We start from the raw sequence: 72089 nt of genomic DNA, 5'->3' as shown, positions 1-72089 counted from the left end.
ATGTTATCAATGTTACACCCCAAAACAATCACTACCAACACTAAGGAAAAAACACATAGACCCATATATGTGGAGGTACTCACATGTAATTTATCCAAACCTCCAAGACCTCTTAACAGTCTCTCTCAGTGACCCCACAGGCACTCAAAAAAGGCAGAGCCTCATACAACATATCATAATAGCCCTGCTTCCAAGCCCATAAGGCAACACACACACACACACACACACACACACACACACACACACACACACACACACACACACACACACACACACACACACACACACACGCGCACACACACGCGCACACACGCGCACACACACACACACACACACACACACACACACACACACACACACAGAGCAAACATTCTAATTATTGGGGATTCATTGCAAGATATACAAATGTTTCCATTACCAGGCTAAACAAGGAGAAAATTATAGAGAGTTGTCTCTCAGGAACCAGGATCCACCAGATCACACATGCACCTAGGTCTTTAAACCATAAGTGCCAGTATAACATGTTCATATTCCATGTGGATGTAAATGATCTGAGACATCACTCACTGTGCTATATTAAGAGAAACTTGATGAAGTCTTGAGTAGCATTCTTCCTTCACCAATGATGATGCCACAGTACCAACAAAAATGATTGACTTCAACAATTAGCTTAATTTCAGGTGTCACAACAGCAGGATCCAGTATCTGTCAGCCTGAGAAGACATGATCGTCAAACCATGATGCTTTGCCAGAGAGGATTTGCACTTGTCACCACTTGGTTTCTGGATACTGGAAAAAAAAACTCTATATTCCCTTTCTGCCATTTTTAGGCCATGCCAAGTTTTTAAACCCTCCAACATAACAAAAATCACTCACAAACTCCTAAAGGTACTGCTGCTCAATGCTAGGAGTTTCAACAAAAAACTGCACTCCCTGGAAGCACTCTTCACCCTGGAAAATGCAGACATATGTGCAGTCATGGGAACATGGTTAAGAAACATGGATATCAAAGGCTAAAATGCCTTTCAAACATTTTGATCGCCCTCAGCTCTGAATAAAACAAAGGGAGGCAGTATTTCAGTTTTCACAAAGGACAAATACACTGCTATACTTGTCCAATAACATGACTTGGTGAGCTGCTACATGCCTAACTAACCATAACTGTAACCCCCCTGTCATATCTTTGCTAGCTACTGATCCCCTAACACGAGTCTGCAAAATTGCACCTCCTACCTAAATCTACTGGATTCTATTCATCCTAATACCATACCTGTGGGTGACTTTAACTACCCCTCCATAAACTAGGAGACTTACATGACCCTTAATTCCCTTGCTCAGAGGTTTTGGACTGCATCAACACAAATACCCTGGAGCAACTATTTAGCTCTCCAACTAGAGGTACAAATATCCCAGACCTGGTACTCATGAACATGGGAGTATGCAGCTCCCTTCCATGCATTAAATCCTCCCTGGTAAGATCCAACCACAAAATTATCTCCTTTAATACTAAACCAAACCCAGAACCCCCATCAATCTCAAAACCTGTTAAAAACTTTACTAAGGCCAATTACCTCAAACTAAGTGAAAACTTATTAAACTTCCAAGCCCCTCCAAATCTTAATTACACTGAGAGCTACTCTGTGCTGTACACAAAAGCACTGTACAACCATATTCATAGCTGCATAGAGGAAGCAGTATCTGTCCAAGTTAAACCTATGATTACTGGCAAAAATAAACCACCCTGGTGGACCCCTAGCATACATAGGATATTTAACAATAGGAAAAAAAATCCTCACCAAAGCCAAGAAGAAACAGACAAAAAAGTTCAAAAGAAACTCACCAATCTAAACAAATAAATTAGGGAGCTGGTCAAATCTGCCAAAGTAAACTGTGAGGCAATGATAGCCTCCCAGGTAAAAGATATCCATAAGGATTTTTTAATTATGTTCGTAATTTCAGGCGAAACAACAGGCCAAGTTAATCATGAACAGCAACACCTACATCCATCCTGAAACTATAGCAAACCTGCTGGATGGCAACTTAATTTCAAACTTCCCCATCACCCCCTACTATACCCAAAGAAATATTCACAACCATCCCCCTATCAGTCATTATGGGGACACAGGTCCTTACTGCACTCACTAAAGCCAAACATACAGCCTTCATAGGTCCTGACAATATTCCAGGATGCTTCTTAAATAGCTTAAAACAGAATCAATTAGGGCCACTAAAAACCCTCTTCAACCACAATCTTCAAGCAGGCTTTGTCCCAGAGGAATGAAGGACTGCAACAGTCATCCTTCTGCAAAAGGGGGGCTCATCAACTGACCTGGGGAACTACAGACCCATAAGCTTGACCAGTCTTATCTGTAAGGCCATGGAGAAAATTATCATTGACCTGATCAATAACAACATAAGAAATCTCCAAACTCTGTGTAATATTCCCTCCTTGGGCCAGTAATCAAGGAGACTGAATCCTCACCAATGACACTGGAGAGTGCCATTTATTTGGAACAAAATGGATACAACCAGTGTTTCCAGATGTGTCTCTCTACATCAAGCAAAATTTCCACTCAATCTGGGGCTGGCTCCATATCCCCAATAAGACTCCCCACTGGCACATCTATAGAGTTGAGTCCTCAGCTGAATGTCCAAGCCAAGTCCTCCACCTCTCTCTCTCTCTATCTCTCTGTGTGAAGCCAGTGCTTTGTGTGCCTGCTCCAATCAGCTGACACACACACTCTTTGAGATTTGATTTTCATGCACACTCACGCACTTGGAAAAGGCAGGCACAGATTTGCTAGCTATGCCCCCTCCTGCCCAAACTATAAGGTAGTTACTGCCACCAGACACTCCAAAGCCAACTACTCTAAGGCTCTTACAAGGGTACGCAATTATGCTGGGTGAAATTAATATTAATACCAATGGTAATGTTTGACCAATGCAGTAAGGCTTTCAGGAGAGGCCACAGAATCACCAAATAGATATACATACTCTCAAAGAGTAAAATGTTCTCTAAAGGACGAGATACAATGAAAAGTTTAAATATATTTAATAATAAATAATAAAATAACATGAAAATACTAAATATCCTTTTACAATAAACACCAGAGTTTCATTCACAGGAAATATTGAAATAACACTGATGAATAGATTCACACAGATACAGAAAAACAGTACTTAATTAATCTCACTATATTTTTTGACTGATCTAAAGAATTACTATTCCCTGGTTCACTTACTAGAGCAAGGCGAGATGAAGTGGGTGAGAGATCAGGTTCCAAGAAACAGACTGCTTTGAGACTTCTCTCTCATTTGGTATTAAAACATCATTTTTGTCCCAGATTACAGAATGACATCACATACATCTGGTCATCTAACTTCTGGTTCCCATGCTACCCCAATTTATAGAAATTAAACCAGCATTTAGCACATGTGTGTTACCATGCACACATATAGAGCTTTGCTGAGATGTGGTATAGCATCTAGAAGATATAAAACCATAAAACACTTCCACTCTTCCTACAGGAGCCAATAAACCTTTCTCTGGCACAAACATTTAGTCTCTGCCTGCAATCAAAACTGTAAGATACAATCTTTATGGCCTAAACCAGGTAATTTAATTTCAGGATATTTTTCTAATAGTTAGCTGAGGCTGAACTTAACCTCTTCTTTTCCAGTATCCTCTGTTAAAACATACAGTCAGGGCCCACTATTGGTACATTGTTTTTTTAACACAAGCAACTTTACAAATACATTTTTCAAGACAAGCATCTGTACAAATCAGTTTGATATACAACTGACATATAATTATTTGCAAAATTACAGCTAGCTGTGCTGGCATATGTTACACATCCACTGCCCTACTTCTCCTGACATAGCTGGCAAGACCTCACATCATCACACACTGGACCAGACCCAATTTGGCTATGTCAAAAGGAGGTCTTGCCTGCTTAATCTGGTCATCAGGGCCATGGTCATGGATGAGGGTAAAATAGTACATACCTCTTATCTAGAGTTGGAAAACACTTTTAACACAATCCCCTACTCAGGGATCATACATAGACTTACTAAGTTAGACATAAACCCCTACATCATCAGATGGATAGCAAACTGGCTCACTAACAGGACACATGTTGTCCAGATATGTGAATCTACTTCCAATTGTCCAGATACGTGAATCTACTTCCAATAAGAAATCTGTTACTAGTGGTGTCCCACAGGGCTCAGTGAGGGGACCCCTACTGTTTGGTATATACTTTTCTGAAGTGAAGGACAGTGTTTGGGGCCTCTGACTCACTAAGTTCACTGAAGACTGTAAGTAGGGAGTAATCAATGAATCCTCAAATGATGCTGACATCGTAAAAACAGGCCTAAAAATAACAAATGACTCGTGCCAAATCCATGGTCTGAGACTAAATGCCAAAAAATGCATAATCACACCCTTCAGTAAATCAGATAACCATGCAAACTGTAATATTGCTAGCATGCCTCTAAAAGTAGACACAATGGTGAGGGACATAGGAACACAGATAAATAGTAACCTAAATTTTCACCACTGGGTAGCTATGGTAGTGAAGAAATTCTTTTGTGTGGGTCTGCTCTTAAGTAAAGACATGGCATCACATCAATGTCAAAGGAAGTCATAGTGCCGTTGTACTTGGCCCTCAACCAGACAATAATTGAGTACAATGCTCCCTTTTGCATGTACCTAACCAAGCACTTACACCAACTGGAGTGGCCCCAGAGGTTTCTCACTAAAAAAATACAAAGCATAAGACACATGTCTTAATTGAACAAACTAAAGGCCCTATCCCTTTACTCCCTCTCATATAATTTATTGAGAGGTGACTTATGCCTGGCCTACAAGGCATTCATGTTACATTTTTGCAAGAAAAATTATATGTTGGTTAAACATTCCATGCACTTGAACCTTGTTTGTGACTCCAACAGAACTAAATGGAGAGACAGATTTGTATCCTAAAGGCTATTTCATTTATCGAATAAACTTCCCATATTTGAAAAAACAAACCCATCCCTTACTCTCTTCATTAAGAATTTGTATAAATAAATGGGGAACCATAAATTCACTCTCAGAGTACTGCCCATGTCCCTTATGGACAGAGACAGTCTATAAAATGACTCACTCCAATAACCAAAGACCCACTACCCTGATACTACCTCATCCCATAACTGGGGAATTAAGACATATTATTGTCATATCCTGGTTATTATTCACTAGGCTTGTAAAGGCTCTTGTGCTATTAGCCTAGTAATCAGCTATAACCCTATGAACTCAAGGAAATAGGTATCTATGAAAGCAGACGTGGGGGTATGGGTGAAGAAGAGGGATACACAGGAGGTTTGCTGGAATAGGAAAATCTAAGTGACAGTCAGAGGTGCATAGGCATTTTTGTTTTTTTGAGAAAAGAAGACAAGGTAAACATAGGGAAAGAGGAGAAGTTCAACAGAGCAGGTATACATATATAGCAAATATCACAAGAGTTGACAGACAAAGGTCAGATATAAACATTAAGGAAATGTAAGGTACACAGATGGCACAATGTACAACATGGGCGACTGAAAGTTGACAAACAGGATGGCAATGCATACAAGCCATGGTGAAATGCAGAAATACATATGAATGTATGCAGTATTATGGCATGACATGTTGCAAACTGTGTGGCAGTCATACCAAGATGTGTATCCACATGGCATTTGTGTGTTGTAGGGTAATACATAGGGATCACAGTACACATTGGATATTGAATCTATTACCCAAGTAATCTGTCAACAGTGCAAATATAAGCTGAGCAAAAGCACAGATGAAGAAATGCAGCCCACTAAATGTGGAAAATACCAGCAGAGGACAGAATAGGAGCTCCAACCATGCATGTGAAAAAAACAAATAACCATGCACAGTGCCAAACAGCAGTACCTTAACAAAGCAGCAAACTGGCTGCTAATTACACAAGTAGGTACACACAACCCAAACAGATGTGTAATGCAACGCATATAACACAGACATATGACAGTTAAAAGGTAGCACACAGGTGTAGACATATATGTATGACCTTCATTGGAATATCAAGAAACTATTGGAAAGCAATGTCAACACACACACACACACACACACACACACACACACACACACACACACACACACACACACACACACACACACACACACACCAAAGACGTAATAATATATGAATTCCAACAAAAAAACACTATCTACAACTGACTGAGCCAAACTAAATCTGTTTAATGAACTTCTGAGGAAGACCATTAAGGTTGAATGTTCTTAACCCTTCATTAAACAGAATTAGTTTGAGTCAGTCAGTTGTCAGTATTATTTTTTTTTGTTGGAATTTGTTTATTTTATTATTCATTGCACCCTTTTAGCCTAGGTGCGGTTTTTCTTAGCGCCATCTTTTACTCTCTCTCTCCCCCTCCAATGAGCGGTCCTAAGGTGTTTCCTAGCCAGCCACAGGTTATTTAACACTACCTGTGCTTCCTTGAATCTACTCCTGGCCCAAACACTCTGGAATTCCACCTCCTGCCAAACATCTGTGGACTGTGTCCTCTCTTAATGGACTTAACAAAGTTATTTAATGCTACCTGTGCTTCCCTGAATCTACTCCTGGCCCAAACACTCTGGAATTCCACATCCTGCCAAACATCTGTGGACTGTGTCCTCTCTTAGTGGACTTAACAAAGTTATTTAATGTTACCTGTGCTTCTCTGAATCTACTCCTGGCCCAAACACTCTGGAATTCCACCTCCTGCCAAACATCTGTGGACTGTGTCCTCTTTTAGTGGACTTAACAAAGTTATTTAATGCTACCTGTGCTTCCCTGGATCTACTCCTGGCCCAAACACTCTGGAATTCCACCTCCTGCCAAACATCTGTGGATTGTGTCCTCTCTTAGTGGACTTAACAAAGTTATTTAATGCTACCTGTGCTTCACTGAATCTACTCTTAGCCCAAACAATCTGGAATTCCACCTCCTGCCAAACATCTGTGGACTGTGTCCTCTCTTAGTTGACTTAACAAAGTATGTACTACTCACCTGGAACATAATTATGCTGTCTGTAATCTCAGGGTTACCCCTGTGTTGGCTGTAGCTCGCCTGCTGACCACCCCCACTCCACTACCCCATTCTCCTACTCTAACCTGCTAATCCCTCAGTCTTCCTACCCCCCACTCAGCCCTACTCCTCTCCACTGTTAAAGCATACCCACACAATCCAAATTACTCTTCCCTATACCCATTCCTCCTTCTATCTGCTTGTGTCCTCTCCACCACAGCAAGAGATCCTAAGCTCCCCCTTATTCCTTGCCCTACCTTGCCCTTCCTTAAGCTTCTATACTTGTGCTTTGCTTCTAACCCCCTACTATCCTAATATCTGGCCCACTACCTCTGCTATAGCCAGAACCCTACACTCTCTTTTCTCTCCCTTTCTCCTCTTTCACTGATTGTTTTTTACTGGGTCCTTCCTTGCCGGTGTTGAGTCCCACAATATGACCCCTACTTCTCCCCCTGCTTAACCTGACTTTCTCTGACACTTTATATCCTCCACTACTTCTGCTCCTGTATTCTCCTTATCTTCCCCTACCTTGTCAGTGTTAGATTCCACAATATGACCTCTACTTCTCCCCCTGTTTTAACTTGACTTTCTTTGACACTGTCTATCCTCCACTACTTCTGCTCCTATATATCCTTATCTCCCCCTATGAGCTGGTTCTTTCTTCCTCTTCATGTAAGCCTCTCCAACTACACATCTTGTCACATTCATCCCTTTCCTTCCCTGCCCCTCCCCCCCAGGTATGGTAACTGCTGCAGGTTTCCCATACTCCATTGCGCCCTTTTAGCCTAGGCGTGGTTTTCCTTAGCGCCATCTTTTACTCTCTCTCCCCCTCCAACGAGCGGTCCTAAGGTGTCTCCTAGCCAGCCACAGGTAAGCCATTATTTGTGATTCCATTGCTACATTTTTTCTATTTCTGAGATAATGGACAAGCTCAACGAGAACTGATACAACTGCTGCATTTGTCTACTTTGACTCATGTGTTTTTATTTGTAGCTTTTTTATTCATGTGCATGTACTGATCAGGCTTTGTCCCAGATGATTATACGTGACTGCCCAGTATCTATGTGTTAGCCTCTGTTGCAAACGTGATTTCAGTCAGTTGGTTGGTTAACATGATATCCTTTTAAGCTGTATCTTGTTGTGTCTGCCTCGTATTGAGTGTTACATCCATGCTTGCAATGTATCTGTGTGTTGGCTGCTGTCGCTGTTGCATTCAGTCAGTTGAAAGTGCTATCCAACATTGTACTGTCTTTTTTAACTGTAACTTATTGTGCCTGCCTTATATTACATGCTTAATCTCAGTCGCTAATGTTATACAAGTTAATCATTAATGGGACTTGGGATCTGTAATGGGCCTTTTGGCGCGTCTTTCACCATGCGCTGGTCTGCTATTCCCTGCCCTTCCCACTAATGCATCTCCCACATTGACCCCTCTATATTTAGACTTTCAACTCCTATTTGTAGTTTTCTCTCTACTTTCCCTCTACTTTCTTTACTGCTCCCACTGGTCAGCCTTTGTGCATGTTCACACTGCTACTTTTAATCTGTGAAACATGAATGGCAATTAGGAACTACTTAAACTGCTACAAACCCTGCAACACATACTCTAACCCAGGGACTGTTAAAACTGGCTAATTCCCAGATATTTGCCTTGCATTTAATGTCAAATCAATGTCACCATTGGTAATTTAAGTAGAATTTAGAATCTCAGGTTGGGCTTTGTCACTTGGCCTTTAATTTGTTTTATATCGGCCCTTTTTGTGAGCTTCTTTTAGGAGTAATTGGACTCCCCTGTGTACCTTTTGGGTGCGTCTCTCACCACGCGCTGTTCTGCCTATCCCTGTCTCTTTCTCCTGGTGCCTTCCCTAACTCTGTCCTTTCCCTTCCTTTGTCTAGTGACCACCACTTCTTTAACTTGAACATAGATTATACTACATTCAATGTGGTACCTGCCCATACTGAACTAAATGCTCACATATATTTAACATTATATGTATGCTACCTTAATTGTTTTTTTATAAGTGATTTTTACAAGTTCTGTTTAAGTGATTGACTATCTCTAGTTCATTACTAAGCTTAATATCTGCTGTATAAGTGATTGATTACCTGTTACCCTAAGTGTATTAACTGTTACAGATTGGCACTATATCTGCTGTTTAAGTGATTGAATTTCATATTTTTTGACTTGGACCATCTCATGCAATGTGTAAACAAATTCTGTAACTGTAATAGTGTCCCACTACTTTTATACCCCCACTACACTAATCCCACACCACTGCCCCCCACCTCCACTCATATCTCACCCTATTCCTACCTTACACTCACTTAGTTGTCCCCCCATATTACTCATTTACTCAGCCACTCTCATAGCCCCTATTCTCTTAGCCCCTTGCAACTCACTTGTATTATGTATTTTTATTTTTGTTATACAGGTTATTTAACGCTACCTGTGCTTCCCTGAATCTACTCCTGGCCCAAACACTCTAGAATTCCACCTCCTACCAAACATCTGTGGACTGTGTCCTCTCTTAGCGGACTTAACAAAGTATGTACTACTCACCTGGAACATATATATGCTGCCTGTAATCTCCAGTCTACCCCTGTGTTGGCTGTAGCTCTCCTGTTGACCACCCCCACTCCTCTACCCCATTCTCCTACTCTAACCTGCTAATCCCTCAATCTTCCTACCCCCCACTCAGCCCTACTCCTCTCCACTGTTAAAGCATACCCACACAATCCAAATTATTCTTCCCTATATCCATTCATCCTTCTATCTGCTCGTGTCCTCTCCACCACAGCAAGAGATCCTAAGCTCCCCCTTACTCCTTGCCCTACCTTGCCCTTCCTTAAGCTTCTATACTTGTGCTTTGCTTCTAACACCCTGCTATCCTAATCTCTGGCCCACTACCTCTGCTATAGCCAGAACCCTATACTCTCTTTTCTCTCCCTTTCTCCTCTTTCACTGATTGTTTTTTACTGGGTCCTTCCTTGCCGCTGCAGCCCCGCTCCATTCGTCTTCGCTACACTCAGGCTCACTTTGCTTACCCTACCCCCATTTCCACCCACCCCCAGTACAGTTTCCTTTATACTTAACCATCCCTCCCCTTCTTGCCAAGCCATCCACTACAATTCCACTTTCTACTTATCTCCACTCCCACATACTTTCCTAACTTCCTCTCTCCACACCCAATCCAAACTACTTATCATGATGCATCTACTTATATCTGCAACACTACTCACTCTACTCTCTATCTCTACCTCCTATCACTACCACCTCACATATCCATTCCTCTGTTCTCCAACTTCTCACTCATTCTACAGCTTTCCTACTTCTTCTTCCTTCACCATCTCTCCAAACCTATTTAACACTTCTACCTCAATTCTATATAAAAGACACATACTACAAGTTCTCAAACCATTTAATAAGACTAAATCTAAACCACCCAAATACTATCAACCTTTCACATCAATTGCTCTTCTCACTAAAGACCTACTCTCCTCCAGGGGCATCTACCACAATCCAGGCCCCTCTACACCTCCCCTCTCTCCATCCCCCCTCCTACCTTAACTACCTCCTCCTCAGAATTCTCTTCCAATAACTTACCAAACACACAACCCCTGTCTCATAACTCACCTCAATGTAAACACCTAACCTTTTATTCACTGAATATTCAAAGCCTAGCTAATAAAACTACTGAGCTACACTCTTGGATTGCTTACAAAACCCCTCACATCCTATCCCTATCTGAAACATGGCTCAAGCCACATATCTGTAATAGTGAAATTCTCCCTCCTGGCTACAACATCTACCACTCTGCTAGACCTTCAAAGAAAGGTGGTGGCATAGCCATCCTCTACTCTAACACCCTCAACCTTTCACCTTACCCCACATCTATTCCCAGCTTCCACCCTGCTGAACTTCTCATTCTAAACATTCATCTGAATCCCCACAAAAAACTGGCTATAGCTTTCATCTATATTCCTCCTGGCAACAATATACCCATTCTAGAAAACATCTTATCCTGGTTCACTCTCAACATACCTTATGAAACACTCATTCTTGGTGATGTCAGTATAGACTGGTCAAAACTATCTACTGACTCTCCCTTACATAGTATTCACCTTCATGGTTTCCACCAAATCATTTCTACCCCCACACGCTTCCACAAAACCTCAGCCTCCAGCTCCATAATAGACTGGATTCTTACCAACACCCCCCATCTCTATCACCAGCCCACAGCCTTATCAGACTCCCTTAGTGACCATCTCCCTACCTCCATCCTAAGATACAACTCCCACACTCTTAAACCCCACCTTTTCAAAGACTGTAGAAAACTATCTACATTTAATTATTCACAGTTTAACTCAATTCTACAAAACATGGACTGGTCCATCCTTAGACAACTCCCTCTAAATGATTCTGTTAACACTTTTAACAGCATTTTCCTGAATACTCTGGATTCCCTAGCCCCCTCCAGGAAGATTTGAGTGAAATCCAATCATGCTCCCTGGCTTTCAAAAGAAACTAAGTCCATCATGAAACAAAGAGACAGTGTCTGGAAAGCCTGGATCAAATCTAAACAAACACGTCTTCTTCTCAAATACAAACAACTACGCAATCTTGCTAAAAAACAGGCAGTAATAGACAATAAGCCATTCTATAGCTCAGGCCAGAACAAATATAATTCAAATCCTCATAAATTTTGGACAACACTCAACAGCATCCTTTACCCAGGTAGTCCCTCTAACCCCTCACCTACCCAAACACAACTCCTGAGGAAACAGCTACCCTACTTAATTCACATTTTATCTCCTCCATCCAAAATCTACTACCCTCTCAACCTACCTCTTCCACTTTACCTGACCGCACCCCCACCCCCAACACTACTTTTTCCTTTAAGCCTGTTCCCATTTCCTACATCAAATCTCTACTGCTCAAACTCAAACCCTGCTCCCCCTCTACAGACAAATTACCTCCTACCTTCCTCAAACTCACAGCTGACTCTATCACCTACCCAGTGACAATATTAATAAATAGATCTATGTAAGAATATACTGTTCCTACCCTTTGGAAATCTTTCTACACTATCCCTCTCCATAAAGGAGGTAACTCCACTGACCCTTCAAACTATCGACCTATTGCCATTCTGTCCCCACTATCTAAGATACTAGAAAAATGTATCCACACTCGACTTCTCCATCACCTTCTCAATCAAAACTTACTCACCCCTACTCAACATGGCTTTCGCCCCTCACAACTACTGCTCTACTCTCCTTCACTCACACCATTGCAGAATCTTTGGACAACAATAAACATACTTCCTGTCTCTTTCTTGACCTCTCCAAAGCTTTTGATACAGTGTCTCAACCATTACTTCTGTCTAAACTTGCTAACCTTCACCTTTCCACCTCCACCCTCAGCTGGTTCGCTAGCTATCTGTCTGGATGCAAACAATCTGTCAAATGGCTCTCTTTCCCTTCTCCTTTCTTGCCTATCTCTACTGGTGTTCCACAAGGTTTTCCCCTCTTATTCAACATCTTCACCAATGATCTTTTCACCTCATGCTATCAGTCTTCTGTCATACAATATGCAGATGACTCCACAATAATTTCTACAGTCAACAACATCTCTGACCTACACTTCCTAACCCAAACAGCTCTACTTCCACTGAACAATGGCTTTCAGAAAACTTACTGATCCTCAATCCCACAAAAACCAAACTCTTACTCTTTCTGCCCCACTCTCTTACTCATCATAAATCCTCCTTTGTCATTAAGTCTTGTAATAACACAGCTATCCTACCTGACACCCACACCAAACTCCTAAGAGTCATCATCGATGATGAACTAAAATTCAATCAACACATACAGCAATGCATAAAGAAAACACATCAGAAACTAGGTCTGTTATATCGAAATAAAAAATTTCTCAGTCCCGAGGCTAGACTCACCCTAGGACAAGCAGTTCTCCTCCTCTCTCTCCTCTATGCCACTCCGGTTCTCACAAATATCCAAAAAAAACAACCCTGAGCAAACTCCAACAATCCTACCACAAAATAGTCAGATTCATCACTAACTCCCCAAACAACAAGCACCACTGAATTGCTTTAAAGTCTCTACAATGGCTAGAACTCCCACAACTACTACATCTCTACCAATTTCACATCCTGCACTCTGTGCTCTTTAAACCATCCTACTGTCCATCTTTATCTCTCCTTGTCTCTGTATACACCCCATCTAGACAACAACTGCTTGATATTTACCACCCAAATAAGTCAGTAGGTAAGCTACTCTACAAACACTCTGTGGCCCAAGCCTGGAACAAACTTCCCCTTGACATACGCTCAATCTCTCACACCCCACTATTTAAAAAGAAACTTAAGACACATTTACTCAATTCCAGAATTTGCCCCTGCTATGACCCTACATAGTTCTCTCCTCCCCCCACACTGGAATCACTCTCAGTTGATCCTTGTCACACTCTGCACTCTGCCTCACTAGTACAGTTACATAGTATCTTTTTTGCTGTAATTTAACTGTTGTTAGTGTTGTTTTTCTATTGTTTATTACTGTAATGCTAGTTTTATTTCTATTCTGTTTGCTGTGCTTGTCTACTACTGTAATGTTTTATTGTACTATCTGGAGCTTTTCTCCTCGGGTCTCCACTGAAAATGGGACAAAATCCCAGTTGGACTAACCCGGTTAACAAATGTCAATAAATCAATAAATAATATTTTTTACCACTATATACAAGAGACTCAAGTCATTTTTTTTGTAATCACATAATAATGTGCATTCAGAAATCTACAATTAATACTATATAGCAACTATCAGGTTGTGCACATAAAGTCTGAAAAAAGTACACTAGTTAATATGTAACGCATAAGTATAACAAGAACAAGGTTGCACTGGAAGTAGTAGCCAGCTGCTTGGGTGCAGATGTCATTAAAATGGACAAGAATTCCAAGAAAGTTGAACATATACCATGCATATGTGCAAGATATATGATATAACTGCAAAGGTGGAAGGGAGGTAGACAACATGGGCCAACATCAGGAAGGACATGACAGCATAGCAACACATGCAAATGATAAAGCAAGACAACACTGTGTAAGGGGACACATTACAAATGCATGTGAATACCACATAGGGTTGTGTTGAAGTCAATCCAAGCAACATTGAAGCAAATGGCCAATTTATGTCACATGGGCAGACTGCATTGCTGATATCAACAAAAATGGCCATGTATAAATTAACACTTTCACACACACACACACACACACACACACACACACACACACACACACACACACACACACAGCATTGTGCAATTGGATCTATTTTCCATGGTCAGCTTTTCAGAAAGTCGACTTTCATATGGCCGAGACCATATAATCGACTTTGAAAAGCCGACAATGTAAAATAAATACAAAACACAGAACAAACACTTACCTTTCAACTGTTAGCAAGGGGGCAAGCCCCCTGCACCCCCGTGGGGGGCTCTGCCCCCACACACCCCGTAACTTAAATATCCCAACTCCGAGATCGCACTATAGTGTGGAAGGGGGAAATTTTCCCATTCTGCACTGTTTGGAGATAGCGGTTCCCCATGGTAGGCTTTTCGAAAGTCGATCATATGGTCTCGGCCATATGTGCAATCATATAATAGTAAGATGTATAGGTAAACAAGTTAAGAACTGGTATCACATACACATATATACTGTCATACCAATGTAAAACAACATAAATAATAAACACCTGCAGTTAGATATTATTGGCCATTAGTATGAATGAGCAAAGCACAGTCCTGCTAACAACATTACAGCACATTAACATGAAGTCAATGACTGCTCACAGTCCCAAGGTACAATGGTGTTTCTGAATTGATCAGAATATGTGTAGAGACATGTACATACCTCAGTGCATATGTACACCATTTGCTGAAATGTTTGAATTTATGTGAATAAGGAATGCACATGTTAATGTAACACAGGCCAAAGAAGGCATACTGTAAAGTTGCTGAATAAATGAGCAGTACCACGATATACACATGAATGGCACATTGGTGGTCTATGCATTCAGTAAAGGAGGACTGCCCATATGTAGCAGACATGTTTATATGATACAAGGCATCATTGCCAACGTATGCCACACACAGTGCCAGTATGCCAATGTGACAGGACGACAAATGTCATCCAAAACACAGGGGCAAGGACATATCATGCTGTTGAACAGGCATGACATAGTAGCTCACAAATCATACATATACTGCTATGTTATTTGTAGAGTAGGGGCAAAATGTTGTCTGCAAATTGGTGTCAATCTCATACATGTATACAGTGGAACTCTTGCAGCAGTAGCAGCACATTAACTGCAGAAACTCATGGGCTACAGCACGTTGAAGAAAAGTCTAATGTGGTAATGCGTGTCATGCAGCCATTGAAACATAATGCTAAATGTCACATGACATTCATAGTATACATTTGGCAGTGTATCATATAAGCATGGCAACAAAATCCTATGTATGCACAAGTATGCCTTTATAGTCCAATCACTTATATGGCAAACACCATGGGAGCAGCATTACACAAGTGGATCACACAGATAATACTTACAGTCCTGAGGACCCACCATGATGGGGATTAACATAAATGATCTCCCAGGTTATTTCCCTGAATGAGTCCTGCATAGCCTGTAACATATCCTGGAAAGAAATTCCCCATCATGCCCCTCGTCTCTATTGGAAAGACATCTGTCATCATTTCTTGCATCTGTTCCTAATAATTATCTTGTGGTGGTACTTGGCAGTATCTCCACCTGGGTGTAGCAGGGTGATGGCACATTCATATCCAGCTTTCTTGTCATCATCATCATCTCCATCATGGCCATTATCACCATCAGAGGACTATGTTAATGGTATGACATGCATTCGTCTCTGACATCTGATGGTTGAGCATCCATGGGTCCCATGCTCTGTCAAGGTGAATCACAAGACAGGAAAGAAAGTACATAATATGCATACCTGCAGCTATATCAGTACCTAATATACCCACTGTGACACAATGCATAGGCAGAAAACAGTCAGTATGAAACCTTAGAATAAGGTATGCCCATAGTTTAATGTACCACCATATGCAATGTGGATCATTAATCAAAACCCCAGCAATGAAAACCACATGTGTATCAGGCCGTACATTCCTGTAAAAATCATGGCTGACAAAAAAAAAAGATGTGCATATCTGAAATCTAATAGAAATTAAGTACTATCCCATCGACATGTGGTATCTGCATCTGAGAATAAGGGTATATCAGCATACATTGCAGATATCATTAAAACACATTCTCAGATGATATGGCACAAAATTATTATGTAGGAGAAATATAATACAAGTAAGTGCTGCTAGCAAATGGATAATCATGTAGACGACACATTCTCTACATTCTATTATCTATACTTCTGGATGTTCTAAAATACAGGTCCATGTCAGGGCCACTGTATCCATCACAGAATGTGAGCAGGTAAGTCCAGGTCATGCCATGGTAAGCATAACACAGCTTACCAGTGAAAAAATCCTGCTATTACCTGAATGCTTTTTTATCAGTCATCTTTATGCATGACAAGCCTGCACACAGCCAGCACACTTGCATATCATGACATTTGAAGAGAAGCATGCCATGACACTGTGTTATGCAACACCAGCATGTGACTTCCTTGTAAAAACAACAGTGTGAAAATGACAGCATAACACAAATACTGTGACTTGCAGTGCTTAATACTTGTGATGTATACCTCACTACATTGGCCAGTGGACTGTTTGAGAGAATATCACAGTTTACATGTCACCTGTCTTGTATGTTTGCCTTGCACTTTTATGCTGGTGTGTGAATGTCAACTGTTAATCAGGTGTCTGTGCATGTAATGAGTCATGTGAACAGCCACCAATTAGCATATTGGTATATTGAAGATATAGTGAGATGACAATCCAATGGGGAATATAAAAGCTATATGCAAAACAGCTGAGCAAGATAACATGGTCATTGGTTGACCCAACATCAAAACTCTGTAATACAACATAACACCCTAGAAATAATGGACAATTATAAACACAGTGCCAGCATTTGACATATGAAAACATAGCTATGAAGTACAAAACAAAACGAACCAGGAACCAGCACTTCATACTTCATAGTTGTTTTTTCATATTGTTTCCGTTAATATGAAAACATAGGTTATGTCCTAAAAACAATACTGTCTGCTAATGTATCAGTGCTCTACATTAATTTATTAACAATCACTATCTATGACCCAGCAAAATGCAAACAGCATGATACTCATTGCATAACAGACAGTTAGAAATGATAAACAGAAATACCGATATGCACAACTATCCCTAAACACAGGATACAAGTTCATTGTAACCAAAACATTAAAGGTGTTGTAGGCTGATGAAAATGCATTGTAACTAAAACATCAAAGGTGTTGTAGGCAGATGCAATACTCATGTTGAATTGAAAGGCATACTAGACAGTTTACCCACAGCGTGTACCTGACACAGCAAACACCCATTTAGTATGTGAATACGTAAACTAACTGATCAATCATATCCCACATCAGACATACAAGTCTACCAACACCTGCATTACAAACAACTGGCAAACACTATTAACTTGCATGTGAATCAACACAACCAATAAGCATTGTGACAGTTACACATAACTGTCATCTAGGTTGTGACGTGCAACATTACCTTCAACAAAAATGTCTTGCTGTTGGTTCATATGAAAACATATTCTTATGTAATTTATACTGGTAATTACAGGGATTACATGACTATTGCACTTACCTTACAGATGCAGGATAGGCATTCCTGCATTAGTAGTATGTATGATAATGCAAAAGAAAGAAAAAAATAATCCTTTAACAATGATCAGATTTATTTTAATTAGCAATGTTGAAAAATAATCACCATACCTCTCTTTCTGTGCTGCTCCTCTAGCCTATGCATCCTCTCGATGCACAGGGCACATTTCCTAGCCTGCTACCCATCACCTGCACAAAGTAAAAAGCATGCATGCATGTATGATGATAATCCTGGACATGGGCAGTCATTAATAAATTCAGTCCTGAGTACTGATTATAGTTTCTATGGTATTTCATTGGGATGAAATGGCTAGGCTTGAAATGATGTCTGTGTTGATAGCATAGTAACCTCGTATGATCCTATGTAGGAATGAAATAACATTGAAAAGCTCATGTTCTTCAACTTTTAAATTGAATAACATTAAAGAATCTGTTCAGACACTTTTGAATGTTGCACACACAGTCCTTTACACCTTGGATAACTAATGAACACAGATTGGAGGACCGGAGATTCAAACATGAAATGCTCAGTTATGTTCATACTCAAATACTGCCACTTAACTGCCCAGCTAATCCATCTTGCTTAACATTGCGTGGAGGAAATGCAGTTGATATATGAATATGCAGGGATGGAGTAGCAATATGGATCATGGTTTACGCTTTACAAGATGGTTAAAATAAAGTACACAAATGCTGTGCATTTATAAAAAAAATGCAAGCATATGAACACATGCCAGAACACTGGTCACAACATGACTGTAAAATTTCAGGAATATTGTCATGTAACACAGACAACTACAATTTCCTGTTCATCACATATATACAAATGTAGTTTAGGTGAGAAGACAGAGGTGCAAATTCAATAAAACTTACATGATCATTTTTTTCTGTGTGCCCATCGCAGTGTGATGCCAACACGGATGCAGCGAGCTTTAGAATCAGTAAACTCTGTGTAGCGGAGCACAATCACGCACAATCACATGCAATTCCAGAAACTTTCATGGAATTAAATTTCAGCACAAGTAGCTGAAATTTACACTAATGAAGTGAAACAGCATAGAGGAGCAATTCAACAACCTCAAACACAAATGTGTAGACTCAGAGTCCATGTTGGTAGTGTACACAGAAATATTCCACGTACAGAAGTCTACATGGAAGCAAGGGCATGTAAAAGTCCATATATAAGGACAAAATGCCCACAAATAGGTAACAACACATCTATAATGGGCAATGTGCACACTGTGGATGTCGGAAAGCATCAGGGGTGTGTCAGATTGGTATAACTTTATATTATTTTTTACCTCATGTTTGTACAGTGCACCACTTGCTGCAAAAGGTTTTAAATATGAATACTAGAAACATCATGAAAAAAGGAGTAAAATGTAGTGTCACAATAGGTAAAGTAATACCCTGCCCTGTGTCTTTACATTTGTGCTCCCATGCTGTTACCCAGCTTACACGGCTATTAACTGTATAGATTCCAGGCTGTCAGTATGATTATTATACAAATGAGTGCAAAAATCAGTGAATTTGCTGAATCACAAAAAACAAGAACCACGTAGTGGATTTCATTTTGTGTAAGCAACTGCATGGTGTTTATGTTTCCAAAGGATGTCAGTGACATCAGGAGGGGTGTTAGATCACTTGTCTAGGGGGGGTGTATTGCACGTGTTTGCTCAGTGCACTGTTTGCCACAAACAGTTTTGGAGATGCGTACCTTGTTTGTATGACCAAACCATCCACGTATCAGACATGAGCTAGACATTCAAAAATACAAACCGGATGCATTCAATTCATATTGCTGAGCACTGCTGGGCATTGCGCAAACCCAGTAAGTTTTAGTTTCACTCTGATAATAGCCTCCAGTTATGAAATTTTGCATTGCTAATCCTGTGGCAACAGATGTTAGGTATTGGACTGGAGTGCAGATGGTTCTGGATTGGAATACAGGGTATGGCAACTTTTCTCATACTGTTCTGATATTGCAGCTTATACAAATGAAGTATAACTTGCAGTAATTAGCATTTCATGTACATTTCATGACAACAGGGATGAAAATATAAAATTTTTACATGGTTTACCACTCTGCTACATGCCAGTGCACACAGCACACTACTGCACACTGAAGCAGGACCTTTAAATCATGTTAATTATATCCTAAGCAGGTGAATTCTAACTTAATTAGCCAATCCCACATGGTGGACCTATTCAAGAAATGTATAAAGTATGCATACAGCCTACATTCTGATTTTCCTTCGATACATCAACACCATTGAAGTAGTGACTTGCAAATTTGAACTGAGATAATGCTAGAGGCTGCTGCAGCTATTCTATATCTACATGAGCTAGAGGCTGAAGTGAATGCTGCTGATGCACTGACAATAGACCTAGGCCAAGAAGGAGAAGAGTGTTGAGGCCCAGGATAACCTTCCAAGTGCTACATGAGCTGCAGATGGTAGACCCCTGCAGGGTGGAAAGGGACATATTACAACTCTGTGATCTCTGCCACCCTCAATTCAGAGCCAGAGCCAATTGCATGGAACCCATCCCAGTGGAAACTAAGGTATGTGAAAACTAGGATATTAGCTACTGGTACTTTTCAAATACCAACTGGGGACATGATGGGGATGCCACAGGCATCAATATCCAGGATACTCCACCAGTTCCTGGATGCTATTCTCCTACATGTTGGTAAGCAAATATCATTTCCTCTTTCCCTTGAGAAGAGGTCCATCAATATGCAACAGTTCTACCATATAGTGCACTACCCTGAAGAAATGGGGGGCATATATTGCATTCATGTACACATCAGGGCACCACCTGATGAGCAAGGTAGAATCTACATTAACCACAAGGGATACCACTCCATCAACTGCCAAGTCATGTGCAATTTCCAGGGGATTATCTTGAATGTGTGTGCTGGAAACCCTGGCAGTTATCATGACTCCCATATCTAGCACACATCACAGATGTTTGCTAGGAGGATATCCCACAGGGCCATTTACTGGAGAATGCTGGCTATGCCCTAGAACCATGCATGATGACACCCATCAGAAATGCACACACACACACACCCATGTAAGAATGCCATAATGATGCACACACACACACTAGGAACATCATAGAGCATGTGTATCAGCTTATGAAGTCATGTTTCCGATGTCTAGATATATCTGGTGGAGCCTTGCAATATACTCCATGCACAGGTACACAAATATTCACAGTATGTACTATGCTCCACAATCTGATCCTGCAGAAACAGCTGCAGCAGGATCAGCAAGGGGAAGGGACACACATCCCCCACCAGTACCTAGGTCACCACAGTCACAGTCAGGAAGACTCAGAGGAGGAACCCCCAGTGGATGTCCCTGTAGGCAGACATAGGTGTGCTCAGTATGCCTTACTTTGAATAATAGATAATGCATAGCACATTCACTGACCAGTTAGGGACCTAGGGAGTAATACCTTTCTCCTATTTACATACATACAATAAAAATAATGCCAGGCAACTCACACAACCTGTACCTATCCATGTATTGTCTGTGTACTATTTGCATCAGACAGACTCATCCCTGCACTACACTTGTGTCAACCACTGCATTTGCAAGGTAGGTCCTTAACCTACACTGTAGTTTTGTAGAGCATGATGATATATCCATTGTATCCATGAACTTGGTACAGTATGCAAGTAAATAGTGGTGTATTTGTAGAGAAATTAAAGTAACATGTGACTACTTACACTATTTTATTAGTATGTGTCCATTTGTAATTAGAAGGCATGAAACCATCATACAGTTCTATTGCAGCAGATTACTGGTACATCATACAAGACAGAAGTTAGAAAGTGAGGCTACAAATTACAGTGCCTAACTTCTGACTTGTCTGTATCCTAACAGTAGATGTGGCTTGTTCCTCCACCCTCCCAAAACAGGGGTGCCCCCTTGTAACTGGCATAACAGTAACTTATCTATGCTACTCCCAAATGAACAGTATATAGGTGCTTGTCACAGTTATTATCACCCACATTTCCAGAATACTATAGATTTGATTGTACATTGTATGTATTAGGTAACTCATGTATAGCAGTGTACATTGTTATATAGGTGGTTGTGTGATGAATGACCCCTGTTCTAGCAAGCTGCTTCTGCGGCCCAAAGGATTAAGGCAGCTTTCCTGTCTGATGAAGCTGTAATGCTGTTGAGAGTTCCAATCCTGATATAAGTAGAGGTTTTGGATGTGTGCTAGCAATAGGTTGTATTTTACAGACTGTGACTCTATGCCCCATACTTTTATCAAATTTGTCTTATCTTAATTCCACATTTGCATGATGCCCACATGTTTAAAACATTTTTGATAAGGCTTAGCTGGTTTGTGCAGAGTGCCGCAGTGCAGAAACAGTGAAATGGGGAGGAGGATTTATGTCTGACAGCCAAACACAGACACCGGATACATTAAATTATGGCTGTTAGTAATCTTGAAATCCCAGCCTGGTGTAGAGATAGGAGTGGGCTGTAGTAACAGGTATGCATTACATAATAGTAAGACTCAGATGTGAACAATGCGCCTTGTGTTTGTGCACTGCTTACCTACATGCAAGTATTTAAAAAAAGGCAAAGGTGCATGTCTGTACACTTAGTTAACTATAGGGCAAATCTGATGCTTTTCGCGCTATAGCTCTCTCTCTCTTTCTCTGCCTCTCTCTCAAATATATATATATATATATATATATATATATATATATATATATATATATATGGATCTACTTCACTTGACCTGAAACTCATTTGACTCACACCCATTTGACCTACACCCAAATGACCTAAATTTAATTTGACTGACAACACATTTGACTGAATCCCATTTCACCGACAGCTTACAATTCTGAATTTCAACATACTAAATCTTACACCATAGACAAGCACACTTAGAACACCAATAACTAACCCTTTCCAGAACTTAAAAACAACTTACCCCTTTAACAGAAATGGGTCAATGTACAACCAAACTAGATAAGGGACAACGCCTCCCACACTTCCCTAATTATATAGTAACTCCAGGATTACACTACAGTGGGGAAAAGGGCATATATCTTTAACTTTAAAGCAAAAACACAACCAGGCAGAAACCAACTGGTAAAACGGCACGGACTGTTTATAACTGTAAGCGCTTTCGGCTGCAATAATACTCAGCCTTCATCAGACAAAATACATAACACTCAGCAGCACTTATATATACCCACTCAGGTTAAAACTCATAAAGCAATTAACCTATCAAAGAACAAAGTTAATTAAGACCTATAAAACATAAATATTGAAGCTTCAAAAGGCTGAAATAGCAGCCATACAATAAAAAATTAATTTTTCAATAATCATTTTGTATGATTATAAAAGATAAATAACCACCACAAATAAATATCCATTATTGACTTGTCACAAGACATTAAAAGTGAAAAAATCATGAAAACATGAAAAAACAAACATACATTAACACTTCAAATTTGACATAGTTTATGATACTACATTAATTTATAAATTAATTTATAAATGATTTAATTTAAATCTTAAACTTTCATAAGCTTTAAAAATTAGTAACCCAAGTAATTAATACTTACAACCTAAATATTCATCTAAATAAAGCTTTAAGCTTAAGAATACACTTAATGGAAGCATAATCATTCAAACCTGGGGGAATCTGTGCAGATGTTCTAATCTGCCAAAACAATTCCTACTCCTCTAAATAGAGCTGCCACGGACCCCCTCTAACATCAATGGTAATCTGATGGACAACAGTAAACAGGAAACAATGTTCTGGATGCTCCAAAATGTGCCTAGCAAGTGCATTAGTCAAATCCTTCCTCCCTATGGCATATAGATGTTCATAAATTCTCTTTCTTAACCTCCTCTCGGTTTTGCCAATATAAAAAGAGGGGCATTTCTCACATAAGGCAACATATACAACCCCACAAGATTCACAATTATAGTTGCCATTAATAAAAAAACTTTGCTTGTTGACATTCATTTTATTACCAGGTAATACATACTTGCATTGAGAGCACATGCCACATTTTCGCATACCTACTACCTTTTGTTTACTAACAGGCCTACTCTTTTCAACAAGACCTTTTAAGTTGAGGCCCCTTCTATATGCAAATCTTGGGTGTGTGCCTAATGTTTTAACCAACGCTCTATCCTCTAGGATGATGTTCCAATTCTTAACTAAAATTTCCCTAATGACTTGATAATCAACACTATATGTGAATAGAAAATTTATCCTAGGTAAAGTCGACGTGGTTTTATTTATAATTAACTTAGATGGCCTGTCCATTGTACCACCACTCAGCAAGGGTAGAAAATGCCCATTAGATCTTTTGACCTGCACTTCATCCTGTAACTGTTTTATTAGATGGGCTGGATACCCTCTACTCAAAAACATTTTTCCTATGTTGTCACATTCGCTAGTAAAATCAACCTCCTCTGATATCATCCTGGCAGCCCTAACGAGCTGCCCTTTTACCACGCTTCTTTTTTGGTGGAGGGGGTGGCAACTTAAAAAATGAAGATAACTATTTGAGTGGGTTGGCTTTCTATAAATCAAAGATTTGAACCTGTTGTTGACTTTATCCTTACATATTTTTACATCTAAGAAATTAATTTCATCTATTCCTATAGAGAACGTGAACTCTAAAAAAATCAGTCGTGCTGGAAATGCTGTCTATGAAGTCAGGTATTAGATTCAGGGGTCCTTTTCAGATGAAACACATGTCATCTTGGTATCTGGTGTACCAAGTGACATGTTGTTGATACATTAAGTTATTAAATAGAAACTGATGTTCCCAAAACACTATTACGCTATTTGCGAAGCTACACCCACATGGTGAACCCATAGCTATCCCGGTGTTTTGAAGAAAAAATTGGTTCTTAAACACTAAAAGCAAAGTTTTTTTATTAATGGCAACTATAAATGCTTCCATTAAGTGTATTCTTAAGCTTAAAGCTTTATTTAGATGAATATTTAGGTTGTAAGTATTAATTACTTGGGTTACTAATTTTTAAAGCTTATGAAAGTTTCAGATTTAAATTAATCATTTATAAGTTAATTTATAAATTAATGTAGTATCATAAACTATGTCAAATTTGAATTGTTAATATATGTTTGTTTTTTCATGTTTTCATGATTTTTTCACTTTTAATGTCTTGTGACAAGTCAGTAATTGATATTTACTTGTGGTGGCTATTTATCTTTTATAATCATACAAAATGATTATTGAAAAATTAATTTTTTATTGTATGGCTGCTATTTCAGCCTTTTGAAGCTTCAATATTTATGTTTTATAGGTCTTAATTAACTTTGTTCTTTGATAGGTTAATTGATTTATGAGTTTTAACCTGAGTGGGTATATATAAGTGCTGCTGAGTGTTATGTATTTTGTCTGATGAAGGATGAGTATTATTGCAGCCGAAAGCGCTTACAGTAATAAACAGTCCGTGCCATTTTACCAGTTGGTTTCTGCCTGGTTGTGTTTTTGCTTTAAGGTTTAGTCATTATTTTCTTTTCGTGTTTGTTGTTCATATATCTTTAACTTGCCTTACAGTACTCTACATGCTGCCAGTACTGCTGGGAATGCACAAAACATTCGCCAAATTACTTTAGATGCTCCCCATAAAAATGTAGAGTCAAACACACATTTAGAAATAATACAACACTGCTTTCTACATGACTATCAGAATAACAACAGTCAGCACTGTAAGTTACAGTAATATTATTTTATTACAAGCAAGTCACATGTGAAGGAAAACCCACAACAAATCTATGTCTTAACTATCGGTGAGATGGGAGTCAGTCAAAAGAAATTTAGGTTAATTGGGTGTCGGTCAAATGGGTGTCAGTCAAATGAGTTTTAGGTCAAGTGAAGTAGACTCATATATATATATATATATATATATATATATATATATATATATATATATATATATAGGACTATTGAACAAAAGTTCAATAGTCCGAATCTACAATAAGCGAACGCACTTTAACAAAATCACTTTCACCGAAAAAGCGATTTTGTTAAAGTGCTTTTGAAAAAAAAACAAACAATAAATCTCCTTTTATGCAGGGGGGCAAGCCCCCCCTGCACACCCTGTGTGTGTGTGGGGGGTGCGCCCCACCCCCACTTTTATATTCTCATTCCAAGGTCAAACTACAGTGGGGAAAAGGGAATTTTCCCTTAGCCTCACTGTAGTGCGACCGGCACAACGAGCATACTTATCCAAAAGTGCTGCTTCGGTGAACAGCACTTTCGGTTAAGTATGTTCTGTGATGTCTGCTTTGGCAGAAAGTGCTGTCAGGGATCTGTACGTGTCCCATATATACATATATATATATATATATATATATATATATAGATATATATATATATATATATATATATATATATATATATATTATATGTGTGTGTGTGTGTGTGTGTGTGTGTGTGTAGCTACTTTATATTGTCAGAGAACCACTTACTTGAAATTCGAAATGTCGAGACCACTTTGTCAAAATGGCATGCTACTGATCACCCACAACTTTGCAATTTAAATCTGGGAAATGAACCACTGGGCCGCCATGGTGTATTTTGTTCTTTCTCTGGTATAGTGCGATCTCACAGTTGGCATATTTAGTTAAGGGGGTGTGAGGCTGAAGCCCCCGCACATGGGTGGGTTTGATTTGCTTCACTTTGCTTTTTCTGTGTTAATGGACAAGTGGTTCATTTCCTGGAATGAAATTGCATTGTTCCTGGTGTTCAACAGCATGCTGTTTTGGCAAAGTGGTCTCGACATTTTGAATTTCACATAAGTGCTTTTTTGACAATATAAAGTTGATCCATATATCTATCTATCTATATATATATATATATATATATATATATATATAAATATATAAACATATATGTATAGTATATGTGTGTGTGTATATATATATATATATATATATATATATATATATATATATATATATATATATATCCATAGTGCCCTACATACTTCTGAAGTTGTAAGAGCAGGTAATCAGGTAATGGGGGGCAAAGGCCCCAAAACAGGGACATTTTTTTAAATATTTCACTTACAAACGTAGAAAGGTGATGGATTAACAGGTGTTGCATTAGCATGACTTCTCTGAGGGATATGATGCTTGAAATTTAGATGTCCATCAATATTTTCTGACATAATTTCTCAATGATTTACCATTGATTTACCAGAAACCCACAGTAGTGTGTGAAACAGACTAAAAATATGAGCCAAACTTCTGGACATTATGCAAAAATCTAGACAGTTGAGAGGTATGGTGCCCTATCATTCTCAGACACCATGTCTCCTCTAAGACTACATGTGGAAACATTGCAAATTCAGGGCACAATATAAGTGTATATATATATATTGACAAGCCAACCCTTTGATTCCCAACCAGCAGCAACACCAACAAGCACAACAAACCTGGGTCACCTTGAGTTTTCCACACATATATCAACCACTGTGCAAATTGTAATATATGATGTTGTGTTCTCCCTCATGGACAGGGCTAATTGATGGTGCTCACAGGCTTGCTCATCCAAATGCAAACAGGCAAATTGGCTCAATAAGGGTATTGTTGTTACACAACAAGGCTAATAAGCAGTATTTGTCTGTTAGGCTACTAGCCTCAGATGACACTACGAAGCAATGTAACTGTGCAGGCCTCCCAAGCTGTTGTTGAACACAAGGCGTGGTTATGTCATCTAGTATAAGTGCACCTGCAGTCCTACATAATTTAGACTTGTGCTGTGGTGTGTGCATTATGTACACTGATATGTAGTCCATAAACATAGATAGGTAGCAGTTCTAATCACCCTGCAGTCAATTGTGTGTGTATAAACAAATGTGGGAATGTATATCCCAATCCAACTTCACAAGTTTGGGTGCATTCACAAACATCCAGTTGAAGCAAGCTTCCAAATTTCTCCCACATGGCCTGCTGATGTCAACTACTATAAGATCACCTGCAGTCATATTGAAATTGGACTTGTGCTGTGACATGTGCATTAAGTACTCAGATCTGTATTATGTACATTTAGATAGGTAGGGGTTCTATTCTTACTGCAGTCAACTGTGCATGTGCATGTATATGAGCTGTTGTTGGATGTTACAAAGAGCATTTTACAGCATCCTAAGGAACATAGTCCTCTTGTCTTCAACAAACACTGCTGATGTCATCAGTGATATCAGATTATTGGATATGTATACATCACAACAGGCCATGGTCACACACTGGCATGACAGATAGGTAGATGTCACCTCATCCTATATAAGACATACAATGGTGACATTCCTGATATTGTATGCACAAACATCATGACATCTATTTGTAATGGTGATTGGATAGGTTGACACATTAGATCACACAGAAGTCCCCATGTACTATGATGTTTGCGGATGATATTGTGATCAGTAGTGAAAGTAGAAAACAGGTTTAGGAGACTTTGGAGAGGTGGAGATATGCTCTACAGAGGAGAGGAATGAAGGCCAGCAGGAATAAGACAGAATATATGTGTGTGAATGAGAAAGAGGATAGAGGAATGGTTAGGATGCAGGGAATACAGTTAGCAAACGCATATGATGTGAAATACTTTGGATCAACAGTTCAGAGTAATGGTGAGTGTGCAAGACAGGTGAAGAAGAGAGAGCATGCAGTGTGGAGTGGGTGGAGAAGAGAATTAGGAGTGATATTTGACAGTGGGGTACAAATAAGACTGAAAGGAAAGGTCTACAAGATGGTAGTGAGTCCAGCTAGGTCATATGGGTTGCAGATGGTGCAACTGATAAAAAGACAGCAGTCATAGCAGGTGTTAGCAGAGTCCCAGATGTTACAGTTTGCATTGTGTGTGCTGAGGATGGACAAGAGTATTAACCACATATTAGAGTGTCAGCTCAGGTTGTACAGTTTGGAGACAAAGACAGAGTGGTGGGATTGCATTGGTTTGGACATGTTCTGAGGACTGATGCTGGATATATTGGGAGAAAGATGCTAAGGAGGGAGGTGACAGGTAAGAGGAAAATAGGAAGGCCTAAGCTAAGGTTTATGGATGTGGTGACAGAGGACATGCAGGTGGTTGGTGTGACAGAGCAAGATGCAGAGAACAGGTAGAAATGGAAGCACATGAATTGCTAGGGCAAGCCCTAATGGTACTATCCAAAATGATAGGAAGAAAAAGATGACATCTGTGTTTGAAGAAACCCCATCTGTACACTTATGGCAGGAGGGTACAGTAGGAGTATCTATTTGAAGGTTAATGTGTCTGGACTCAGTTTGGCTTTTAACAGTAGGTCTTTCTATTACTTGCTCTGGATTATGGGCAGAGGTTGTAATATTGTGCCCTCATACATGCAGAAACATTAATACACTTGCTTTCAAATAAAAATGTCTGATGCTATGTAGCAGATTAGATCTAGCTATCAGAACGTCTGTTGCATACCAAGTGCAATCTATTCACTTACATATCAAGAACAAAGGTATTTATCCACCTTTATAGGATCTCATAATGTATACTCCATAGATTAGTCACCTAAAAATACCAGTCAGATCACACATACTCCTTCTCTTTACATTCCCTATGCAGATACCATTTTCAAACCTCCAATTATCACCTATCATTTCCCCACTCAAGTGGCTTGTAAACAAGGTCATGTCATGAGAACAGTTCTAACAAATGCTCACTGAATTACTTCACAGCATTCCTAAGTACATCCAAAATATGCATTATTTAGTTTACAGAATGGATACATACCTGATGAAGTAGAATACTCCTCTGACAGAATATACTGTTACAATTTAAATGTGTAACTTGAGTTTAAATTCTGGTACAACTCTCATCCACATTGGTTTGCCTAGCTGCAGATAATGTCTCATGCCCACTGAATGGCCTGTATCTCCTAAATCACTGAAGTACACATTTCAAGAGATCCAGCTATAGTAGGAATCTGGAATCTGTGCTGTCTTGCTTCGAGAAGGATAACACTAAACAGGTTGTCTGTTCACACATCTTGACTCCTACTCATAATATGCACCCAACACCATCATGTGTGGAGGTACTTCCCACAAACCAACCTAAACAGCAGACACATCTTAAACACAATCAAGCTACAATCAGACAATACACATAAGAAATATCATCACCACTGTCTCACCATAGAAGTGCTTAAGGCAATGAGCATTTATCCCAAAGGTTTTCATAATAGTTTACAGCATAGTGAGACATACAAATGCCCCACTCACCAGCTTAAACAAGGATATGTTTAGTGTCAGCAGTGTGGCAGACGTAGTCATCACAACACACATGTAATCAAGTTTCTCAACAAGCCCCACTCTTAATCTAGCATACTTCATCTTGGTATGCACATCTTGAGACATGACTATAGGAAATATATGAACACACATGACTGAGCTATCTAAATATGGGTTCAAGCCAGGTATGTCCCTATGTTTGAGCAGCATTATACCCTCACCTAGGATGATACCACTATATAAAGAACAACAGATTCTCTGAACTTGCCTAAGTGTCCGGTGTCATTCTAAGGTAATACAGTACCTGTCAGTGTGAAATGACATGGTGGATAAAGCAAGCTACTTTGCCAGACATAAGGCACTTGACTGCACCATAATCCCTTTATTAGACAAGATCACAAATGCAGAATAACCAATGTGAAAATGTACAATTCCAACAAAGTAAGGGTCATGCTGCTAAATCCTATGAGCTCACATCTTAAACTTCACTCTCTGTAAGCACTCCTTGCAGTGAAAATGTTAATATCTGTGCAGTCACAGAAACCCGGTTCAAGACTGCAGTAAGTACTTTGCCCTTGCAAGGCTATAAAGCTTTCCAAACAACCAGACAGCAAATGAAAGTTGTGTGAACAACAGGAGATGTCATATTTATTTACACTGAAGATTAGTATATCTCAAGACTGTTTAGAGAAGATAAGTATATGGAGTTATTCTATGTCCAACATACTGTGGATAGGAAACCCCTTCATGTTATCACCATTAATAGGTTACTGTCCATAAATACAAAAGGCCACACAGCCTATATATTACTACATAGAAAAATTACAGTAGAACAAAACAAACCAGGCAGGAGTGAACGAAAGTATTAATCCATTATTCAGTATAATTATAGGACAACAGACTCACTTGAACAATACTACTTGGAATTTATGAACTGAAATTCCATGGAGGAAATAGTGCACCACCCCACAGGGCTATCTCATATTCCCGACTTGTATCCAGACCTGTACCTCAACAATATGAGTGAACAATGTGATGGCACATGTGTAGTGTATTAATCCAACCTAAGGTGGTATGTTTCAAAGTAGATATAGCTACTGAACTCACCAAAGGGGGAGTCAGGTTCACAAATATTATCCAAGGGATAGTCTAAACTACTTCTATGACACAGTTTCCACAAAGGACATTGACCACTATAGCAGCTTACTCCTTGATGCCCTGAATACACATCTACACAAATGTATATACAAAGCCATGCCTGATAGTCTCAAACTAAGATCATCTGGAAAATACAAACCATACAGGTGGATGTCTGTCATTATTATATTATGCAGTAACTGAAAGAAACTGCTGTTTACAAATACAACATTGAGAATCCAGGACTGGAAGGCCACTCTCCTCAGGGTAATCATGCAAATAAGACACCTTGAAAAACCCTCACAGAGCAACTATGTTAATAAGTTACACAACAACATATCCAGGGATAACAAAAAGGCTTTCTTCATGTACATCTGCAAACTTACACACACACACACACATATATATATATATATATATATATATATATATATATATATTTAAAACTCAGATGTATTTGGATCCAGTTGCGTATGGTAGTGCACACACACTGACCCAGTGTAACTTCCAGATGCATTTGTCTGAAAAGCGTCCCCCACTGCCACCACCAAACCTACTACAACCCTACTACAAACCCTGTGTGCAACATCACCTCCAAGCTGTGGTATCTACATTGATAAAGTTATCACTGCCCTCTCCAAGACCAGGAGCAGTCTCCATGGGACCAGATGGCATTCTGGTTTGTGTCCTTCATGTGCTTCAGCAGTCAGCTAGTCCACTAGGCACTATATTTAACCACAGTGTGACTACTGCTGTAGTCCACATTGAATGGAATAGGCACCATTTTCCAAATACACAAGAGATGATTGACAAAATACAAGTGTAATTAAGAACCATAACTTTATTCAATCTCTGCCGTAGGGCAATGGATACAGTTTGCATGCTTCTCAGACACAAGGAAATAGGTGACCTCCAAACACTAGATGTGTTCCAGTTAGATGTTTGCAAGGCTATCTTATGGCTGAAAAACCTGGTGGGATTGAAGACTGTGACCAGAGATGTACACAAAGTCAAAGATGTGCACACATTCTATTGCAGCTTGGCCAAGGCCTTCAACACAATCCAACATTTGTTCTCAGTGGGAAACTAACCAGGGTAAATATCAAATTCTATGTTATCATTTGGTGTGCAAATGGGATCACAGACCTACAACATTCAATCACAATACGAGACTTCACCTCAAGTAGCAGACATCTCATCTGTGTGGAACAGAAGTGTCAGTACTGTGGTCCCTCATGTCTGATATATATGTCTCAGACATCCTGAAAAAGAAACAGAAGGTCTGTGACACTAATGACTGCTGACAAAGCCGTGGGTGTTACATGAACTGCACGGAAATGCAGCAGCATACCCTGTGGTAATAATAAATGTTCCTGCTTATTATAAAATAACCATGAGTACACTATTCCCCACTTCTGTATTGATAGACCTTGGAACACATGTCGACTACAACCTGGGTCTACTGTAGGGGGCGTAGGCATTCTACATCTTACATCTGATTAGCAATGGCATTACATCAGTAGCAATATATGTTAGCAATTCCCTATACTCATCCTTAATCAGCTGTATTAATGAATATAATCCTCCCTTTCATATGTATTGTACCAGACACCTGCACCAACTTGACAGACCTCAGACATGTCTGAGTAATAAAACATCAGAGGGTCTCCAACATGTGTCTTCTTTGGGCAGACTGACATATCGGTCATTGTGTGCAGTATCATACAGATAGCTTTGAGGCAGATGGGGCTATCTGTGGCCAAAATGGGATGAAAATGCTGCATATAAGTAAGCAATGTAGGATTCAAGTTACCTATTCCAGGGACTTCACAGTACACTATAACACACATAGGACATGCTGGAGAGACAGATACGTCTCTCAAAGGTCATCTCTCCTCTGCAATATGCTTCAAATCCATGTCAAGCAGAGCACTTCATTAACCTGTTAAAGGACAGGCAGGATGACATGCTGGGAAAACATTATCTGCCATGGATCATTGCTGCTTCACTCCTGGACATGGGTGATCCTTGATAGACAAAATCTGGACATGCGTTAGATATGACGTTTAATATTATATTGTGAGATAATGGCTATGCTTCTAAACACCATCAGGTCAATACCCTAGTAACATCCTATGAACCTCTGAACCTATGGCGATGTACATGCAAAAGGGAACATTATACTGTATTACCATTCTGATGAGATTTGTCTTCAGTGCTGACATACAGTTCTGAGCTCTGAATCTGATGTGTTGACTTTGGATGTGCACCCATATGTTTCTACTAAACAATCCTTAAAGAGAAAGTTAGATGTATTAATAACACACATTTAATTGTCTGAATTCACAGCCCTTACAAAAGCATCCACTATAAAGTAGATAAATTATTATGCTAGCAAGTGTTTAAATAGCTAAGTACAATCTAAATGGCAGGTACAATTATCAGTTTAACAGCACAAATGGAGGTAATAATGTCATATTAATATAGATAGTTACCATGTGCATGCGACACATAGCTTTAGTATCCCTAAATCTGAAAGGCAGACTTGCACAGGGTATTGTGTGGGGGTGCAGGAGGCCTAGGCTGACAAAAAAGGCTGCCAAGTGTGTGTGTGTGTGTGTGTGTGTGTGTGTGTGTGTGTGTGTGTGTGTGTGTGTGTGTGTGTGTGTGTGTGTGTGAGTAAGCAAGGGAAGCAGGCAAGATGAACCATGTAAATGTTGCATGTGTGTCTGTAGGTGCCCTCGATGTGAACCTGGTGTATGAATGTCTGCATAAACACAGTCAAGCTGAGTGTTAGCCCTACATTTCTATATGTTGGACAGCTGTGAGCCATGCATGGTAGAACTGACAGTTCATTGTCTCCGCCCCCAAACACAAGAACTGGCTCTGCCAGGAGTTGCACTGGCACCTCCATGCCCAAGGTCAGATTCTATGCTACTTCCTGAAAGTGACAGATGTCTGCTGGACATGCTCTCTTCACAGGAACACTCAGGACCATGACACCATGCCCTGCTGGAGCAGTGGATGTACTGCCACTCTGGGAGCATGACTGAGCATGGCCACATTAGCTCTCAGCAGATGTAGTTGCTGATCTATGCCGATAAGCCCAACGGTCTCCTCCCAGCAGACATTCCATCACAGATAGTGTGCGTTCCATGACAGATACACTGCAACATGCCATTCCGATGTGTCATTCAAATGATCTAGGGAATCGACAACACAGTGGAGGCAGTCATGGATGTCAGATTGTGCTGCATCTATAACCCTGAACATTCTCCTGGAGTTCCTTTCTGAATGTGCCTGTGCCTCCATGATGGCCTTAAACATACATCGAGTGACACATAAACAGACTCCTGCAACAGGTAGGGGAAGGATAGCAGACCTCCTCTGAGTATCCCTATCAATCTGCCTGTGTGGCACCTTGCCAACAGTTTGGCTATGGCCAGTATCAACAGACACTGAAGAAGCAGTAGCCACACTTCCCTGGTCAATGTCCTCACCCTCCAACTGTCCAATATAAATAAGATCTTATACTCAGGTACCTTACCAGACACCATAAGTGACCACTACCCTGCCTTTATCCATCGAGCAACACACTTGAAGCCACACCCTCACCAATATATCCATACTCGCAACCTCACTGATTTTAATCCTTCAAGTTTTTCTAACACCCTCAAATTAATAAACTGGGATAATCTAAAAACACTTTCCCTAGATAATGCTGTAGATTTTTTCAATACTACCTTCTTAGATATCTTAAATTCCTATGCCCCACCTAGAACTAAATGAATGAAATCCAACCCTGCCCCCTGGCTATCTAAAGATACTAAAAAACTTATGCTACAAAGAGACAAGACCTGAAAACTGTATTACCAACACCAACTCCCTGAAATGCTTCTTAAATATAAGCAACTCCGTAACCTAACCAAAAAACATATCATAAGAGATAAAAAGTCTTACTGCACTAAACTCCAGACCAATCACTCCAAAAACCCTAAACAGTTCTGGACCTCCATCAACTCTGTACTAAATCCCAGTACAAAAAGAAACCCTTGTCCTGATACCAGTAAAACTGACACAGAATTAGCCACCCATTCAACTCCTTCTTTAGCAACTCCATAGCTGAACTCACCAAGCCCTTCCCCATTCACAACTCCTCCTCTCTCCTCAAACCCACATCCCCCACATCTTCCCAACCTCCCAATCCTAACTGCCCTCCCCCCACATTTCACCTAAAGCCCATCTCCACATCCTACATAAAAAAACTTCTCGCTAGACTTAAGCCATGCTCCCCAGCCCCAGACAATATCCCCTCTCTCTATCTAAAGCTCGTTGCTGATTTCATTGCCATCCTCATCAGCATTCTCATCAATAGATCCATACAGGAGTCTTATGTTCCCCAAACTGTGGCATGCTTCCTTTATCCTTCCCCTCCATAAAGAAGGTAAAAATAATACAATCTCTAACTTCCGTCCAATAGCCATTCTCTCCCCAGTCTCAAAAATACTTGAAAAATGCATCCACCTCCAGCTCATACCTTACCTTACTGATAATCACCTCCTCACCCCTACACAACATGGTTTTCATCCTGGACATAGTACAATAACTGCTCTTCTCTCTTTCTTAGACTTAGTAAATCATGCCCATGATTCTGGAGAAATTGTATCCACTATCCTTCTAGATCTTTCCAAAGCTTTCAACACTGTTTCCCATACCCACCTTCTAAATCATCTTTCTAATCTTAATCTCTCACAAAACACCCTATTATGGTTCAACAGCTACCTTTCTAATAGATCCCAAGCTGCTAAATGGCAAACTGGCACCTCAACCTTCCTACCCACCCCTACTGGAGTTCCCCAGGGATCCATACTCGGCCCAATGCTCTTCAGTGTATTTATTAATGATTTTCATGCTGCCATTCCTACTACTAAAATAGTGCACTACGCAGACGACGCAACATTAGTTTGCTCTGCTTCTCATCTCCCTGACCTCCTAGCAAAAACTCAATTGGCCTTTTCAACTACAGAAAACTGGATGCTTCAAAATCATCTCTCCCTAAATGCTAATAAATCAAAACTTCTTCTTTTCTCCCCCTCAAAAACCCTCCAGCTTGACAAACAATCTTTCAGTATCTTTAGCAATACTAACTCTACTATAGAAATTGTCCCTTCTGCTAAACTACTTAGAGTAACCATAGATGAACACCTAAAATTTGACACACATGTTCAGCTAAACATTAAAAAAACTCACCAGAAACTTGGCATGCTATATAGACACTCCCAATTCCTCTCTTCATCTACCAGACGAGCTCTTGCCACCACCTACTTACTACCTTCTCTTCTATATGGTGGTCCCCTACTTACCAACTTATCCTCTTCCATCTCCTCAAAACTAGAAACATGTTACAACAAAATTGCTAAATTTGAACTAAAGCTAATTACTCCTCTCACCACTGCACATCTCTCCACCTGCTAAACTGGCTAGAACTTCCCAATCAGCTCAACTTCCTTGAACTCTCTACTATCCAAAGACTAATCTTCAAACCAACTCTGTGTCCTGCTTTAGCAAATATCTTACCATTTTACACCCCCCACAGAGCCCTGAGATCTGCACACCAGAATCTCCTCTCTGTATACAATCCTAAAAGTCCTGCTGGTCACCTTCTACTCTCTTCTTCCCTAGCCAAAAGATGGAACTCCCTCCCTTGTTCTCTTAGAATCTCTGAAAACTATGACTACTTTAAAACCCAGCTTCATTCCTACCTTACACAGCACTGGAAATGTAACTGTATTCTCCCTACTTAACCTGCTTAGTCTCTTCTATGTATGCTTCCTCATACAGCTTCTCTACTTATTCATCCACCCCAGGCTGTTCTCCTAAACACCTACCTCACTCTAAATCTAAAGACCCCTTAAACATTTTTCTGCCTTAAATGTACACAATGTAAATACTGTATATAGTCCCAGATCTCATCCCCTTACTGAAAACAATTAATCTTTAATAGCTAATTAAGCTGATGCAGTTTAACTATGGTAATCATACCTTCCATGTGTGAACTCCACTTTTACTAATGTTCAACCACCTCTCTAAGAATACTCTAGACACTGTAATCTATGCTCTACTAACAGTGTACTTCCCACCTATTTCTCCTCCATTTCTGCTAAACCTCAATATACAACATTCAAATGTTTAACCCTCAACTAATAATTGCTTTCCCTTTAATTGTGACTCTTCTCTTGCCTCTAACACTTAATTATTGTACAAATAGTTCTCTATACAACTTTGTAAATATGTTTATGAACTGTCTTGTCATTATGCATTTGTACTTTTTCTCATTGCTTTGTATTATTTCATTTTTGTTTAATTGCTTGTAATATGGAGCTTTTCTCCCCGGGCCTCCACTGAAAACAGGCTGTTTGAGCCCAGTGGACATCCCTGGTAATCAAACTCGAAATAAATAAATAAATAATAAAATCTATGGCCTTGGTGAACTGGGTATACATAGGCATACTGGCTATGTCTGTTGATAATGAGGGGCATTGCTGGATGTCAACCTCTATGTCAGAATTAGCCACTGTGCATCACTTTGACCACCATCATCATCACAGTCTGATGAGACACTGACATCAGGTGGTGTAGGGGACACAGAACCACTTCCATGCTCACCTGTTATAAAAGGAAGGAAAACAGGAATACATTAACACCTGCACTACTATGCTGCAATATATGTTAAGCAATTTAGACTGCTGTCACTATTACAGACATTCATACCTCTCAACCTCTTAGGGTAAGGAATATGGACAAAGCCATGAATAATGGATTGACAACGGCCTAAGAATAAGTATCGTGACACATTGCCTTTACAAACCTAGAAAGGTGATAGAATAGCAGGTATTGCTTTATCATGACATTAATGAGATTGGTTATTATTTTATGTCTGCCCTCTTTAATGACCTGTCAATAGTTTGCAGCATCAAAACTATGATTTTAAATATGTCCCAGAGGTATAAGACACACATCTGGACATTCTGCAAATATCTTTACAGTTGACAAGTATGCAGAAATACCGCAATCCATACAGCAGGCCCAAGATTACACTTTAGCAGATATGTTGGAATATTTCTGCATTACTGACATAAATGTATTCTTCCAACTGTAGGAGAGCTAGATTTGTGGATTCCTGACAGCCCTGGAAAAATTAAAGGGACAGGTAATGGCAACAGCACCACATTTAGTAGTATAACGGGGTAATACTTTTAATAATCTATATCTACAGTAACTGTAATGTTAACAAGAATGTGGCTGACAACCTCTAAATGACCTGAAAACTGAAGCTATTATAAACAGCCCCACCAAAAAAGTAACCTGCCACACATTAAAACTATATACACTATTACAGAATGAATGCAACAGTATTCTACTGATGATCTAACAAAGCAACCTGAAAGCACCTCCTGATATGCAAGAGTGACACCCACATCTAGAACATACTGGCTGATGGACTGCTGGGTGCTTTCCTGAGTGGCAATATTTGCCAGGAATTCCTCGGTGGAGGTGAGTGGTTGTTCTGCTGCAGGCCCACCACCAGAGATCTGACGATCACGTGCCACTTCAGCAGCACTCCTCCTTGCAACCTGAATCGTGTCTGTGTCTCTGTGTCCCACCTGCTCATAGCTGCAATTTTGTTGCCCAGTTGCATTTACATTTTGGACCAATTTGTCCCACAAGGCATGTTGCAACATATTGGCCTGCCCCCGCATATAAGGATCGCATGATGTTGCCTTAAAGCTTCAGATATGGCAATTCTCTGCCTCAGAAAATGGAGGCCTACGATAAGTGGGCATAATAATGATAGCACATACAAGGATTACATAAGTAGAAATAAACCATGTACAGATAAAGCAGTACAGGAAAGCTCTCATTATTCACTACTTGATTGCAATTTAAAGATTCAGAAGTGGTCAACAAATAACATGGGGACTACAAAACAAGGAGAGTCGCATGACAAACATATCCTTGTTTGTGCCATAACAGATACTCACACCCATTACAACAGTCCATTCTAGTTTGTGTCATAGCAGGGACTCACCCCCCCCCAAAAAAAAAAAAAAACAATATAGCAGGTTAAAGCACAGATGTGCTAAACAAACAGTGTAAATTCCAAACTGCTCTCAAAGGCCTATCCATGAAATGTGTGTGTATAATTATCACACATCATTAGACTTTCAGCCTACTCTACATCCTCCGTACCTCTCAAGTGGCTTGTAAACAAGGTCATGTCATGAGTACAGTTCTAACAAATGCTCGCAACATTCCTAAGTACATCCAAAATATGCATTGTTTAGGTAACAGAATGGATACATACCTGATGAAGTACAATACTTATCTGTCAAAATATACTATTCCAATTTAAATGTGTAACTGAGTTTGAATTCTGATACAACTCTCATCCACATTGGTTTGCCCAGCTACACATTTTGCCTTTTTATAACAGTGTACATTACTAATTGATTGCATCTGACCTAGTCTGTGCTTCAGAGATTATAACTACAGCATATACTGCTGCATTGCATGCTAATCAACCAATCCTGTGGAGCTACTCAAGATATAAGGCATCAATGTAAACAGCATGCCCTTTTTTATATGTGTAGTGAAGGAATAGTGGAGTACAGATACAGTGTAACCACTGACAGATTGTGATTGTTGTAGCTACAATTTACATACATTTGTGTGTGTTGGTAGCAGATACAATTTACATACATTTGTGTGTGCTACAGGCTGAAGGTGATGCTGCTGCTGCTGCTACCAATAGCCATAGATAGAGAGTGTATGAACCTTTCAGGCCAACAACACAGTGGGACCTCTAGCAGCCTTGAGTCACATACAGATCCAAATGCAGGGAACCCATCCCAGTGAAATATAAGGTGTCTGTTGAAGTTAATATGTTAGCCACAGGTATCATTAACAGACTACCAGGGGACATGCTTGGTGTTTCATAGGCATCAGAATCCAGTATCTTCCAAACATTCCTGCATGCTATGCTACAACATGGTAGAGAGCACATATATTTCAACATAAGTTTTAAGGAGAGGATCACAAGTATACTACAAATGTAACATATATCACACTGCTCTCCAGTAATGTGTGCCATACATCATAGTCATGTACACAAGAGAAGAGAACAACACCTGGGGAAAAGGGTATGGTCTGCATTAACAGTAAGGACTATGATGAAAGGAGCTACTGCCAGCCATACTAGGAGAAGTCGGGCAGTGGATGTATGACTTGTGCCAGCACAGCTAGCTGTAATTTTGTAAATAATTATATGTCATTTGTATATCAAACTGATTTGTACAAATGTTTGTGCTAAAAATGTATTTGTGAGGTTTGCTTGTGTTAAAATGTATCAACAGTGCACTCTGCTGGAATGAAAAGAAATGTACATGTATTATTGCAACTGAATTAAATGTATATGTTTTAATAGAGGATACTGGGACAGTAAGGGTTAACCAGTTGGCTTATTAAAAAAAAATAAGGGAAATGTAAATGAGCTGTTAAACCATTAAAATGACACCACACAGTGCTGAATAGGACCTGATACATTAGGTCTGGAAGAAGCTTTTTTTCATTAGCTCAGTAAAACAAGAGGAAAAGTCCCAGGCACTGCCATAAACATTTAAGATGTGTATTGTAGCCAGCTATGCTAAATTCCTGTCTCAGAATCAAAGGGGGTGACAGTGAGTACCTAGAGTCAGGTGACTAGATGAGGTCATTATGCAAGCCATCTTGGATATTATATTTTACAGGGAGTAATCTCCGAGGAGTGAGTATTCTGTTTGCAAGCCTGAATAGAAAGACTGCTCACATATTTCATCTTGTTTGTCCACGTAAGTTGTTAGAGAACAGTAATTTCATTAGATTCAGTCAGGAAAATGTAGTGAAGTTTAGTTTAGATATTGTTTTTCTTTATTTGTCTGAACCTGTCCATCGCTTTTGTTTTCAATATCCCTTGTGATTTGAACTCTTTAGTTTACTGTAAATATATATTCAGTATTTTCATGCTCTTTTATTATTTAGTATTAAATATATTTAAAACTTTTTTGTGGCTTGTCCTTGTAGAAAGCACTTAAACTTTCAGAGTGCGTACATTTATTTGGTGACACTGTGTGGACCACTCACCAGAAGGCCTAGCTGTCTTGGTCAATTACTTCCATTTGTATTAGTATTAATATTACATAGTATAATTGGACACCCTTTGTTAAGAGCCTTAGAGTAGCTGATTCTGGAGTGTCAGATGGCAGTGATAACTACCTTATACTCTGGGCAGAAGGGAGAATGGCAGGTAAATCTGTGCCAGCCTTTCCCAGGTGTGTGTGAGTGAAGAATCAAATCTCTCAGTGTGTGTGTGTGTGTGTGTGTGTGTGTGTGTGTGTGTGTGTGTGTGTGTGTGTGTGTGTGTGTGTGTCAGCTACTTGGGGCAGTGACATGAAACACTAGGTTTACAGAGAGGGTGCTGGAGGACTTGGCTTGGACACTCGGCTGAGGACTTAACCCTACAGCTGTACCAGTGGGGAGTCTTATTGGGGGACCTGCAGGGAGAGAGATATTAAGAAATCCAGAACCAGGGCTGAGTGTGTTCCCTGTGCACTCTTAAGGGAAATTGTGTTTGATGCAGAGAGGTCTGCATCTGGAAATACTGAGTGTATCCATTTGTATTCCAACTGCACATCCCTCTCCAGTGTCAGTGGTAAGGATTCAGGCTCCTTCATTACTTTTCTAGCATGAGTACATCACATATTGGTTGGCAGTGGTAGGACCATCATTTGTCACAAGGTCTACCACTCAAACAACTGCCAAGTCATTTGTAATGTAATGGGAATCATGTGGAACATGTATGCTGGCAATTCTTGCAGTTTGCATGACTTGCATATGTGCCACATTCCCCAAATGAACGAGATGTGTGCTATGGGCGATATCTCCGAGCCTGAATTAGGTGTGGATGCATTCTATGCACTGGAGTCATGGCTGAGGAAACCCATCAGAGATGCACACACACCACACACAAACACACACACACACACACACACACACACACACACACACACACACACACACACACACACACACACACACACACACACACACACACACACACACACACACACACACACACAGAGGAACACTGCAATGAGACACACAGTCTAAACAGTAATGCCATAGAGCATGTTTTTCAGCTACTGAACTCACAGTGCCAGTGCTTACATACCTCACCATGTCACAGTCTGGTACCAGGCCATGGATCATTTGGTACCAGGCTATCAGGTATGGAGTGAAACAAAAAAGTGAATGTGTATATGAGTGTGTTTATATGTCTGTCTGTGTGTGTGAGTGAATGCGTACATGAAAGTAGGAGTTCATCTGTGTGTGTGTGTGTGTGTGTGTGTGTGTGTGTGTGTGTGTGTGTGTGTGTGTGTGTGTGTGTCTTGTGGTGTGTGTGTGTGTGTGTGCGAGTGTGTGCGTGTGTGCGTGTGTGTGTGTGTGTGTGTGTGTGTGTGTGTGTGTGTGTGTGTGTGTGTGTGTGTGTGTGTGTGTGTGTGTGTGAGATCGGGAGACTGGGAGCAATGTGTGAGGGAATGAGTGCATGATTGCAAAAGAGACTTTGTGTGTGAGAGAAATGGTGGGAGAGTGAGAATGATCTTGTGTCAGTGAATGCATGCATGAATGCAAGAGACTCTATGCATATGTGTGCATTGTGTGTGTGTGTGTGTGTGTGTGTGTGTGTGTGTGTGTGTGTGTGTGTGTGTGTGTGTGTGTGTGTGTTTGTGTATGTTTCTGTCTGTGTTCTGTCTGTGTGTATGAGTGAATGCCTGCATGAAAGCAGAAGAGACTGTGTAAGAGAGAGAGAGTGAAGAGTGAGAGTGATCCCTGGCAGCAGCAGCAGCAGCAATGAGGTTTGTGTACCTCTCGACCAAACCACTCAACCTCTCTCACAATAAATCTGGACACATACCTCTCAAACTCATAGATCAAGAAATCTGGACAAAGGCAAAAATAATGGGGGGACAAAGGCCCAAAAACAGGGACACTTTTAAGTATTGCTTTTACAAACGTAGAAGGTAGATAGAAATACAGGTTTTGCATTAGCATGAATTTTCTGAAGGGTATGAAGTATGAAACTCAACTGTCTGTCATTATTTTCTGACTTCAAACTTCAATGATCTGTCAGTGATTTGCCAGAAAACAACAAATTGATGAGAAAAAGACTAAAGATATGAGGCAGAAATCTGGACAGTCTGTGAAAATCTGTACAGATGAGAGGTATGCTGGACAGAGCCAAGTAATAGGGACAGATTTTGAATAATGCTTTTAGAGAGGCCACGGTGGTGTAGCGGTTAGCACTGTCGCCTCACAGCAAGATGTTCTCCCATTTGATTCTCGGCTGGAGCTCCTTCTGTGTGGAGTATGCATGTCCTCTCCATGGTCAAATGAATTTAATGACATGCAGGTAGGTGCGTGCATGTGTGGGGGTGCCTTCCTTGAAGGATGAGCGCCAGGCTGGCATCTCGACACCATAAAAATTCACTGCCAGTCATTAGCAAACCAGAATTCTGCTGTGGCAACCCCTAACCGGGAAAAGCTGAAAGGCAATTATGAACTTAAAGTCAATAATGTTGCCATTAGCTTTATGTACCTTTCAACCATTGTAGATAAAAGTTATGCTGTTAAGCAGAATGTACACATTTTTGTGTTTTGGTAATTATTGCCAATTGTCTTTTTATTGTACTTTGGAGCTTTTCTCCCCATGTCTCAACTGAAAATGGACTTCTAGTCCAGTCAAGCCTCCCTGTTAAATGTGAAATAAATAAATAGATAGATATTATTCACTTTATTATGCTTGCATGATGGCTGGTCCATGGAAAATTGTCTTACATGAAACTGGTTTGTGGTGCAAAAAAAGGTTGGGGACCACTGGCCTAGGGCACCATTATAATCCACCGACATGTCCCTAAATGCTCATAGCATGTGCTATGATGCCCAAGTTAACATAATGAACCCCAGTATTACCAAATAGGGGTGTCTACCAGGTCACTTAAGTGACCACTTTGGAACCTACTTTCTGAAAAATCACAGTAGCCCTTCTAAACTAATCAACTTCCGCCAAGTTCGTAATAAGAAAAATTTTAACTTACAGATTCTACTTAATATTCTTGAAAAAACAGACTGGACTCCTCTTAAGCAACTGCCCTTACATGCTGCTGTGCAGCACTTCGATGACACCTGCCTTACTATTCTAAACAGACTGCACCACCAAGAATAGTTCAAGTCAAAGCCAACTACACACCATGGTTAAGCCATGAGACTTGTACCCTTTATTTTATTTAACATTTGTTAACTGGGAAAGTCCAACTTGGAATGAAGACGATTTTCAGCAAAGGTCCGGGGAGAAATGCTCCAGATGCATGTCTTTGTAATGCGGGAGGAAACCAGAGCACCTAGAGGAAACCCACACAAATGCAGGGAGGACATTCAGACTCCAACCAGAAAGCACCCCAGCCAAGAATCAAACTGGAGAACCTCTTGCTGTAAGGTGACAATCTACCACTGCACCATTGCGCCCCTTCCTTCTAAAACAAAGGGACAAAGCATGGCAAACTTGGGCTAAAAATAAATCCCTCCAAAACGATTTAATTTACACGCAACTTAGAAACAGTGCCAAACACCAACTAGAAAAACAACACTAGATTCTAATTTACAATGGAAATTCAGAATGAATCCACAAAAAGTCTGGAACACAATCAATAACATACTTCATCCTGGCTAAACCACAACTCCCACCCCCCCCAAGCTTTCCTGAAAACACAAAAAAATATTGCTGAACAATTTAACATATTTTTCACTGAAAGTGTTTTAGCACTGATTAAGAATAGCAAGTCTCTCACAATGCCAACAACCAACAATCCAAGCAATTTTGTAGATGCTTTCTCATTTCAGACAGTCCCAAAACAATCTGTTGCAAAACTATTAAAGAAGTTGAAACCCACTTCACTGGCAGCAGATAACTTGCCAGCAGAATATTTAAAATTAACAGCAGCTGTTATTGCTTTCGCTGTGTCAATACTTATAAAACGCTCTATAACAGAACAGTATGTCCCAGCTATTTGGAAAATTTCATATATTATGCCATTACACGAAGGAGGCAATTCAACAGAACTAACAAACTACTGGCCCATTGCTATACTTTCAGCACTTTCTAAAATTCTGGAAAGATGCAGCCACTTTCAACTTCTAAAACACCTTCTAAACAATCTCCTTTCATCGTCACAACATGGATTCTAACCATATCTTAGCACTACTACAGCTCTTCTAAGTTTCACAAATACTATAAATAAATTCAGAGATAATGGCAAAATAGTATTTTCAGTCTTTTTGGATATGTCTAAAGCATTTGATACAGTTTCCCATCCTAAGTTGCTGTCCACTCCGAATAATCTTAATATCAACCCTGATGCTGTTAACTGGTTTCAAAGTTATCTATCTAGCCACCAGCAAACTGTGAAATGGAAGCAAGATCTATTCCCACTCCTTCCTGTTACACTTGGAGTCCCTCAGGGTTTAATCCTAGGGCCCCTCCTCTTCAGCATATTCATAAATGATCTTAATACTGCCTCCTGTCAAGCATCTCTCATATAATACGCAGATGATTCAACCTTCATATGTGCAGCATCCATAATAACTCAACTTCTTACAGTCACACAAAAAGCCTTCTCTGATATTGAAATGTGGCTAGCAAACTCGCAACTCATTCTCAACCCTAATAAAACTAAACTTATGATCTTTCATCCATCTGAACCTACTAACCTCCCAGCTAACTTTTATATCACTGCCTACTAGGCTTTTCCCAGATTCCCAAACAAAACTATTAGGCTTCATAATTGACAAAAGGCTAAAACTTGACATACACATTTATAACACAATCAAAAAGGTTCACATGAAAATGTGAACAATGTATAGAAACAAACAAAATTCTTAATAGACACTGCAATAATAGCCATAGCTAGAGCACACCTTCTTCCCTCACTCGTATATGCATCCCTCATACTTACCAACCTCAAAAAGTCAGGACTAAGTAAATTAGAATAATGTTACAATAAGATTGCCAAATTTGCAACAGATTCCACACATTCAACCCATCACTGTCAATGCCTCAAAAATCTTTCTTAGTTGGAACTATCTCATTTTATGAACTATAACCAATTAATAATGGCTCACAAAATAATGCACAATCCTGACAACGTACCTTCCCTAAAAAATCTACAATGCAATTCCAACATTCGTAATCTTCGATCATCTAACAAAGACTTACTCCAAGTAACCAAAGTATCCAATACAGCAAGCAACTCTCTTTGCTCTAACTTTGTTGCCAAAAATTGGAATACCCTTCCACATAGTATTAGATCCATGGGTAATCTTAATCATTTCAAAATATCTCTTAAAAGACACATTTGAATCTTGGCTTTGCACATGTAACACTCCAGGTTAATTATTAACTTAGCACTACTTTGGCTGTACATACTAACTCTGTTAACATATCCCTTCTAACAACACTACTTCTCTATAAGTAGTGACATTCCTAGCTACAACTCTCACCAATGAAGTATTACTAACTATGCACTACTTTGCCTAAGTGATTCTCCCTACTTAATTTCCAAACTAATGTTATGTTCCTCCACATATATAAGTTCAACCATATATTTGTCTATATTCAAGTATTTAAAGTCTTGTTCTGTTTGATACTATCTATATATTTTTGTTTTTAAATGTTTATCCTGTAAATATGTTAACACTCATTTTTAGTCTATAATTTCTATTACTTGATGTGATGATTTTGTATGTAAGCTTAGGCTGGAGCTTTTCTCCCTGGACCTCCACTGAAAATGGGCACTGTCCGAGTCAGACCATCCCGGTAAACAAATGTAAACTAAATAAATAAATACAATAATGGAAACAACTATAACAGGATCATCAAGGGGATGAGGAACACATCCTACCAACAATGCCAAGGTCACCACAGCCACAAGCCAATGATGACACATAGGAGGATCCAGTAGCAGGTGTGGTTGTAGGCAGACATAACCATGCTCAGTAAGTCCTTGCACTGGCTATGCGACAAGCCTTAGCACCGTGACTCAACACCTAGTAGGCCAAAACCATCCTCCAAGATCACTATACATTTCCATTATGGATGCATTACAGATAACAGTTATCAACCATAACAAAGTCATCTAACAGGCAGGATGCCAGACATGTAGGGTAACCAGACTAACACAGTGTTGTTAGTGCCATAGCAGACACACCTTTGCTCTCCCACCCCCAAAAGAACAGTCATTGCTTGCCTGCAACATCCAACCTGTTTTTCCTTAGTTGGCAGCCACATATCATATTATTCCCAGTTAATATCCTTTGACATTTTAAATACAATGATATTGAATGGTGTACACACTGTATGTCCCAGACTACTGGACAGATAGATGAATGACTAAGAAACACAGACATGTAAAATATTGCTGTATATCTGCAAGCAAACATCATAACAGTGTGTGTAATCAGTAAGTGCAGTATTGTAAAAGTAAAACATTTCACTGGATGTACAGGTAACGTAATATTTTATAATGACTGCATATTATTTTCAGTTTGATTGAGTGCTGAACATCCCTCCCAACTGTACAGATTTTCACAGAATGTCCAGATGTTGGACTCAGATATTTGGTCTGTTTCTCATGCAACTTTGGTTTTCTGTAACATCACTGGTAAATCACTGAGGACTGAAGTCAGGAAGTAATGGCACACATTTGAGTTTCAGACTTCATATCCTTCAGAAAGGTCATGCTAACTTTCTAAGTATGTAACAGCAATATTTAAAGAGTGTGCCTATTTTTATGCCTCTGTACCCCCATTATTGTGCTTTTGTCCAGATTCCTTGATCTAAGACATTGAAAGGTATTGTGCTAGATGCCTTTTACTGCTTGCTGCAAAGGTGTATGTTTGAAACACAGGGCTAAGGCACCCATCCTGTGTTTGGCATGAGCACTGGATGGTAAATTGGATTTTAGAACTATGTAGGGATAATTCCCGTGTAGTTACATAGTCTTGTGGTGTGTGTGATACATTGTTTTCATATGCTGCCTATTATCACTTGTTTTTATCTTAATATTTGGAACCATTGTTTGCAAGTTCCTGTGCATAATACAAATGATGTCAGCTATGAGAAGCTGGTTTGCAGGTGCAGTAGCAGTGCACAAACTGTAGACGTGGACCACCAAGGTAGCAGACAGGACCCAGACATCTAAAAATAGACCTTGGATGTATTCTCTTAATGTCAGTTTGCATAACACAAACCTGCTAAGCGCCATCACACTCCATGTAACAGTGCAAACCTCAGGATCAATATTAATGTAGTAGATTTTCATGTAACCTCTCCTGTGGCTGCAGATGTTAAGCATTGGCCTGACGTTCACATGGTCCTGGGCTCTAATACAAGGATTGTAACTTGTATTTTACTAATGTGTCCTTGCATTACATAACAGTGTAATTAAACATACACATGTATTCTTTAATTCTTCTACTGGCAATAGCTGTGAGTGTTGGACTACCATGGATAAGGTGCAGGGTTGTAACACAGCAGACATCTGTCTTTTCTCAATGGTGCACCACTTCACATTATAGTCACCCTGAGTTATAGCAGTTGACCTAGTATTTGTTATATCCTAAGTATTTCCCTGATGGATGACATAGTAATATTGTCAGTTCTGTAAAGTTATGTTAATATCTGTAATAAGAAGCTTCACGTTATTGTTTTCCATTGCGCAAACACAGGCAGCATGTTTGCATGATGCTACGCAGTGTGCACCATTTACAGATGTTGCAAAGTCCAATAGTGTGAGTTCTCAGTATGTGTCACAACTGGAATTGGCAGGAACAGTCATTATACATTGGTGTTCATCTGCATTGGAGATGGCTGGTGTTCAAGGAGAGGTCCTGAAATTTTGGTTTGAAAGATAAGGTGTGCAGGAGTCCAAATTGTTTGTTAGACTCCTAGTGAATGATTACAGTCCCTGCCTGTTGCAGGAGCACTATCATGGATCAGATTACAATGCATGGAATTGTTTGGCCAAGGACCTGTCCCGTGTTACCAGTACCCCTTGCACTGGTGAACAGTCTAGGAATCACTACCAAATCCTGAGGATGAGGGATAGGGATACCCTTGACTGTTGAATTGAGGAATGGAGAAATGATGGCACTCCAAAGAAGTGCAAGTATCACTTATAGACACCGCTTGTAGGAGGTAGCAGCTGCATATGTTCATTATTGGTGTTCTTAATGGCATTTTGCTGTGTACTGTTTTTCTCATAGCTAATGCAGAACAAGCACTGAATGTGCAGATCTATGAACAAATGAGAAGGATGAGAGATGCAAGTGGTATGTATGCGTCCAAACAGTGCTGTTATTTTAGCATTAGGAGTAAATACAGCTTATTGTGGTAAACACTTGTATCACATCGAGTATGCATTTTTCCATTGTTAAACAAAAACATGCATGCATTAGTATGTTACTTAGAAGAACAGTCCAGTATTATAGAGCAGACAGGGGTTGTAATTCAGAAAACCACACATCCAAAGTATACAGTACTTGTTTAAGTTGACATCGATATTGTAATGTAAAGTATGACCAGGAACAACAAGAGCAGGCTATTCTGCCATGCAACTTAGAGACAAAACCTGGGCATGTTACCAAAGAAACAAAACTCCCATCACCCTTAATGAATTCAAAACACTTCGCAATACCTTTAAAAAGCTTATCACAGCAGATCGACAGAATTACTTCTCCTTACTCCAAAACAACCACAAAACTAATCCTCAAAAATTCTGGAAAGGCATCATTACCCTCCTAAAACCTGTCTCAGCAGAAAACCCAAGCCCAGACCCAAATGCACTAGATATAGACCTAGCTACCCAATTCAACTCTTTTTTCATAGACTGTATTTCCAAACTAACCTCATCCTTCTCTAATAACACCTCACCCCTACCCCCTTCATCTCCAGTCTCTCAACTCCCACCTTTCTCCCTAAAACCCATTCCTACTTCAACCATAAGAAACTCACTGCAAAGCTAAAACCATGCACCAATGCCCCAGATAACATTCCCTCATCCTTCCTCAGCATAACTGCCAAAGCCACTGCCTTCCCCATCAGCATCCTAATCAATCGCTCTATCCAAGAAGGGCTTATACCCAAACTCTGGAAAAGGGCTTTCATCATTTCCCTGCACAAAGGAGGCAATAATAACAATATTACTAACTTTTGTCCCATCACCATTCTTTTTCCTATATCAAAACTCCTAGAGAAATGTATCCATCTTCAACTCCTTCCCTATCTCTTAGATAATAACTTATTAAGTTCCACACAACACGGATTCAGACCCAGCCACAGCACCATGACTGCCCTACTTTCCTTCCTGGAAACTGTAAATAAAGCCAGAGATTCTGGCTCTACTGTATCTACCCTTTTTCTTGACCTCTCTAAGGCCTTTGATACTATCTCTCATAACCTTCTCCTAACTAAACTATCTAACCTAAACCTATCCCCTTCCTCTATCAATTGGTTCACCATCTATCTCTCCAACAGGCAACAAGCTGTTAAGTGGAAAAAAGCCATCTCCTCTTTCTTCAACACACCCACCGGTGTCCCCCAAGGTTCCATTTTGGGTCCTCTCCTCTTCAATATATTCATAAATTATTTCTTCCCACTCCCACCCCCATGCTAAACTTATTCAATATGCAGATGATTCTACACCATTATCACCAGTGCAGCCACATCCATCCCCACTCTCTTAAACTGACTCAAGATGCCTTCTACTGCCACAGAACAGTGGATGAAGTTGACAATCATCCTAGCACTCAATGCATCAAAACAAACTTGTTCTATGGTATTTAACCCATCCAAAAGAAACCCAAACACCATTGATAGAAAACTATTCTCCATCACTTGCCAGAATAACACACACCTCTTGAACCCCAGTATCACCGAAACCAAACTACTAGGAGTCCAGATTGATGACCAGCTTAAATTCAATAGCCACCTACAACTAAACATAAAAACACCAAAAATGTGGCATGCCTCTGACTGACACAATCCGACATCCTCACTACATGTACTAAACTCACTCTCGCTAAACTAAGACATTTCTCATCCCTTCCCACTCCTTTATGGTGCCCCCTCTCCTAACAAACCTACAATCATCTCCCAAAACAAAACTGTCCTCTTGTTATAATAAAATTGCCAAGATTTGCCACCTAGCCACAAATCATCATCTGCCCATCACTGTGCATCCCTCCACAAACTTAACTGGCTAGGAGCTTCCCAAGCCTATCTCTCCTATACTCAGCTCACTTTTGCTCACAAAACTGCAATTTTTTTCATCCCTCCCTCTGTGTGTCCCTCTCTCAGCTCTACCTTTAAAATGCACCTGCCAAGCAAAGACTCCCTAAGACCTAACTAACTGGCAAAACTTGAAATAGAACTAGCCTACAAACCCCTTCACTCTCCAGGACAAAACCTCCTGTCCTTTGCCCTGGCATGCCTAAGGAACTCCCTTCCTCCCTCTACCCGTATCACCACCAACCTACCTGCTTTTAAAAAATCACTGCACTCACATTTGACATCCTCTTGGGAATGCTCCTGCTCCCACCCTTCATAGCCTATTCTCCACTTCCTACAGGCTACTTTATCATATATTATCACAAACCAAAAATTAATGTAATGACATCTTATAACTCTATCACTATTCCACTCAAGAAACTATATATTTACAGCAATACTTTGTTTTTCTACAAAATTATAACTTTTAACCTAAAATGCACTTGCTTAACAGTTTCAAAAGATTATTTTGTAATCGGTCCAACCCCTTCTTTTTTTTTAAAAAAAAAAAAGGGCCTTTTGGAAATATCTCTCAAAAAAAACCTTCCCCCTAAAACTAAACTAACCCCTTAAAACCCTAAACCCCCTTATCCTTCCCTCCCTTAATTTAAAAAAATTGGGTTTTCCACCAAAAAAAAAGAAAGGGACTCTTTTTTTTTTTTTTTTTTTTTTTTTTTTTTTTTTTTTTTTTTTTTTTTTTTTTTTTTTTTTTTTTTTTTTTTTTTTTTTTTTTTTTTTTTTTTTTTTTTTTTTTTTTTTTTTTTTTTTTTTTTTTTTTTTTTTTTTTTTTTTTTTTTTTTTTTTTTTTTTTTTTTTTTTTTTTTTTTTTTTTTTTTTTTTTTTTTTTTTTTTTTTTTTTTTTTTTTTTCCCCCCCCCCCCCCCCCCCCCCCCCCCCCCCCCCCCCCCCCCCCCCCCCCCCCCCCCCCCCCCCCCCCCCCCCCCCCCCCCCCCCCCCCCCCCCCCCCCCCCCCCCCCCCCCCCCCCCCCCCCCCCCCCCCCCACCCCCCCCCCCCCCCCCCCCCCCCCCCCCCCCCCCCCCCCCCCGCACACTCCCCCACCCCCCCCCCCCCCCCCCCCCCAAAAAAGGGGCCCCGGCAAGGGGAAAAACCTCTTTTTTTCCAAAACCCCCAAAAGGGGGGGGCCCAAGGTTAAAAAGGGGGGGGCCCCTTTCAAAATTAAAAATTTTTTCCACCAACCCCAAGTAAACACAATGGGGCGGACAAAAATTTTTGGCACCAATCCTTTCCCCAAAACTACTAAGGGGCCCTTTTCTCTCCGGGAAAAGTGGTGAAGGAAACATTAAAAAAAAACTAATCCATAAAACAAAAGGTTTTTTAACCCCCAAAAAACCAACACCTTGATGAAAAAACACGGAAGAAAAAACCCCCGAACGGGCCCTGAAACCCCCAAACTCCCCGGGGTCCAGAAACCCAGTTAAATTAATGCCCCCACAACAAAAAAAACACCGTTTTCCCAAACGCCCACCATGGTTAAACCCCCCAACTTTTAAAAATTTCCCCCTTTTGGGTGCCCCCCTTCCCCTTAAACCCACCCCAAAAAAATTTTTGTTAAAAAAAATTTGGGGGAATGCCAAAAATACCCCAAGGGCCCCCCCAAAAAAGGAGGGGTTTCCCAAAAACCTTTTAACCAGGGGCTAAAAACCCTAATTTTAACCCCTTGGGGTTTTCCCACTTACCAAAAGGGGACCGGGCCCGCCCAAGCCTAAAACCCAAAAACAAAGAAAAAACCCCCATCCCAGGGACAAAATTGTTTTTTTGGCAATCCAAGGAACCCTTTCCCCCAAACCCAAATTATAAAAACCTCCGGCAAATCAGCACCATTTACACCTTTTGGGGAATGCCCTCCCCCAATACCCTATTTACTTCCCCGGGTTTTTCAAATTTGGCACCAAAAAAATTTTGCCATTTTTAAACCTTTCACTTTTACCGGGGAAACTTTATAATTTACCAAAATCCCAAAATTTTTTAAAACCTAAAGCAGGGTTAAACGGCTACAAAAGCAAAAATTCCTTTTAAATTCCCAAGGTCGAACCCACAAATAAAAAATTGTTGCGGGAACCCGGGAAGTTTCCCCGGGGACCCCAAAAACCTTGGCATCCCTAAGGCTTTTCCCAAGGAAATTGGCCAGGGGACACCCCAACCAAGGCCACCTTGTGGGGTTTCCCCCTGGGTTATTGAAAACCCCCCCATGGGGTGTTCCCATGAAATGAACAAACATCCAAGGGGCGCCATAAAAAGGAAATAAAACCAAAAAAGGAATTTTAAAACATAACGGGGGTTTTTGGGAAAGGCTGAAATCAGGTTCCCTGTTGGGAAAATCCGGGGGAAAGCCGAGAATTCCCCAAAAAAAACAGGGCCCAAAACATTTAAAAAGGTATGTCCCAGCTACAAAAAAAATTCCTGCGGAAGGTGCTAAAAAGGGAAATAATTGAAAGGGAAAAAACCCACCAAATCCAAAAGGGCCCCCCCCAAAAACCCCAAGGGTTCAGGAAAGCCACACGGTCCCGGGGCCCCAGGGGGCGCGGAGGCCAATATGTTATGCCCGGGCAAAGAGGGAAATATAAGCAAAACCCCGCGAAAGGCCCCAAAAGGCGAATCCACCGGGGGCCCAAAAGGGGGAAAATACGGCCCCCAAAAAAGGGGCCCCCCGTAAGGAACCTTGGGTGGCCCCTGGGTGACTTCCAACAAGGCGGGACCCAAAATTGGCAACCCAACGCCAGGGGCATGGAACGAAATGAACCCCCGCTGGTCCCAAAAAACACGGGAAGGGTTGTTGAGTGAGGTCCCCGGAAGGTGTAAATTAAAAGTAGAAAATGGCAATAACAATAAAAAAAGGGGATAAATTCTCATAGAAATAAAAGGGGTAACATATAATAAAGAAAAGGGGGGGACGGGGAATTCAAAGGGTGAAGGGTGACAGAGAAAGAACAGGCGAAAAGGGGGCCAAGCTCCATGTGAAAAAAACCCTTTGGGGGCATCCAGGAAAAGGGGGAAACCCCCAAACCCATGGAAAGGTCAAACAATAACCGAAATGAAACCGGAAAAAGCGTTCCCCAGGCCAAGAAAACGGGGAAAAACCCCAGTAGGGCCCCGGGAAACCCCCTATGAATAGGGGGAAAAAAAGGTAAGACACCCCGGTGATTCCCAAAACCCCGGCCCCTGGTAAAAAAACCCCGGGGTTTTTAAAAGGGCCCATGTTGGGTCCCGGGGGTCCCCGTTTTTGGCGGCGATTTGTAAGGGTCCCCAAAACTGAAAAGGTAGGGGAAGGAGAGGCAAAAAGGGAAAAACCAGGGGCTAAAAGTAAAGTGGGCCACAGGGGGGAAAACCCCAGTTCCCAAATAGTACTGGGCCCCACCCTGGCGGGCCGGGGAATATAACGGAGGGAAAGTTGGAAAAGGGCCCGGGAATTTAAAACCAAAGGGGGAATAAAAGGGCCCACAGGAAATGGGAAAAGGGAGATTTTAAAATCCAATGACCTATTATTCCCCGATTCAAATTGGGCAAAAGGCCATTCCCCCGGGGCAAATTACCGGGGGAATGGGTATGACTGGAAATCCCAAATGTCACCCCGGGGGAGGGGGTGGTAAAAACCAAAATTCCCCCAAAAAACCCGGTGTGTTTTCAATGCCTTTAATCGGATTGTGGTGGAAACCCGGGAAAAACCCCAGGCCCCCCAAATACGGACCCAAGCTGTAAATTTTGGGGGCCGGGGAATAAAAGGGGATTGTCCAGCCCCAAAACCGGGATATACCCCATGTGCAAAACATGCAAAAAACCCCAAATGGGAACCAAAACCAAAAACAAACAACCAAAACACTTCCCGGAAAAACCGGTCCCCTCCCAACTCCCCAGGCAATGGGCCCACAACAAGTTTTCCTGAAATTAAAGTTTGCAAAGGCCCCAAAACCCCAAAATGGTAACCAAAAACCCCCAATTCCCCACCCAAACAAAGGGTTAAAAGGCCAATGAACAAAAACTTCCCCCCCAGTAAGACGGGGGCTCCCAAAAACCACCCTGGCGGGGAAAAAACACTATCAACGGGGTGGATGCACCCCCCTTGCACCAAAATTTTTTAAAGGGGGAAAAAAACACCCCCAAAATGTTACCCCAAAGGGGAAACCCAAACAAAGACCCAAAACAGGGACACCCAAAAAGGGGGAACATAAACCCAACCCAAACCCGGCCTACACCACTTGCTGTACCTGCCCACTTCCCCGAAAGGTTAACATAAACATAAACAATACAGAATTAAAGGGTAAAACCAACCCCATAAAAAATTTTGAACCCCAATCCCCAAAAATTTACAACGGTAAGAAGGGAATCAAGGGTTTAAGGGACAGAGGAACAGCATTTGTAATGAAACATTTTGGAAAAGGACCCGGGGGATTTAAAAAGGAAAAACCCCCCAGGAAATTCAAAACCAAAAATCAAAACCGCCAGCAATACCCGGAAGAAGTAAAAAGAATGGCTAAACAAGAAAAAGGGGGAAGGAAACACTGCGGTATGTGGCCCCGGGTACTGTGTAACCCGTTGATGGAGAGGTTGTATGTTGTGGGTGGGGTCTTTTTTCCATTAATGGGTTGAAAGGGGGTTATGTTTCCTGTGGGGCAAAAACATGGTGGAAACAGCAGGGCCACGGGGGGTTTTAACCCCAGAGAAATAGCGGGAACCCCACCCTGGCAGGGTGTCCCAAAAAAGGAAAAATGCCCAAAGAAAGGTTTTATACCCCACAGAAATGGGGTAGGGGCAATATACCGAGGGCAATAGTAATTGAAAACCGGGGAAAAGTTCCGAAAAGGTAGGGAAAATCCCATGTCCCCCTATGAATGTAAACTGTCGGGGTAAACAGTTTTTTCTACAAGTTCAAAAAAGGCAATCCCCATAATGGTTTAAATTTGGTTTTCCCAAAAACAGGAACAAGGGCCTGTAAATTTTGGGACAAAATGCAAATACCACCGAAAAAAGGAATCCCCAAGTCCCAGGAAACATCGGAAGAAAATGGGGCCAACAAATGAAACCCAAAATCCATTAAACAACGGGACAAGAAATGTAAACCCCCCCAGGAGGGTCCGGGAAAAAGCAAAGGTGGGTGAAACCCCCAAAAGTTCCCCCAAAAGTATTCCCCTTTGGGGTCCCAAGGCCAAATGCACCAAACAAAGGGGAGTTCAATAAACAGTCCCATCCCCCTTGGGTGGGAAACCTTTTTCCAACAGCAGGGTTTGTGTTGTTTGGGAAAAAAGTAACACAAAAAGCCCGGGCCCTCAAAGGGAAAAATTGTGAACAAAATCCATACCCCCCCACCTCCCACTGCAAATTGCCGGGGTACCACACATAGCAGGCAGGTTCCTTTCAAACAAAAAAACCCTGGGTAGGGAAAATCCCAGAGGTGAAAAATTGCCCACCCCTTTTCGGCAAAATGTAAAGGGGTTGAGCCGGTAAATATGGAAAGACCCCATGAAACACCCATTGGGGGAAAGGAACCCAAAATTTTGGGTAGGGGAAAAAAATGCCCCGGGATTTTTTGTATACCAACGGGTCCCCCAATGGTAAAAAATGTACCAGCAAAAAAAAACAGAAAGGTTGGCCCCGAAAGGGTTTTAACCCATGATGGTAGGGAAACGCCCCATGTGGGTTTTGTGTAAAACCCTGTAAAATAAAATGCAGGGGGAATTTTGGTGAAAGGGTGGTTAATGTTGCTATCCGGTGAGCATCCCCAAAGGTCATGCACCGGATCCAAAATGCCCCCACATGAGAACTGCCCCCAACCCCATGGGGGGGTTAAAAAGGAATGAAGCGGGGAAAGGCCTTTAAGGGTTCCGGGAAATGTGATGGGATATAGGCAGGGAAGTAATTGGCCGCATGTTGGGGGGGTAAGAAAATAGTGAAATAAAAGGGCCCCAGGGTGGGATTGAAGCCATTTTCCCACAGTATAAGGTACATGAAAAGGGGTTTGCCCATTGGTTGTCCAGGATCATATCCCTTTAAATTGGGACAGGGTAGGATTCCCAAAAAAGGGAAGGCCCAAAAACCAGGAAACGTTGGAAGGTGCAAGGGAAAAATAAAGGGCATTTAAAACCTTTTGCTGTCCCACAAACCACCCCCCCAATGGTATGCCAGGGGGCCAGGGGGGGTGTCCTGTGCACACAGAACCCCGGGGGGCCATTTTAAAAAGGAAAGGGGGGTATCAATAAAAGGTGAACTTGTTTGTGGGATGTGCCCAGGCCTTTTTACAGAATGGTGTTGGTGTTGCAAGTCCCAAAAACCCCCAATGAAAGTGGGGGGGTGTGAATAATGAGGGCCCAATTACCCCGCCCAAACCAGGGCTACAGTGAATTTCAGGGGCGGGTTTGTGGAGAAAACCCCGGTTGGGAATGCGGGGAGTGAAGGTGCCATTGGGAATTTTGTTTTAGGGACATCTGAAAAGGGCGTCCATGAAAAGTGTCCAAAGGGAAAACACCACGAATTTTGGTTTTGGGAACCCCTGGTGGTAGATGTGTTTTTTGGGAAGGGTAAAATTTGGCTCCATTTTCCAAACTTTACCATTTCCAATGGTGGGTGCGTTGTACCCTTTGAAGGGGAAATTACCAAAAAACACCGGGGGCTTTTTCCCAAAACCAACTGTGAGGAACATGAAGGGGCATTTCCATGTGAGGACAGTGGAGAATTTTGATAAAAGGGGGAGGACCCACCATGGCTGCCCCGTGATGCACCCACATGTGAATTACACCCCCTTTTAACAGTTGACTGGGGGGCCCAAAAGGGGCCGGGATGTGAGGGGGAACAAGGGGGCCCAACCCCCTGGGTTGTGAAAAGGCCATACCCCATGCTCTGTGTAATCCCTTTGGTCCCTCCCTTTGGATACCCAGGAAGTTGCCCCCTGGGGTTTGTCCAAGTTATGAAACACCGGGCCATTGGGGCCGGGGGGGAGGGCCAAATTAAAAAAAGGGGGTCGGGGGAAAGGAGGAAAATTTTACGGGCCCCTTGTAAACCCCAACCACCCATGAAAGGGGTTGCCAGGGGGGCCCAGCAGGGTGGGCTTTTCAAAAACCAAAAGGGGTCCATTTTAAAAAGGGGGCAAAATGGGGGTTGGCATGTGAGGGTAGTGAAAAGGAATGGTATTTTTGGGGGTGTAAATGGTCCCCAGGCAAGGGAGTCCCAAGGGTTTCAAGATGTGGGGGGGTAAAAGGGTTGCCCAAAACCCTAGGGAATTGTGGGGGGTGTAGCACATGGGGGGGGTAACAGCGGGGTCGGGGGAAAAGGGGACATTTTTGGACAAACCCAGGCAGAAACCTTTTGGTGCCACAGGGAACCTGTTGCCATGTTAATTGCCCCCGGTAAAAATGGGTATTGTTGGGGGCACCAGGCGGGTTTTGGGAAAATTTATCCATTTGGGAAAAACCTGGGTGATTTTGGGACCATTAATGTGGTTTTGAAAACCAAAAAGGAAAAAATGCCTGGGAAATGAACCCCCAAAATCTGTGAGGTGTCCCTTGGGGAGCATGGAGGCCAGGGCCCACCACTGAAAGGATAAAATGTAAATTCCCCCGTGGCCGGGTTTGTCCCCAACACAGTGGAAGGGAACTTTGCCCCCCCAGGGGGAAACCAGCCGCCTGCCTGTTAAACAGGCCCTCCCAGCGTCATGTACAACCCCCACGGAGGCAGTATACAGGGTTTTCCCCTGTCCACCCAACCCCGGCGGGCAGGGTCAATTTGGGGCCACACATGTACCAGGACTCCCATGGGGGGTTTTCCGGGGTTCCAGGGGGGCCTTGTTTTTAAGGGGTCCCCATTTTAAAAACCAAGCAAAGGGGGTTTGGCAGGGAAGGGGGAGGGGGTTTTTAATTTTCCCCCATATGGGGGCCATGCCTAACTTTTTACATTGCCAAAACCCAGGGGGGGGGTTCCGGGCCATCACTCCCCAGTACAGGCCTGTTAACCCCAATTACGGGGTTGACAAACGCACAGAACCTTTTGGGAAAGGTAATTTTTCATTTTAAAATTTTTGGGGAAAAACGGGGTTTCAACAGGAGCATATATGCTTTGTGCCTACCATATGGGGAAAAACCGGGGATGGGGGACCCCCAAAACCGTTTGGCGGGTGGTTGTGTGGGGGTAAATGGTTAAAAGGGGGATTCAGGTGTGCTTTCCCAGACCATGGGGAGGGTCCCGGGAAAACTGCAAAAATTTTTGGGGGGAAAGGTGTCCTTGTTGTGTGAGAAAAGGGGAAGGTGGGGTTTGTAATGCCCCCATCCCGTGTGCCTTTCGGGTGCAGCAGGTTGTGACACCCCAAAACCCATAAGCTGTAAAAACCCCTTGTCCCCCCGGGCAGTGTCCCCCATAAATGTTGACCTTGGGGTGCCGGGATGCATGGAAATCCACGGGCCTGAAAGGTACGGGAAGGCTATTTTGAGGGGCTGGAATTTAATCCCCTGTTTAAATGTATTCCCTTTGGAAACCCAAATAAAATTCCCTGGAATCACACCCAGTAACCTCCCGGGATAAACCAGGGGGTAAAACAATAACTGTGGAGACAAAAAAAGGGTTTCCCAGGTGAGGGCCCAGGGAAATGGGTTTGCACACCTTCCCAAGTAACAACGTCAGGCCTTGTAACGATGGGGGAAGACTTATCCAAAACGGGGCCCACGGCCAGGTGGTTTTGGGAATTGAACCCCCATGGTTCCCCCGGAAACAGGGTCTGTTGGCCCATGGGGGGGCCCAAGGGGTGCCGTTCATCCGACATATGACCATTTTTCCCCGGGAAATTATTTTTTAATGTTTTTACAACGGTTGGGGTGGGGGTTGTGTTGGAATTTTCCCCTGTGCTGACATGTTCTGCAATGGGTGCAAGGTAGCGTGATACGTGCATTGCATGCCCACATGCCCAACACAGGTGCATAGCCTGAACATACAATACAAAGAGGGTGTTGGATTATAGCAACCCACAAGAGGAGATGGAGTACGGTGGCAACCCACTACCACCTGTTTCGGTAAGGTGCATGTCCATGACATTAGCACCTGAAGCTAAAGCCAGCAGTACAGGGTGGCATGCATATATGTTCACTAATACCCCTGTGTGTCCCACCACTGGCCTGTGGACAGACCATTCAGTATGTCCATATACACACAGCAATGACATATGGAATGGACAGCCACCCTGCCAATATCAGTACGCCCCAGGTGGGACACATCCCTGTGCCATGTATGTGACATACCCTGCCATACCATGCAGCCCTGCCCAGCAAGGCTGCACATGCTATCACAGTCATACATGGTGCGATGGACAAATGGCACTTGCACTATCAACCGTCCACAGCAGTAATGTGGCACTGATGCACCCTGTGGTGTCACAGGTGCTGTGTGTTGGTGTGGCCAACGCGGCGCACAGATGCTATGCATGACCTTCCCTGCTAATGTCATATGGTTACACAATGTCCCATGTGTATCACATGTGCAATACAGGTGAGCCGTGGCAGGTTGTCCAACACCCGTACAGTGCTGTGTGAATGTACATGGCACAACACATGCATGTACAGGTGTCCATGTGTATGTGTGCAGTGCCACCGCTGACGTTCATAATGGCTGCGTACGTAATGCCTAGTGACATATACACAGCATCCAGGTGAACAGTAGAACTGTGTGCACATTGGGACACGTGCCAACTGGTATGAACACAGGTGCAGGTAGGTACACATGCCCACAGCAGGTTACCATTAACATGGTGTGTGTACAGTGTGATGAGTTGACACACAGATATGATATGATACCCACTGCTTAATGGTGTGACAGCAACATGTCAGCTGTGTCACTGCCATGATGCATCGCAGAGATTACTGTGCAGATGTCGTACATGTCATAGCAATGTATGTCCAGCGGTATGCCAGTACATCAGTGTAAATGTGACCTGTCACCATCATTATGTCTTACAGATAATGCCATCGTTCGGCTGCCAGCCTTCAGCCGCCAGGAGGATGACGCGGATTATACCGTTGCTCCATGACACTACTGACCTGCTGTTCAGCCATGTTCCACAGCAAGCACAGCAGCGGCGCGAGATGACGCGGTGGCAGGATATGCGCGGGAGGGTGAACAACGTGGTGGCAACAACCGCACGTACCAGCAGATACGCCGACACTGCACAGACCTAATATGGCACGCGAAACAGTGTGTCGCCGCAATCGCCAGAGAACATGGTGGGACAGGTGGTGGGCCACCAAGCCAGCACCCACTCACACACACGGAGGAGCTCCTGGCCAGTCTGGGGACACCCAGGGAACATCATGCAGAAACACTCGCTGCCATCGTGGAGGTGGGTGTCTCCCAACCAACGAGCCTGGAGCTGCCTGGTAAGTCAGTCTTGCATGTGTGTGTCATAACTGATGTAGGTGTGGGTGTCACAGTACACCACATAATGTACCAACACATGCCAGGTATATGGCCACACAAGCTGCATACTACAGTATGCTACGTTGTGTTTGCAGACATGTGCATAACACATGCTACCACACAGGTACATGATGTGACATGCACAGTGCTTACTGTGGCTACAGTAATGGATAATGTGTATACTGTTGTGTAAGCCTATACAGGTACCTCTGGCATGTCGCACAGCCATGGGTCTGTCGCAGGTGAGACTGTTGCTAGTAATAGGCATGTTACAGTGTATAGATATTCTCCATGTGGCCAGATATGACATGCACACCTGGGTCTGCTCCAGGCACGCTATACAGGTTGGACCACCGGACACACGCCACCCATGTACAGTAGATACAACCGTTAGTATACACCGGCATGACACCACATAACCCATCGGTGTGATATGTGCAGTCAGCTATGCATACAATGGTGGAGGTGTTCTACAATGGCTGCATATGTAGTATGCATCGGAATGCCATTTGCGGTATGCACACAGTACCACAAAGTGAGCTGTGACCTGGCCAGCACACAGGTGTTACCAATGTGACCTATGCCCCTGCATTGTGTGCACACGTTGTGACATGGCACATGACATGTCCCATGCACGTGGTGTTCTGTCTGCAACATTGTCACACCATGGCATGACCTATGCACGACAAAGCAGACATCCACACTGTCTGCATAGCCTTCGGCATTGTGACACCTCAGACTAGTATGGGTGTATGTCACATGGGCCACCACAGGGATGTGTACACGATGCCCATCACACACAATTGTCCATGACCCAGTCAAACATGGCCATGGGTGATACCCACAGGCATGTTGCCACACAGTACATCTGGAGTGGGTAGTCACCGTTGCACTTTGTCCACACATAGTGCGATCATAGCTGTAGTGGACCACCTGTACATCTGATGTGGTACACCAGACAACCGCAATGCCTGTCTGCAGCCACTGGAGGTGACACCAATGTCTACCATATATGTGCTGTGGAACAGCATGACTGTGTTGCAGACATGGCAATGCAATGCATCCATGTTACGCATCGCACAGAAACATACCTGTGTCTTGCTGCCATGCAGTGGCACAGTGCCTGTACTCACTGTATAGCTATGTACACAGCTCACACCAACCACACCTGCACAGACATCTTTGTTACACATGCATTCTATCTGTAGCCTGTACACATAACACTGCACTGTGACGTCCAGTTTGATGTGATGCATGTGGTGGGACACCATTGTCACATGTCCACATGTTATCGCACATGTTGGCAGAGTACATGACAAAGTGACGCCAGCCATGTGTACTGTTAACCTGCCTGTGGCCACGGTGTATCATGGTGGTGCATGCAAACTACCATGAATGTGTGTACTGCATGCCTACTGAAATGACACCTGCTTGATGTAGTGTGCACCCCAGGGCAGTATGCATACTACCACTATTAATGTCTGGCCTGCATTCACTGAGCTGTGGTGTGGGAATGCTGCATGCCATCTGCAATATCACATGCATGATGTGTCTGCATGTGTGTGTGTCTCATGCGTGTCAGCATGTGTGTGTCTCTGCATGTGTGTGTCTGCGTGCGTGTGTGTGTGTCTGTGTGTGTGTCTGCATGTGTGTGTGTGTGTGTGTGTGTGTGTGTGTCTGCGTGTGTGTCTGCGTGTGTGTAATGTATCTTACAGTATGTCTTTGTATTCACAGGTGGTGTAGGTGCGTTCCCCTCCTGTGGTCCATCTGATGCTAGTGTCCCCACAGATACTAGCGGTGATGACCATATGCATGAGGCACAGGCAGGGTTGTCACGGGCAGAAGCTGTGCCATTGGTTAACATCCCACCTATGTCTCCTTCATCTCCGCACACGGTTCTGATGCCGACACATACCACATCACCGTTGCCCATAGAGGAGGGACAGTCAGCGTCTGTTGGCATTGAGCAGGAATGTGTGGTGGCTACAGAAGGTGTGGGTACACACCATGTTGCCAGTGTAATGACTGGTGATGTGCCACACAGGCATGTGGCTGGTGCTGCTCGTAGGAGGAGCTCTGGTAGACATGCACCTGCTGTACAGGGTGCAGCAGCTGGTATCACCAGACACATGTTCCAGACTGTAATGGCAGCACAGGCACGTGCTGAACGGCAGAACCAAGAAGGGCAGAGGCTGCAGAGGGCCGCAATCCATTCCCTAAATGAGAACATCCAGTCATTGGCGAATGCTCAACAGCAGCTTGCTGATGTTCTGGATAGGCGATTAGGTGAGATGGTTGGAATCCTCGACCGAGGCATGTCAATCCATGAGCGTGAGCTGTCTGTGCTGGAACACCTGGTAGGGGTGAGGCGTAGGACACGTGGGGCCAGCAACACCACCTAGTGCAGGTCGGCGTGCGTGCCACCTCTCATGCCCACTCACACAGTGCCGGTAGCAGCAGCAGTGCAGCTGGTGCTACACCAACCACACCAGGACACAGCAGGCCACATGGACATGGCCCTGGCCGGTCCCAGTGTGGACACGGTTCCAGCGGACATGTGTCATCGGAGAGTGGCCACTCCATACCTCCACCCGGTAGTGCCCGTGTGACCCCAGGCAGGCACGAGTCACATGGCCGCAGGCGGACACAGTGAGCCGTACAACCTGCGCTGTACAGTCTGGGGCTGCCAAGTATACCCCGTGTAGGCATCACAGATGGCTGAACTGTGTACACACATACCCACACACAGCTGACACAACTATAGGGCTCCACCACATCCACATGCATTCTGCACAGTCATGCCCAGTAAATGCACCGGCCCTTACACACACACATGATGTCATCCATTGGTACAGCCTATGCCCCTGGCACACATATCACCCTGTGCATATGATGAAGCCTCTGCCGCAGCACTGTCATCCACACCATCGGTGCACAGTTATGCAATATATTCTGATGCACAGGGTGGACAAGTTAGTGAGAGGTGTATGTGATACCTGTTTCCGCATAGTGCGTGATGTGTATGTTGCAGTGGTTGTGTATGACAGGTGACAGGTGCGTATGTGATGTGGGTTGTGTACTAACATCATGCAGCAGACATACCATGTAGTGCAGGTGCAGCATACATTGAGCTGTGTACACGGTATGCATGACGGTTACATGTGTAGCACCATGTTGGTTCTGTTAACCTGTATGCCTAATATGGTGTACTTGCATGTGCCTACTGAGAGCACTGTTATCGGTCCCCCACTGGTAGCTGTGGGTTACCCACAGGCACATCTGGCAATATCAGCATACCACAGGTACCCGCAACCTGCATGGACTCCTACATAGGTACATAGGTGCATAGGTGCATACCAGGCTATGTGCCCTACAGCATGTGTAAGCCTAGCCAGAGTGTGTGTGGCTTTCACCACCCCTTAGGATGAGGATACTACATCCATCGGTCCGCTGTCCCTCTGTCCAGCAGTGACACAGAGAGGATGCCTGGCGCATACCTACGATCACCCATCCACACGTCAGGATTACTCTTGGACAGAGTCAGTGAGGGGCTCTGCTTCACATGGGCTGGGAATCTTTTCCATGTTGTAGGGGGTCTCTGGGCGATGACCCTGTCCCTCCAGCACGTCCTATTTATGTCCATGTTGAGGTTTCTGTCAGTTGCTTCTGTGCCCGTGTTTGTTTGGAGCCTAGGAGGTGGAACATGTCCATGTCACCCAGGTCGGACATGGCCGTGTATGTCAGGCACAGATCACCTCAGAGCAGATGGTATGAGAAGGTATACAGCCGGAGTCCCCTCAGTCGGGCAGCGTGTGACATATGTTTCAGCACCTTTATCCCTGTGTTGTGGAATGTTTGAGGTCTTTCCGAGTGCTGCAGGTGTCAGGTTAGGTACATTCCAAATGTGGCATTTTACCCAATCATTGGTCTGATGTGTGAAGAGTACAGGGGTACAATGACCTCCCCTGATGTGGATGTGAATCCCTTCATGACCAGGTGGGCACAGTGGAATGTCTTCCCAACCACATTGGCAATGCAAGTGTCGAGAGAGGTTACCGACAGGTTTGGTACCCATGTCCCTGATCACGCCCACCATGTTTAATGGATTACCACCTATATGGTAATTCGGGGTGAACATGTCTTTCCCAAAGGGTAGGTCTATACCTTCCCTGGCATGTAGCATCAGGCCATGGCTCTGGCACCAGTTATCCATTTCTATGAGACCCCAGGTGGATGTCCGTGTCTGATGGGGTGTTGAGTATGGTGGCCGGTGTGCAGTCATCTGCATACCTTGTCTGCCACAATTCCCCTATGTTTGCATGCACATTGGAAAGCTGAATGCCGAACAGGAGGGGGCCCAGGACTGAGCCCTGTGGGCCACCACTCGGGACCAGCTTGGAGTCTGACATGGCACCAGGAACACAAACCCTGTTGGGTTTGACCTCCATCCAGTTGGCAAACCATCGTGTGACATATGTCTCTACATCTACGCTGGTGAGCCTTTCTATGATGCCCACATGGAGTGTGGTTTGAACGCTCCCGCCAGGTCATGGTAGTCTGTGCAAACCCGGCATTACCCCATCAATGGCCTTAGTGACTCCTCCAAACAGGTCGACCAGGTTTGGGAGGCAGGATCTGCCCTTGACTAAGCCGATGTGGGTATGTTCCGGTATTTGCTGTACACCAATGTCTTTATTTATGGGCTCCAGTATGGACCTCCCCACAGCTTTGCAGACAAGGCTTGTCAAGCTGATAGGGCAGGGATGTATAGAGTCCATAAGAGCACTACCCTGGTGTAGTGGGACCACAGTTGCCATATGCCAGCCATCGGGGATGTAGCCCGTAGTAAGGCTAAGATGAAACAGCAGCCTGATGTGAGGGGTGAGGGCCTCAATGAGATTGTGTAGCACACAGCCGGGGACACCATCTGGTCCCATTGATGCTGTGTTCACTGCTTAACAGATATCAGCTCTCTCCTGGGCATACGGGATGTTTGGGAGGCTAGACTCTGGTGGGATGGATACGTCCCCTCTTGGGAGGGGGGAGGGAGGGTAGATGTATGCATGGAACATGTCCGCTGGTTTGTTGGCAATGTCTGTGGGTTCAGTGATCATTGTACCATTCTGGAGTAATTCCGAGCATAACTGTGTGCTTCCACCCATGTTCCTACCATAGCTAAGGAAGGCCTTATGGTTGTCTTATGTGTCCTTTGCAGTACCAGTCCCACAGGCGGCCTTGGATGATTGTATGAGTGATCGTTTGTTAACGCCGGTATTAATCAGTGATGCCTTCCCTGGTACTAATATTGCTCTGTCATGTATTAGCTTTCAACTCTTGTTGTACAGTTTGTCAATGGCTGGGGTCCACCAGACCATGTGCCTGCCTTTGGTGGACAAGGTCCTGATGTTATCAGGATCGCTTGGTGCAGACATTCCTGGGGGTGCTCATAGAAGGCATTTGTAAAGGTTTCATCAGTGTGGCCTGTGTTTACCACTGGCATGGAGGCCTTGTAGGGTACCACACCAGTCGTATGACGTGTGTGTTTCGCTGTGGAGAGGTCTTCACTGTGGTTTCCCATGCCGGTGTTGGGTGCAGGATGCGGATCTCCAGTGAGTTCACTATATGGTCTGACCTCACCATTGAGGGATGTACATCCTGTGTGGAGCATGTTGTCCCCATGTGTGATGATCAGAACTAGTATAGTTCCCCCCCTTGTGGGTATGGTGCATGGTTGTTCCACAGCATTCAGGTGTATGAACACCTGGAACCTTTGGTGTAGGGTGTTGTGTCCTGGGTAATGTTCCCGGTCTATGTATGGGTGGTTGATGTCACCCAATATGACAGTGTTGTGAGATCATTCATACTCACCAGTGTCTTCAGGAAGGCTGTGCAGGTATCCTGGGTTTGGGAGGGTGGTCTGTAGCATGCAACAAACTGTAGTGCAGTCCTACCCATGGTTAATTGCACCTGGATATTCCCTGCTGCTATGTGCATTTCTGCCAACCTGGAGGTGTGTGTATCCTTCATGGAAATGGAGACTCCCCCTCCTTCTGTGTTAGGTCTGGGTTATGGTCCTGAACGTGTGATATGGGGTATGACGTGATAGTGCTGGGGTGCACTCAGCAGCCCTGATCAATGTTTCAGTCACAGCACTGACATCGATGTCCTCCATACTGAGGAGGGCATTTGAGGGTGTGCAGCTTGGGCGTAGACCACTGGCACTGAGCAGTATTACCCTGTCTGTTCTCCAGGTTTGTAGTGTAGGGTGGTAGGTTTATCATTCCAGCCTTGCCTGCAGTGGGCACTGTGGGGGTGGCAGGTGCCTTAGCCAAACCCTTGAAGACCAGGGGCGACAGGTGCGAGCCATCCCTTGCGAAGGGGCGTGGCGTGCCAAGCATGTCATCCCAGGTATGAGGAATCGGGATCCCCTCAGACTGACACCGGTAACCAGGCACATTATCAAGGGTGACCACTTGGAGCCAGTATAGTGGCATCATACTTGATGAGGGTGGGATACTGCCCAGGGTCAGGGACATGCTGGCCTGGGCTACACAATCTGAGTGGCCCTCTATGTCTCCTTTAATGTATCCCAGGGTGGTATGTCTCCAGTTGTTGACACCAGCATGGGCAATGACCGTGTCATACCTGTACATGCTGCGGAGTGACCTGAGTGCGTGTGTTATGTGGCGGATTCCAGCGCCCGACAGGCAGCCTACTGTGATCATTCCCTTGTTCAGTCTGGTGGGTGGGATGTCGGTGTGTCTGACAGTGGCGTCACCCATTACAAGTGTGTCTGGCATTGTGTGTGTTGCCTTTGGGGCTCTGACTGTTTAGCACACTGACGTTGAGAACTATGTGTTGCATGTCCTATGTCTTGTGGAGGCAGTTGCTTGTGTGTCTGCTTCAGAGGGCTCGTTAGATTCGTGACATGTTTTAACAGTGCCTCCAGGTATGTCTTAGTTTGTTCATGTGTTTGATTAGCATTTGCGATAGTCACATGTGACACTGGGTTTGTGGTGTGCATGGTGTCCTTCCCTCCCGTTTGGTCTTGCGGTCATGGTTTGAGAGAGCACAGCCCCTGTCTGGCTATATAGTTGCATCTGTCACATGTATTATGTTCAGTGGGGGAGGTGCGGCTTGTCCGTGTCCATGAGGCACCTGTAACAGTGCCCAGGACGCCCAGATTCACCATCTGAACAGGAGAGGTCACTAGCAATTGACCCTTTGACATGCCAGAGAACGTGAATGCATTTGCTGTGTAACTGGGTCAGAAGGCACCTATAGGGAAGTGGGTACACAAGGGGATTCTAGGCCAGTGTTGTACTCCATTTAGTATACATGTACTTTACCTATGTAGGAATACTATGGGAGCAGGTGCAGAGCTTTTGTGATATAGAGAACAGACAGTCGGGATTGCAAGAAGAGAGGTTATACACATAAACCTGCGGAGCACGGAGCCAGATACAGTGTAACGTTGCTTACACGATACATGACGCACATGTCCACACATATACTGCACCTGACGCCTGTGGTCGGTGCCACAGACTACGGTGGACAGAGACATCACATACATGGCATGACACAGTACAGGTATGGTGACATTTTGCAGGTGTCGTACGCAGTGTGCTGGCTACTGACCACAGGTGTCACCTGTCAGCTGTGGTGCACGGTGTGCAGCAGTCGGATGCTGTACCGGTACAGGAATATGTCCGCAATCACGGTGCGTACACCTCTATGGCACACACCCCATTGTGTGCAGATGGGGACACCTGTCTGTGTGGTCAGCAGCCTCACAAGACAATGCACCCACGCGCCATGTCACAGGGGGTGGTCTTGCACAGGTGGCCAGTAAGGCTCACAGGTATGGCATTGACAGGGCTGTACAATGCAGCACCAGTACGGGATGGTCACCCTGTGTGGTCAGTGTCCAGTCACAACACTATATCTGCATACACCCTCACAACAGGCAGCAGACATACACATGTTGACACACTGACATGGTGGTGACCACACATGTCTACACGGAGGGATGACGTGTTGCATGTACTGCACCATCCACATCCATGCACCCCACACTGAGGTAGGTACAGATCTCTACCATGGTGTACAGTGATGTGTGGCACGTGGCACATAGTCCCCCCGATCTGTGGCATACATGGGCACACATTTCTGCACACATGTTGGTGCTAGGAATGCCACACCCGCTATATGGGATATGTGCAGGCGTGCAGCGGTATGTAATGCATCCTGCGTACTACCACTGTATCTGGCAGCTGTGCCATTATTTGCACTTGGGAGGTGGTAGGGGTTACAGTGGCCATGTGACATATGGTCGATGACGCATGGCCAATGGGTATGCATTATGGCAACGCTGTCATGTAAAGGCGACATAGCAGACTGTATGCACATGGCAGGGTAGGATGGTGTGTGACACACCTGTGACCAGCACCTGCACACATGCATGTGGACAGGTGTTTAAACACATGGTGTACACAGACAGCCATGCGTGCTGTTACTATGCCACCATATGACGGCCCCCATGATGGGTATGCATGTGGTAGGGGGTTGCAACTGTGTTATGGACACCGGACACCACTCATGCACGGCTGCACCGTGCACAGTACACGTGTCACATGTATCCCCTGTTGCCATGTGTGTATGAATTGCTATGCTGTGACATGTGTGTCGACATACATGGAACATGGACTGTGGTATGGTATCACAGCTGTCACAGGCAAACTGTACAAGAGTATGTGTCCCAGTGAACACCGCTACACCCTGTAGGGTGTGCATACCACAGACATGTGTCCGCCTTCCCTTCGTGTGTGTATTACCACATATGCCTGTGTTATGCATGTGGTACATCACAGGCTTCGTATGTGTCCTGCGTGCAGTCCATGCACACAGCCAGGAAATCACATATGTGACATAACCGGACATTGTTTCACTGTGGTACAGCTGCAGTCATGTGTCATATCTGTGTCAGGCCCGTGGTATGTGTGGAGCACACCTGTCCATGTATACCGGTATGGGTGGACTACATCGCACCTGTGGGATCATTGATAGTACATGTGTACTCTGCACGACGGATGTACACCGCCACATAGTCTTGTGGACATATGTCACATGCTGTTGCTGGACCGTGAGGCATACTGCTGCACCGATTACATGGTGCTGGCATGGCAGCTACAGTGTTCACTGCAGTGTGTACATGTTCAGCCTGCACCCGTGACGCCTGTGCTGTCATCTGTGTGTGTAAGTGTAACTGCATGTGTGTCCACCCTGTGCGTGTGTACGGGTTTACCTGGCCGTGACTTGCAGTGTGTGCACTCCGTCTGCATGCCGGATGGCGCGTACTTTATACTACGTGTGTGAGCATGGCCGGGTTGTTGTTGTGTGGGTGGACACACATGACGGTCCACATTCTGCCTCCCATGATTTCGCCCCATGTGTATGCATGTCTGCACTGTGCAGATTCTAAGTGTCTGAGCATGCCCAGTAAGCAGCTGTGTAGATGGACACACAGTACAGTGCACACCGCGCCCGTCTGCGTTGATACCCGTGTGCATGCCTGTTTCCCTTCTCAACCGCCACATCTGTGGCATGGCCGGGTTGCTGTTGTGTGGGTGGACACACACGACGGTCCACATTCTGCCTCCCATGATTTTGCCCCATGTGTATGCATGTCTGCACTGTGCAGATTCTAAGTGTCTGAGCATGCCCAGTAAGCAGCTGTGTAGATGGACACACAGTACAGTGCACACCGCCCGTCTGCGTTGATACCCCGTTTGCATGCCTGTTTCCCCTTCGCAACCGCCACGTCTGT

The sequence above is a fragment of the Protopterus annectens genome, chromosome 3.part0 (assembly GCF_019279795.1).
Source record: "Protopterus annectens isolate FY-2018-M chromosome 3.part0, PAN1.0, whole genome shotgun sequence".
NCBI classification, from domain to species: domain Eukaryota; kingdom Metazoa; phylum Chordata; order Ceratodontiformes; family Protopteridae; genus Protopterus; species Protopterus annectens.
Note: the sequence above shows the minus strand (reverse complement) of the source record.